Source organism: Castanea sativa, chromosome 8 (assembly GCF_040712315.1).
Source record: "Castanea sativa cultivar Marrone di Chiusa Pesio chromosome 8, ASM4071231v1".
Classification (NCBI taxonomy): domain Eukaryota; kingdom Viridiplantae; phylum Streptophyta; class Magnoliopsida; order Fagales; family Fagaceae; genus Castanea; species Castanea sativa.
Genome location: NC_134020.1, coordinates 12,171,774 through 12,243,862, shown reverse-complemented (window position 1 = coordinate 12,243,862; position 72,089 = coordinate 12,171,774). Strand labels below are relative to the sequence as shown.

At 38.1% G+C, this 72,089-nt stretch overlaps 1 protein-coding gene across 4 annotated transcripts; it reads right to left on the bottom strand.

Annotated features, from left to right (window-relative positions):
- Nucleotides 1-26,701: 26,701 nt before the first annotated feature.
- LOC142607875 (uncharacterized) lies at nucleotides 26,702-48,246 on the bottom strand. Of its 4 annotated transcripts, XM_075779533.1 has the most exons (9): nucleotides 48,008-48,246; nucleotides 45,075-45,415; nucleotides 44,510-44,602; nucleotides 40,172-40,654; nucleotides 39,913-40,062; nucleotides 38,749-38,805; nucleotides 28,021-28,242; nucleotides 27,812-27,891; nucleotides 26,702-27,388 (listed from the first exon to the last, which is right to left on the bottom strand). In XM_075779533.1, exons 2-9 carry the CDS (start codon nucleotides 45,406-45,408, stop codon nucleotides 26,789-26,791), a joined length of 2,019 nt encoding a protein of 672 aa, XP_075635648.1. In that variant the 5' UTR covers nucleotides 45,409-45,415; nucleotides 48,008-48,246; the 3' UTR covers nucleotides 26,702-26,788. The 4 variants fall into 4 exon arrangements, with proteins under 4 accessions (XP_075635648.1, XP_075635646.1, XP_075635647.1 ...); XM_075779531.1 differs by having other exon boundaries at nucleotides 27,812-28,242; XM_075779532.1 differs by lacking the exon at nucleotides 44,510-44,602 and having other exon boundaries at nucleotides 27,812-28,242; nucleotides 48,008-48,245.
- Nucleotides 48,247-72,089: the final 23,843 nt, after the last annotated feature.

Sequence of the window (72,089 nt, the reverse complement as noted above, 5' to 3'; positions counted from 1 at the left end):
AAAAAAGAATGGTAGATAAGTTTTTTTCCTCCCATTTTATATCTCTCTCCTCCCATAACAAGAAAAAAAAAAAAAAAAAAAAAAAAAAAAAAAAAAAACAAGATTAAAATATGGTATTAGTTTCTCACCATTCACAAACATAAAGAACATGTATCCAGAAAACTAATACAAATCAAATCAAGCAATACCATCAAACATAAATCTATCAAAATACAACCCCAAAATATAGAACAACATTTGTTCCTAGGCATATATACAATCCTAGGAACTTAAGAACAAATGAATTCAAACCTAGACTTATATTTGAAACCCCAATTTCAAATCCAGACATATATTTCAGGACTTCTCAAACCTAGAAAAATTAAACTCAAATCAACCACTCCACAGATCTCAATCCCAAGACCCACGACGAGCTGCTACCCACAGCTCCACGAACCCAGGTCCACCCACAGCACCACGACCCCACGCTGATGTCCACCGTGACAACCCAAAATCTCAGATCGACCACCACCAAAACCCAAATCGCAACCTACACGTCACGCTCCTCAAAACCCAAACCCAAATCAGTGATGCTCCTCCTCCTCCACAAATCAAAACCTAAACCCATAGATTGGCTTCGCCGGCAACGGATCAGAGATGTTGGAGGTGGGTATGGCTTCGCTAGCGTGAGGGAGATTTTTGCCTTGGTGGATTGGGTACATGCAGAGCTCGAAGTGGGCGGAGGTGAGAGAAGAGAAGAAAAGGGAGAAAACTCACCGAACTAGCGTCGGAGTGTGGGGTGGAGCTGCGTCGGAGTGTGGGTGGACATCGGACCTTCGACGGAAAGTGGGGTGGAGCTGCGTCTCTCTATCGTCGATGCGTGGGGGTGGAGCTGAGGTGAGCTTAAGGATGAGTTTCGGGGTGTGTGAGGAGTGTGTGAGAGAAGTGTGTGAGGAGTGACCAATTCGGAAATCTATTGAAGGTAAAATGGAAATGAAAATTCAAGTGGGTGTCATTGTAGCATCGAATTTCTTGTTTGATTCAAGTGAGAGTGCATGGAGAGGTGTGTTTGATCTAATTTCTTTTTGATTTTTTGACGAAACTTGTTAGAGTAACAGAAAAATTAGAGGTGGGTTACGAAGCATAAACAGAAGTAACCTCAGGTGGGTAAAGTGTCAAAAATGAAACCACAGGTAGACAAATCAAATTAGAGACAAACCACAGGTGGGTAAAGTGTAATATCCAAAAAAAACCCTCGAAAACTGTTAATATGTCCAATATGCTCCAAGAATACCCATTAAATTGCAAAATTTCTCCATAAAAACCATTAAAATTGCCAAAATTCCCCTAAAACCACTAAATCTAAAAAATAACCCCCTGAATATATTATAATTGTTGGAAAATTCTGGTTTTGTATCTCATACAAAACACACAGTGGAAGCAACAAACAAGGATCTATTTCATTCATGATTGATAACATGCACTATGTAAATTTCAGAATTTAAGAACAAGATAGCGTACATTGGTATGGTGAAATTCAAAACAAAAGATTAGAAGTACTTGGGAACACTTTTAATCTTTACTCCAATTTCACTTTACGCCCAAAAAGTGTGATCTCTCAATTAGTTTCCAAGAGAGAATTATCGAGTGCCTTCACTCACACATACACACCATTTGACAATTATGTCTCTTTTTTCTAATAAAAAATTATGTATGTTTCTCTCTTTATAACGAACTGATTATCTAATTGGGCTGACCCATTAGACCTTTCCAATTGGGCTTTAGTGTGTAGCTTGGAGTGGGACCAAAAGGGACCAATAAAACACTAGCTCCAATGGGCCTTGGGCTTTTCTATCAACTCTTGACAGGTCTAAAGTTACCACTAATTATATTTAATACCACTATATAAATATAATTGCACTCTAGGCTTTATTAATAAATTATATCCCAAGACTTTATTATACATACAACCCCTTCATAAAATATTCGTAGTAATACAAAGCCATGAATGTGGACTGCCACTTTGAAGATTACTACATCTTAATCCTTGAGTACCCGGTTTAATCCTTTAAGTTATTAATGAAATCCAATTTCATAAATATATACTTTAGTAACTCCTTACTAAAGTGATTAGGCCTAATACTCTGAATAACCAAACCCATTAAACTTATCTCAAGAGAATATTTTATATCTATGTTAAGAGATAATGAATTCCATCTTGAGAATATATGTTCCATCAATACTAAATGTGGCTACCCAACATACTGAGGTTTTGATCGTGACTTTAGATCTCACTCTTGATATATCAAAGCAACTTACACTCCATGATTAGGTCCATTAAGTTCATGCAAATACAAGTCGTGAAATTTAATATTCATTTGGCAGTCGTTAGGAGGATAATAAATCTCACAGCGGTCCAGTTCAATATATTTTAACTCTTAAAACATATCAACATACCAACTAGAAGTCTCCACATCCATGATCAAGACAAATCATCTTAGTTGATACATTATTGTCTTCGCAGATGAAATGCCCAATTTCATTACCGACTACGAACTATAATTCTGAGTTTACAAAGAACTTGTGATTTATATCTTCTATGACTTTTCACATAAATCACATACTATGCATCTCATGGACTATATGATAATGTCCAAATATTCATATTACCATTATTTTAGATAATGATAAAACAATGTTATTTATCATAACATTAAGTCATACATAATATCATACATAGCATCATACAATAGGATTTAAGGGCACACATCCTAACAATAATTTGCACAGTGCCATTGTCTCATAAAAAGCCCAAACAGCCTCTAAAACCATTAAATTCCAAATCACTCAACTCCAAATTCATTAATATGGAAAAAAAATGACCTAAAACCCATTAAATTATAAACATATCCACACCAAAACTGTTAAAATGGTCAACTAGCCTCCCCAAAACCATTTAAATATAAAAAACACCCCGTCCAAAAACCACTAAAAGGGCAAAAATGCCACCAGAAAACCCATTAACTTGCAAAAATACCCCTTCCAAAGTCATTAAAATGGGCAAACAACCCCTACAAACCAGCTTAATTGCAAAATTAGTACACCAAAACTGTTAAAATCACCAAAATGCCCCCAAAAAATCCCTTAAATTGTTAAAATACCCTATCCAAATTCATTAAAATTGCCCAAATCCAACCCAAAATTAACTAAATTGCAAAAAAAGGACAAAATGCCCCAGTAGAAACCCATTAAATTACTGGAATATTTACCCAAAACTAATAAATTACCCAATATAGCACCTTGAAACACATTAAATAGTAAAAGTACCCCCTGCCAAACCATTAAAATGGCGAAAATGTGATTAAAAATCAAGTCAATTGCCAAAATACCACTCCAAATTCTTTAGAATCCTTGAATCGCCACACAAAATTCCATTCAATTGCAAAAATAAAAATTCCAAATCACCAATAAAAACGCTTTAAATTGCTAAAAGAACCCCTCCAAAACCGTTAATATGTCCAATATGCTTTGAGAATACCCATTAAATTGCAAAATTTCTCTGCCAAAACCATTAAAATTGCCAAAATTCCCCCAAAACCATTAAATCTGAAAAATAGCCCCCTGAATTCATTATAATTTGCAGAGTGCCACTCTCTCAAAAACCAATTAAAAAGCAAAAATGCATGTAAAAAAAAATTAAATCTAAAAAATGCCCACCAAAAATCTATTAATTGCTAAAATATCCTCCAAAACCAATATAAAGCCCAAATGACCTTTAAAACCCATTAAATTCCAAATCACTCAACTCCAAATTCATTAATATGACCAAAACACGACCTAAACCTCATTAAATTGAAAAGATATCCACACCAAAACTAATAAATTGGCCAATGTGGCCCTTGAAACACACTAAATTGCAAAAATACCCCTCCCAAACTATTAAAATGGCAAAAATGCGATTTAAAAATCAAGTCAATTGCAAAAATACCACTCCAAATTCATTAGAATCCCCAAATCCCGACACATAAATACATTAAAAAACACATCCCCAAATCCCCAAACAATTCCAAAGCCCTGACGAAAACACTTTAAATTGCAAAAATACCCCACAAAAACCATCAATACGTCCAATATGCCCCTAGAATAATCATTGAATTGCAAGATATCCCCTCCAAAACCATTAAAATTGCAAAAATACCTCTAAAATCATTATATTTGAAAAATACCCCCTGAATATATTATAATTTGCAGAGTGCCACTCTTTCAAATACCAATTAAAAAGCTAAAATGCAAGTAAAAAAAATTAAAAAATTAAAACTCAAAAATGTCCACCAAAAATCTATTAAATTGCTAAAGTATCCCTCCAAAGCAAATATAAAGCCCAAATGGCCTCTAAAACCCATCATTAAATTCCAAATCACTTAACTTTAAATTCATTAATATGGCCAAAACACAACTAAAACCCATTAAATTGGAAAGATGTCCACACCAAAGCTGTTAAAATGGCCAACTAGTCTCCCCAAAACCAATTAAATATCAAAAACACCCCATCCAAAAACCACTAAAAGGGTGAAAGAGCCACCTAAAAACCCATTAATTTGCAAAAATATCAATTCCAATGTCAATAAAATGGACAAATTGCCCCCTAAAAACTCGCTTAATTGCAAAATTAGTACACCAAAACCATTTAAATAGCTAAAGTGCCCCCCGAAAAATCCCTTAAATTGATAAAATACCCTATTCAAATTCATTAAAATTTCCCAAATCCAACCCAAAATTAATTAAATTGCAAAAATGGACAAAATGCCCCAATAGAAACCCATTAAATTGCTAGAATATTTACCCAAAACTAATAAATTGGCCAATATGACCCCTTGAAACACATTAAATAGCAAAAATACCGCCTCCCAAACCATTAAAATTGTGAAATTGTGAGTTAAAAATCAAGTCAACTGCCAAAATACCACTCCAAATTCATTAAAATCCCTGAATCGCCACACAAAAATCCATTCAATTGCAAAAAAATATTCCGAATCCCCGATACAAATGCTTTCCATGTAAAAATACCCCACCAAAACCTTTAATATGTCTAATAGTTACCAGAATAACCATTAAATTACAAATATTCTAAGCCGAAACCATTAAAATTGCCAAAATACCCCTAAAACTGTTAAATTTGAAAAGTACCCTCTTTAATTCATTATAATTTCCAGAATTCCCCCTCTCAAAAGCCAACAAAAAAGCTAAATTGCAAGTAAAAAACAATTAAAACCCAAAAATGCCTACCAGAAACCTATTAAATTGTTAAAATACACCTCCAAAACCAATGTAAGGGCCAGACGCCCTCTAAAACCCATTAAATTCCAAAACACTCGCCACCAAACTCATTACTATTGCCAAAATACGACCAAAAACTCCATTCAATTGCAAAAAAATATTCCGAAGCCCCGATACAAATGCTTTCTGTAGGGACATTGGGCCCAGTAATTTATAAAGGATGGCCCAAAAAATCTCGATGGCCCAAAAAATCTCTTTGGCTAAAAACCCAATCCGAGGACATCAAATGAGCTAGGGATACATGAATGTACCTCGTAAAGAAAAGGCTAGGTGAAGATGTGATAACGTGTGGACAAATTATGTCCGAGGAAAGCTTTGTCCTCGGATAGTAAAGCCGAGGTCATAGGAAGAGAGGTTTAATATCCCCAGAGCATGTTATAGAAATTCCTATAGGTACGGGAAGACACGGTACACATGGAGGACAATAGGGAGGGCGGTGGGATATCTAAGGTAAAGCTGCTACCACCGCCCATACATTAAAGACTCTGCGATTGATATACTGACTACATTAATGGAGAAATGGGACCTGAATATGAGGTTTGGAACTTGGTCCCTGATCCTAGAGGACTTTAGGGAAATTTGATGGGACAAGTATCTAAAACCAGCATTATGACCATGAGGTGGAAGATGAGAATGGACGAGAGAGGAAGTATAAATAAGAGAAGAGACCTTTAGAAGAGGGGGGGCTTTTCTTTGAGAAGAGAAAGAATAGTATAAACCATTGTAATCAACTTTAAGAAGCAAGATTATAAACTATCCTCGGATTGTGTCCAAGGAGGAGCTTTCATTCATATTATTTCATATAACTCCTTATTTGTGTCATTGGGCCCAAGGCCTTTTCTTCCTTTGTTGTTTAAACCACCTTCGAAATCTAAATATCAAGCCCACTCTCTACAAATTTATTGTAAAAAGGCCTTTCAAGCCCTTTCGCTTTGGATTGTGGATTGGGAGTTCGAATTGTGTCCTTACAATTGGCGCCGTCTGTGGGAATTTAGTCTTTGAAGAAGTTTAAAACATCATGGTGGGATCAGGACCACAACACCGTTCAGAGTCTGTGGGTTCTCAGCACGAGGATCACTCCTTGCATCCTGATCATGAGGAGAATCGGGAAGGTAGTGTGCATACTACGCACACTACCAGAAGTAGGAGTCATTCACAAGGGGGAAGCAGAGTTCTTCATGAGGAAAATACCAAGGCCATGCAGAAAAAAATTGACAGCTTAAAAAGGAAATTACGTCACAAAAGGCGAAGGCGAAGGCGAACTCCTTCTGTCTCCGATCCCTCTTCGGAGGGTTCTGAGGATGACAATTATAGGCAGAGGTACACAACTCCCCCAGATGAATCTTTCTCTTGCGAGGAGGACAACCTGCATGGGCGGCAGGGTAGGAACTATTCTTCTAGGGGCTTGGGAAATGATGCAATGGGCAGGGTGTTGCACTAAATTTTCAGGTCACCCTTCACACGCAAGTTGGAGGAAGGGAGGCTACCTCGGCGCTTCACACAACCGGCCTTCACTATTTACAATGGCCAAACGGATCCTGTGGAGCATGTAAGCCATTTTAGTCAAAGGATGGCAGTACATTCCAAGAATGAGACTTTGATATGCAAGATTTTTCCCTCTAGCCTGGGGCCCGTGGCCATGAGATGGTTTGATGGCTCGAGGGCAGGCTCTATCAATTCTTTTAAGGAACTTACTAGGGCATTTGGCTCTCGTTTCATCACATGCAGTAGAGTTCCTCGGCCTTTGGATTCATTATTATCCATGGCCATGAGGGAAGGGGAAACCCTGAGAACGTATTCGGACAGGTATTAGGAGATGTTCAATGAAATTGATGGGGACTTCGATGATGTGGAGATAAGGACCTTCAAGGTCGGCCTACCTACGGAGCATGACTTGAGGAAATCTTTGACAAAAAAGCCTGTCAGAAGCGTGCGTCGGCTCATGGATCGCATTGATGAGTACAAAAGGGTTGAAGAAGATCAGCAGCAAGGAAAGGGTAAGGCGAAGGTTATCCCTCAAGAGAGGAGGGATTTCAGGTCGGACAGATACAACAACAATAGGCCTGCAAGGGATTTTTCCAGACAAGCCAGTCCTACGGCCCCGCAAGTGGTCAACACCGTTTTCAAGGAACCGGTGCAGCAGCTGTTGGAGAAAATCAGGCATAAGTCATACTTCAAGTGGTCCAATAAAATGGCAGGGGACCCTTTGAGGCGCAACCAAAATCTCCATTGCCATTATCACCAGGAGAGGGGTCATACCACCGAGGATTGTCGAACTCTGTGGAATCATTTGGAGCAATTGGTTAAGGAGGGAAAGTTGAAGCAATTCCTGTATCAGCCTAATGGGCAAGGAAACCACTCAAGGGCGGCAAACCATGGTGGTTCTTCGTCAAGGCCTCCTCTAGGTACAATCAATGTTATTTTCGCGGCACCTGGAAGGACTGGCTCAACTCCTTCTAAGGTGATGTCTGTGGCTCGGACCTTGGCCGAGGAATCAAGCGATCAGCCGAAGAGGATTAAGACAAATATCCTACCAGTTTTGGGTTTCTCGGAAGAGCACAAAATCGGGACTATCCAGCCACATGATGATGCCTTAGTTGTTACCCTAAGAATAGGGAATTATGATGTAAAGAGGGTGATGGTCGATCAAGGCAGTGGTGCGGATATCATGTACCCTAACCTGTTTAAAGGGCTAAATTTAAAACTTGAAGCTCTTATGGCTTATGACTCTCTCTTGATAAGCTTCGAGGGAAAAGCTGTCATACCAAAGGGACAAATTAGGCTGCCTGTACAATCAAGCCCAGAGGTGGTAGACGTAGATTTCATTGTAATGGACGCCTATTCTCCCTATACGGCTATTGTGGCGAGACCTTGGTTGCATGCTTTGGGTGCCGTTTCCTCAACCTTACATGTCAAAGTTAAGTTTCCTTCTGGAGATCAGGTGGTGGAACTGCTTAGGAGTCAGTATGTGGCCCGACAATGTGTCACGGCTGCAATTCTGCGTCAACCTGAACTGGAGTCCTCGGCCTCGGCTAGCGGAAAGTCGTAGCAATCAAAGCTTTTGGCCACTACCAAGGTAGATGAACTTGCATGTGAAGAATTGGAGAGGATTCTCATAGACGATGACCCTGAAAAGTTCTTTCAGGTGGGGGTTCAATTGCCACAAGAAGAGAAGACAGAGCTGATTTTGTTTTTGAAGAAAATATGGATGTATTTGCATGGAATGCTTACGAGGCCCCTAGGATCGATCCGAGTTTCATTTTTCATCATTTAAAAGTCAATCCAGCTATAGTACCAAGGAGGCAACCACCTCGGAGATCTTCCAAGGAGCATTCTGAAGCTGTAAAGGAAGAAGTGCTCAAACTCAAGAAGGCGGGTGCTATCAAAGAAGTTTTTTATCCTGAATGGTTAGCTCATACGGTAGTGGTGAAGAAGAAGAATGGGAAGTGGAGAGTTTGTGTGGATTTCACAGATTTAACAAAGCTTGTCCGAATGATTCTTTCCCAATGCCTCGGATTGATCAGTTGGTAGATGCTACTGTTGGGCATCCTCGGATGAGTTTTCTTGATGCTTTCCAAGGTTACCTCCAAATACCTTTAGCTGTAGAGGACCAAGAAAAGACTACATTTGTCACTCCTATAGGAAATTATCATTATAAGGTGATGCCCTTTGGTTTGAAGAACGCAGGGGCTACCTATCAAAGGATGATGACAAGGATGATTGAGCCACAGCTGGGAAAAACTATTGAGGTATATGTAGATGACATGGTAGTAAAGAGTAAAGCAGTCTCTACGCATTTGGAAGATCTGGACAACACGTTTCAAACGCTGAGAGAGTACAAATTGCGACTCAATGCCTCTAAATGTTCTTTTGGTGTAGGGTCGAGCAAGTTCCTAGGTTATATGGTAACTCACCGGGGAATTGAGGTGAATCCTGCTCAGGTCAAAGCCATTAGCAACTTACACCCACCTCGAAATCCTAAAGAGGTTCAAAGATTAACAGGAATGACAGCTGCCCTCAATCGATTTATTTCTCAGTCCGCGGACAGATGCAGGCCTTTCTTTCAATTGCTGAATAAATGGAAAGGTTTTGAATGGACCGAGGAGTGTGCAGTGGCTTTTCAACAGCTTAAAGAATATCTTTCGCAACCACCCGTTATGTCTCGACCAGAAATTGATGAAGTTCTGTTCACCTATATTGCAGTAGCTAATCATGCAGTAAGTTTGGTTCTTATATGGGATGATGATAACGTACAGAGGCCAGTTTATTACGTAAGCAAGTCTCTGCATGAGGCCAAGATAAATTGTTTACCGCTGGAGAAAGCAATCTTGGCAATGGTGCATGCTACGCGAAGGCTTCCCCATTACTTCCAATCTCATATAGTTGTTGTCGTAACAGAACTCCCTCTTAAGTCTATACTTCGAAGTGCGGATTGTACGGGGAGAATTGCCAAATGGAGAACTATCTTAGGGGCTTTCGATATCAAGTATAAGCCTCGCACCTCTATAAAGGGGCAAGTCATTGTGAATCTTGTGGCAGAGTTTGCTGAGCCCTCATTAGAAGTGTCTATTAAAGGATTAGGCATGGAAAAAAAATTAGTAGACATGATTTCGTGCAAAGAGCCACCGTTGTGGAAAGTGTATGTTGATGGAGCAGCAAACCAAAGTGGATCTGGGGTGGGATTAGTTTTGGTATCCCCTGAGGGAATTACTTTTGAGAAATCTTTGAGATTGAGGTTCTCAGCCACCAACAATGAAGAAGAATATGAAGCCGTCCTCGCTGGAATGAACATGGTTTATAAGATGGGAAGGAAGGTAGTACAAATGTCCTCGGACTCACTACTGGTAGTAGGCCAAGTGGAAGGGAAGCTAGAGGCAAGAGATTCAAGAATGCAAGGATACCTAACCCAGGTCAGGTATATGCAATCCAAATTTGAGTCCTTTTTCTTTATTGCATGTGTCCAGGTGTGGGAATGCTCATGCTGACTCCTTAGCCACACTCGTAACATCCTCGGCACAAGGCCTACCTCGGGTCATCCTTGTTGAAGATCTGTGGAAACCCAATGAGACGAATAATAATGCCACTCGAATTCTTCAAATTAGGGCAGGGCCTAGTTGGATGGATCCAATTGTGACATTTCTCAAAGATGATGTCTTGCCTAAAGAAAAGTCCGAAGCAGATAAAGTTCGCAGGAAAGCTCCTCGGTTCTAGCTGTCCGAGGATCAGAAATTATACAAATGCTCTTTTTCGGGACCATATCTGTTATGTATTCACCTAGAAGCAACGGATTTACTTTTGGAAGAATTACATGAAGGGATCTGCAGAAGCCACACTGGAGGAAGGTCTTTAGCTCATAGAGCCCTTACTTAGGGCTATTGGTGGCCCAATATGCAGAGAGAAGCACAGGATTATGCGAAGAAATGTGACCAATGTCAAAGATTCGCTCCTAACATACATCAACCAGGAGGTGTTCTTAATCCTCTGTCTAGCCCTTGGCCTTTTGCTTAATGGGGCTTAGACATTATTGGACCTTTCCCAAAAGCAGCACGAAATAGGCGGTGGCTCCTCGTCGGAACAGATTATTTCACCAAATGGGTTGAGGCTGAGCCATTGTCAAATATCAAGGACATGGAAGCAAAAAAGTTTGTATGGAAGAACATTGTCACCAGGTTTGGAATCCCCCATACTCTTATTTCAGATAATGGTCTACAATTTGATAGTAAAGCCTTTAGGAAATACTGTGGTGATTTAGGCATCACGAATAGATATTCCACTCCTGCTTACCCTCAGGGGAATGGGCAAGCCGAGGCCATCAATAAAGTGATAGTTAATGGGCTCAAGAAAAGGTTGGGAGATGCTAAGGGAAGATGGGTGGAAGAACTACCACATGTCTTGTGGACGTATCGAACTACACCACGAAGGTCCACAGGAGAAACACCCTTCTCCATGACTTATGGAGCCGAGGCAGTAATACCTCTAGAAACTAGGTTCCCAACACTAAGGAAGAACTCCTTCAGTCCAGACAGCAACGATAATCTATTGGAGAGAAATCTAGACTTAGTTGAAGAACGACGAGAGAATGCCATGGTTCAACTAGCTTACTATCAACATAAACTCAAGCAGGGGTATGATTCTCATATCAAACTACGGCCTCTTGCACTTGGGGACTTGGTACTGAGGAAAGTTTTGGGTACAACAAAGAACCCAGCATGGGGAAAATTGGGGCCCAACTGGGAAGGACCTTATCGTATTACCTCGGTCGCAGGCATAGGGGCTTATAATCTTGAAGATCTAAATGAATATGCTGTACAATGTCCTGGAATGTAAATAACCTACGAAGGTACTATTTTTAAATGTGAGGCACTTCGGCCTTTTTTATTGACACTATATTGCGTTCATTATATTCGTTTATCTAAATATCAAACTGAAGCTTGTTATGCCTGGATCCTCGAACCACATACCTCGTCTAAATTGATATTTTTTATCAAGTGTTAAACAAAACCTTAGTTATGTCGAGTCCTCGGATCATCTACTTTGGAAAAATCAACATTTCAATTCTTTCACTAAGTGTCAAACTGAAACTTGGTATGCCTGTGTCCTTAGACCACATACCTCGTCTAAATTGATATATTTTTCATCAAGTGTTAAACAGAACCTTAGTTATGTCTGGTCATCGGATCATCTACTTTGGAAAAATTAACATTTCAATTATTTTTCATCAAGTGTTAAACAGAACCTTAGTGATGTCTGGTCCTCGGATCATCTACTTTGGGAAAATTAACATTTCAATTATTTTTCATCAAGTGTTAAACAGAACCTTAGTTATGTCTGGTCCTCGGATCATCTACTTTGGGAAAATTAACATTTCAATTATTTTTCATTAAGTGTTAAACAGAACCTTAGTTATGTCTGGTCCTCGGATCACCTACTTTGGGAAAATTAACATTTCAATTATTTTTATCAAGTGTTAAACAGAACTTTAGTTATGTCTGGTCCTCGGATCATCTACTTTGGGAAAATTAACATTTCAATTATTTTTTACAAGTGTTAAACAGAACCTTAGTTATGTCTGGTCCTCGGATCATCTACTTTGGGAAATTTAACATTTCATTTCTTTTTACTAAGTGTTAAACAGATTCTTAGTTATGTTTGGTCCTCGGATCATCAACTTTGGAGAAATTAACATTCTTTTTCTTCTCATTAAGTTTCAAACCGAAGCCTGGTATGCTTAAATCATTGAACCATATGCCTTATTTAAGTATTTAACAAAACTTATATCTTAAAGTCTCCCCGAGATATTGATAAATGGATAAAAATCCATGAACATCACTTAATGCATCTACATATGTGTTGAACATGTCTATGGTATAAAATTCAATCCAAGTTGTTGCTTTGACTTTAGTAAGTTAACAAGGGTAAAAGGATTGCTGTTCTAAATATATCAAAACCAGTATGAAGTGGTATGATCAAGGCAAAAAAAAGGCAAAAAGCATCAAAACGAAGAAATAGAACTTGTGCTTTCATTAAAGTAAAAATTCTTTGGAATTACAAAAATACTTGCAAATTTATCAGAATTACACTAAGAAGAAATAAAGAAAATGATGAGGACAAGAGGAGAACAGTCACTGCTTCAACTTTATCTTCAAGGGGCCTTTAGGGTCTTAAGGAAGTTGAGGCTGCACTGAAGACTCATCGGCAATTCCTTTGCCTTTTGGATCATCCTTCAAAATTATCGGATTCGCTTTATCACCCAGCACGTCCTTGGAAGACTCATTAAGGTCACTTGAGGGCTGTGTGTCCTCTAGTGCCTTTCCTTCTATTGGATCAGCTTGCTTGGGGAGTTGATCTTCAGCAAGAGTAGAGTCTTTAGCCAACTCACCTTCTTTATCTTCAGATGGTAGTTGGGCAGCATCATCATCAGCTTGAGGAATATCAGAGGCTCGAATGGCTAGAGGATAGTAGACACTCTCTGCTTTCCAAAGAGTAGAAGAAGCATCAACCCCAACTTGGGAAAGTGCCTCGTTCCACACTTGGAGGCAGTAATGCCTACATATCTCAGGAACCTGAGCCTTGAAGGTTTCTGTGATCTCCTTCACACCGATCTCGTAACCTTCTTGTTCAGCTCAGTATTTTGCATTCTCGGCCTCTTCTCTTGCCTTTTCGGCCTCTTCTTTTTCTTGAAGGGCTTTCTCTTTGCTTTTGATGGCCTCCTCTTTGACCCTCTCAGATTCCTTCAAATCTTTTTTGAGGTCCTCAATGAGCTTTCGTGCTGCAGCAAGATTCTCATCAGTTTGCCTAAGCAGCAATCGTTGGTCTTCGGTCTGTTTGGCAGTTGTTTTGAGAGCAACCTCCAAACCAAACTTCTCACTCTCTGCCTTAATCAGTTTGGCCGAAACCTCCTGCAGCTTTTTCTTCTGCAGGTCCGAGATCCTTTGGGCAGTCTCGTGCCTTGACTCCTCGGCCTTTAAAGATTTGTAGGAATTGATGGCGATCTCCTCTGCCCTATGGGCCGATTGAACAACCTATGAAAGAGAAGACAACAAATGCAAAAAAGATAGCTATAAGTTTTATGAAATGACAGGAACCAAAAAATGGGCAAGGTTTAGAAAAGATACTTACCATGGCAAGTTCCTGCTTTAGAATCATAAAGACATTGTGGTCTCTTTTCTTTCTGAGCTCACCCATGTCCTCGGGGAGCAGCAAAGCTTACTCCAATGCATCTGCTACACATGCAGTAGTCCCCTCATCGGAATTTCTAATGGATGCGTCAACAGTAATGGCACAGTCATCCATAGTCATATCAGGGAGCCAAAGTGGAGCGTGTACGGCCACGTGAGATTCAGCCCGTTTATCTGACCTCGTCTGCACGATACGGGCCTGCTTTCCACCTTTTTCAACCTTGGGCTCTTTAGGAAGAGAGCCTTTTCCTACCTCCATCACCTCTTTTCCTTTTTGCTGATCCCGTTTTCTTTTGAGGTCAGCCGGATTAGTACGCTGAGGTTGGGAAGGAGGAGGAGGAGGAGGAGGGAGCCTAGATTCAGGGCCTTTTTCAGCACCTTTATCTTGGACCCTAGGGCGAAGTTCCTTAGGAGGGTCTTGAGACCCCGCTTAAGCCTCGTGTACATCTTTTAAACTCGGCTTGGCCTTACACTGGATACCCATATCATCGGATTGTTGAAAAAATTCTTGTGAGACTTGAGAGGATGTGCCGAGGGTAGAAATTTAATCTTCGGGAGAGTGGGGTTGATTAAAAACCTCGAACTCGTCCTCGAAATCAGGTACTTCGACAATCTCTTCTTCTTCCTTTATGTTATGCTGAGAAGAGGTTGCTTCACCAAGTATGTTTTGTGTTGAAATTTGGACTAAAAGGATCCCAACCGGAACGGGTTGTGGGGGTTGTACGGGTTGGGTAAACAGAGTACCTTGAGGAATTGGGGCCCCCTCGGGCAGCACAAAACCCTCAATGACAACGCTGATCCGAGGAAGACAGGGGTCCTTGGCTTTGATCACACACTTCGGACCTGGAAAGCTTTGGAAATGGGATCGTAGCTAAGGATGAGTTGAGCCGCTCGGAGTTGACCGTCTGAATGCACGAAAACTTCGGCTTGTAAAATTCTATCCAAACGCCCAAAATCGACAAGGAAAGGATGACAATCCGCTGCGTGTGGATCTGCAGAATTATCCGAAAGAAAACGAAGGTAAGAATAAATAGAAAGATAAAAGGGATGGTTTTAAGGGTTTTAAATAAAATCCAAAAACTTCACCTGGTGTCCCTCCCTTGTCGGACAAGGTAAGCCATCGTGCCAATCTCCTGATATGATCAGGAAGTCGTTTTTTAGACCCTTATTGGATTCGGGCAGACACTGAATTAACCTAACTGCTGGATGTCTAGATTTTAGGTAATATTCATCTTTTTTTGTTAGGTAATGGAGGTTATAAACCCAGTTCACATCGTGATGAGTGAGCCCTAGGTTCATCTTCTCATTTAAAGCATCTATAGAACCTAGGATCCTAAAGACATTTGGGGCGCACTGGGTAGGAGCTAATCTAAAGGCCCTAAGATAATCCCTAGTCACAGTTGCCATTGGGATTCTCATTCCTCCTTCGATGAATGCAATCATCGGGATTACTACCTCCCCCGTTTTTCTTTTTTCAAAATACTCCTCTTCGTTACAGTACCTAATTGATACGTTCGAGGGAATTCGGTATTTAGCCTCAGCCCAAGAAAAATTTCCAACCGTTGGATATATGTCACATCGCTGAACGTGGGAAACATAGAGACACCAGAATTTAATTCAGAGACACTTCGCATGCCGAAGCGTCGGGAACATGTGATGGGTAGTTCAAAGGTCATTGTCCCTGTCAGCAATATTGCTAGAAATCCGCAGGATAAAACCCATTAGTCCATTACAAACCCATTAGTAAACTTCTTGAGCAAACTTCACCAACTTAATACTAAACCCATTAGTCCATTACAAATAAATCTCACAAAATACAAGGAAATAAATTAATGAAATTACAATACTTTTTGTCATGGAATAAGCCAACATAAATGTTATGTGAAAAATCATAACTTAATAGGGGGTAAACGAAATTGTTCGCAAAAATTACTCATTTCATATTTAGTTTTTTTACCATTTTTTAATTGTTGTTTTAGCATTTTTTTTTTTTATCATGACACATGTTAATATCAAGTTTTTTAATAGTGCTAAAAATATCACCATAGGTTAAGTCATCATAATTAATTTTACCAATTTTATCAGTTAATTATTCCTTTACCTTATGAGCAAAAAAATGAGGCAAACCAGCAATAAACTTCTCTTTTCAATAGGGTTTCAAACAGTCTTCACAAAGCATTACCCTAGAAACAAAAATATCTTGATACCATCTATAAATAGACATAGTAGGGCATCGTAAGTTATTCAAATAGTCACTAATATGAGAAGTAATATTAGAAGTACCAATAAAATGAATAGTATAGATCAAAGTATTAACTCCATCAGGAATACCTCGACCAATTCTTTCATAAAAAATAGGTATGCCATCATTACCTTTTTAACAGAATTTTTGATAGATTCTCTAGAATCTTCAGTCAGGTATTTATCCCACCAATGATGAAGACTTCCAGAAAAACCAATAGTGAGAAGATTAACAACTTCACCATTGTAAAGTTGTGATTTCCAACTAGCCTTTGTTGGCTTTAATTCCGTACCAAATTTGGTTGTAATTCAGTCAATCATTTCCCTGTATTTATGTGGATTTAATTTTAAGGGATGAGTTTGAAAGATTGGTGAAGAATCAAGCTTGCAAAAGAAGATCAGTGCAATTTGCCACTAGCCCGCAAATAAAGCAACCCGCGAAAAGGCCACATGTGAAGCACATGACTAGAAGTTGAAAAGTCATACTAGCCTGTCATTTTGTGAGTACTTCGCGAGAAAGGACATCTCACGAGGTACCCGTGAAACTCTCTGCTAGGCAAAAAGAAAAGTGCTTTACCAAATTTGTTACACACACGCGCGCGCACACACACACACACACACTATATATATATATATACCCTCATTACCCATGAAATTGTAAGGAGTGCTTATCAGAGAGAAAACCCTAGTAAAACACTTAAGAGTTAGAGATTGTCTACCCATAATCATCTACACAATTTCTCTTGGTTTTCCTCTACACCTACCTCTCCATCTATACATCCTTGAGAGGTTCGTAGCCCAAATACTTACCTCACCCATTCTAACTGTTAAGCGAAGTTTTGGTACCTTTGGGAAGCATTGGAAGAAGCCATTGAGTGCCGGATGCAATCAGGCAAAATTGCATAAACCGAAAAGCTAGTAAAGACAAGACTCCGAGAAGTCCGTTGGTAGCAAGAGCTTAGAGGGCTCAAGTATATTGGGTAGACTAGGATTGGAGGGTCTTTTTGATATTCATGTACTCCAACTTATTCACTAGTGGATCGATTCCAACTTAGAGGGTCACAGAGAGGTTTTTCACCGAATTCTTTGGTTTCCTCTTCAACAACGCGTCTCGGTGTTATCTTGTGTTTGCATCTCTCTTTTCTACTCTTTAGGCTTTACTTTTATTGCTCATTGTGGTTGCTTATGGCGTAGAGTAGTGTTACCGATTTATTGTGCTTCATTTTTCTACACTTAGATAAGTTAGAGTAAAAGCAATTTAACCGTAATTTAAAATTGGGGATCTGAACAAGTTTTAGTATTCTCACACTAATTGAGCTTTCAATTGGTATCAGAGCGGGTACAATTTTTAGATTTCATTATCCTTGTGTGATCCTAGACCCCGTTTGAAATGGATAAATCTCAATCCCTCAACGCACCTCCTTACTTTGATGGGAGTAACTATGCATTTTGGAAGGTACGAATGCATGCTTTTCTATATGCTATTGATGAGACCGTTTGGGATTCAGTTAAGAATGGTTAGGCAAGACCAACAACACCCAAGGCCGAATAGGACAAGGCGGTATCAGAGCGGGTACAATTTTTAGATTTCATTATCCTTGTGTGATCCTAGACCCCGTTTGAAATGGATAAATCTCAATCCCTCAACGCACCTCCTTACTTTGATGGGAGTAACTATGCATTTTGGAAGGTACGAATGCATGCTTTTCTATATGCTATTGATGAGACCGTTTGGGATTCAGTTAAGAATGGTTGGGCAAGACCAACAACACCCAAGGCCGAATAGGACAAGGCTACACTTGCTTTGGGAATTTCCAATAGCAAAGCTATTAATGTTATATTTCGTGGTGTTTCTACTAATGAATTTCATAGGATCTATTATGTGAAGACTGCTAAAGAGGCGTGGACCATCCTCAAGACCACCTACGAGGTAACCAAAAAGGTCAAGGATACCAAACTACAAATGCTCACTACTCAATTTGAGGAAGTGAAGATGAGTGATTATGAGTCGTTTGACTCATTTTAAGGGAGACTCAATGAGATAGCTATTGCCAAGCTCAATCTTGGAAAGAAGATTGAAGATGACAAAGTTGAAAGGAAAGTCTTGAGATCCTTACCCAAAAGCTTCTGGGCTAAAGTCACCGCCATTGAGGAGAGCAAAGATTTGGATGAGCTTAAGATCCAAGAGCTTGTTCGATCTCTTCAAACTTATGAGCTCAGACTGCCCTCTCACAAGTCTAGAAAATTACTTGCTCTTAAAACCATAAATGAGAGAACCAGTGATTCCTCGGATGAGGATGATGTTGAAAAAAAGGTGGCGTATCTTGCAAAGAACTTCCAAAAGTTTCTAAAAAAGAACAATGGGAAGTCATTTGGCAAAGGAAAATTCTCATCCTCCAAGAATGACAAAAGAGACTTCAAGAAGAAGGATGCAAAAGACTCATCACCATCCAAAGGAATTGTGTGCTATGAATGCAATGGTCATGGGCATTTGAAGAAAGTGTGTCTGAACTATTTGAGAGGAAGGGTAAAGTGCTAACTACCCTTAGTGACTCGGAGAGCTCAAACTCCAATTCGGAAGGACAATGTGATAGTGATGGTAATAATTCAGCATTCATGGCAATTACCTCGGTTAATTCCAAAGATGAATTGAGTGATTTGGTTAAAGAACTTGGTGTTCACTTCGAAGGTGAAGAAGTTGAAGTTTCGGATGACGAGGATGTGTACCTCAATGAAGGTGATAAGAATCTTCAAGAAGTGTACGATGTGTTGCTTGAAGACTGTGGCAAATATGCTAGAGTTGCTAAGAGTGTAGTCAAGAGGATGAAGAAAATTGAAGAACACAAATTCACTCTTGTACAACCTAAAGATGCTAAGTGTGAAGTTGAAGAGTTGAAGGAAGAGTTGTCGAATGTCTACTCTAAGATCAAGTTTCTTGAACTTAAAGTGATTCAAGCTAATGTCAATAGTCTTTAGGGCAAGTGGGAGATTGTTAGGATTAGTGTCCTTAAATCCTATTGTATGATACTATGTATGATTTAATGTTGTGATTAATAAAGTTTTTTTATTATTATCTAAAATAATGGTAACATGAATATTTGGACATTATCATATAGTCCATGAGATGCATAGTATGTGATTTATGTGATTTAGTCACAGAAGATATAAATTACAAGTTCTTTGTAAACCCAGAATTATAGTTCGTAGTTGGTGATAAAATTGGGCATTTCATTTGCGAAGACTATAACATATCAACTAAGTTGATTTGTCTTGATCATGGAAGTGGAGACTTCTAGTTGATGTGTTGATATGTTTTAAGAGTTAAGACATATTGAACTAGACCGCTGTGAGATTTATTATTCTCCTAACGACTGTCAAATGAATAATAAATCTCACGATTTCTATTTACATGAACTCTTAATCCTGAGAGAATAATGGACCTGATCATGAGGTGTTGGTTACTTTGATATATCAGGAGTGAAATCTAAAGTCACGATCAAAACCTCAGTATGCTATGCAGCCACATTTAGTGTTGATGGAACATATATTCTCAAGATGGAATTCATAATCTCTTAACGGAGATATAAAATATTCCCTTGAGATAAGTTTAATGGTTTTGGTTATTCAGAGTGTTAGGCCTAACCACTTTAGTAAGGAGTTACTAAAGTATATAATTATAAAATTGGATTTCATAAATATATGATGAATAACTTAAAGGATTAAACCAGGTACTCAAGAATTAAGATGTAGCAATCTTCAAAGTGGTAATCTATATTCTTGACTTTGTATTACTACGAGTATTTTGTGAAGGGGTTGCATGTACAATAAAGTCTTAGGATATAATTTATTAATAAGGCCTAGAGTGCAATTATATTTATATAGTGGTATTAAATATAATTAATGGTAATTTTGGATTTTTCAAGAGTCGACAAAAAATCTCAAGGCCCATTGGAGCTAGAGTCTTATTTGTTCCTTTTTGGTCCTACTCCAAGCCACATACTAAAGTCTAATTGGAATGACCCACAAGGCTAGCCCAATTAGATAATTAGTTATATATAAGAGAAGAAACACACAGAATTTTAGTAAGAGAAACAATTGTGAAATGGTGTGTATGTAAGTGTAAGCCACTCTCTTATTCTCCCTTGAACTGATTGAGAGACCACACGTCTTGGGCATTAGTAAAATTGGAAAGAAGATTAAAAGTGTTATCAAGTACTTCTAATCATTGGTTTTGAATTTTACCACACCAAGGTACGCTCACTTGTTTTTAAATTTTGAAACTTACATAGTACATGTTATCGATTGCGAATAAAGTAAATTCGTTAATTTTCCGCCGCGTATATTTTTTTATGAGATACAAACCATGTTTTTCCAACATCTACTCCAACGCATGGTTCACTAGAGTTGAACTAAAATGTTGGGTTCGAGGAAAAGACTTTGTCATCACTCTAAACTATTTAGCAAATGTAGATACTTTGCATTAATCGTTCGGCAAATATAGATACTTCTCCATATGATGATAGATTGGCTCCCGTTGTCGTAATCCTTGAAACTTTAGGAGCACATCATGAAGTCTCCTCCATGGGCACTTCAAGTTTTGAGCTGGAGATGAAGACTCTCAACTTGATTATGCACTCTAACTTGTACCCTTTGATCAACATAGGTTTCATGAGCCTTGGAAGAGCCAAATTTCTATGTGATCTCATTAATAGAGCTACAATCAACATTTTTGCTCACATCTTTCAGATTTTGGAACAAACTGTGGGTCGATCAGTTGCAAGAACATGTCTACCTTTCTATAGCCTCATTATGAAGATCATGACTCTCAAGGGCACTCAACCTCCGAAAGATGGAACAGTCTTATCTCGTCAAGGATCGATTTCCTTGCATTCTCTCCAAAGTAGCAAAGTTCACTCATCTGCTGAAAAGGCAAAGAAGAGCCCTTCCAAGCCTCCAAAGAGTGGATGCTTCTCTCATGCCTCTCCCATTGGGAAAAGCTCAATTGCTTCTAGTTTCTCCAAACTTCCCGAGACATCTTCTCCTCACACTCTGGAGCCTTAACCTTCTAGCATTCACTCTCAGCCTGGATCATCTATCCCTCATACAAATAGGATGATGACTTTAATAGAGGGTTTACATGATCGCATCTTTGGACTTGAAAATGTCATGTATTCTCACAAAAATCATGTTCAGCTTTGCTTGACTACCATTGAGACACAATTAGATGAGATTCAATGCAAGCTCGAGGCAGACCTTTAGCTATTCGTTCCAAAAATGGGGAGAAAATGTATTGTGAATATAGCATAGAGCAAGGGGGAGTGCATATCGAAAGGGGGAGAACAGTGGGCTCAAAAGAAGCTAACCTCCAGTCACACATCTTAGATAATCCAACATATGTTTTGGTTTATGTTTTATTTACAGTGCTTTATTTTAAAGTTTTCAGTACTTTAGTTTAAAACTTAGTTTTTCTTTAGTACTTTGTGTGCCTTGTTTTTTATGGCCACTTCTTGATACTTTTAGTTATTTATTGCTTCTTGCTTTAGTTTCTTTGATGCATTATGTGCTTGTTGGACATGCAATTAACTTTTGCACTACACTTAATTGCTTCTGTGTCCAGACGATCATTTACTAGTTAAATGTCCATTGTGGTCATTTCTAAATGACTTTTCTGTTAGGATGTATGCCCTTAAATCCTATTGTATGGTGATGTGTATGATATTTTATATGACTTAATGTTGTGATTAATAAAGTTGTTTTATTATTATCTAAAATAATGGTAACATAAATATTGGGACATTATCATATAGTGCATGAGATGCATAATATGTGATTTATATGATTTAGTCACAGAATATATAAATCACAAGTTCTTTGTAAACTCAGAACTGTAGTTCATAGTCGGTGATGAAATTGGGCATTTCATCTGCGAAGACTATAACATATCAACTAAGATAATTTGTCTTGATCATGGAAATAGAGATTTCTAGTTAGTACGTTGATATGTTTTAAGAGTTAAAATATATTGAACTGGACCGTTGTGAGATTTATTATTCTCTTAACAACTGTCAAATGAATAATAAACTCACGACTTCTATTTACATGAACTATTAATCTTGAGAGGATAATGAACCTGATCATGAAATGTAGGTTACTTTGATATATCAGGAGTGAGGTCTAAAGTCACGATCAAAACCTCAGTATGTTGGGCAGCCACATTTAGTGTTGATGGAACATATGTTCTTAAGATGGAATTCATAGTCTCTTAATGGAGATATAAAATATTCCCTTGAGATAAGTTTAATGGGTTCAGTTATTCAAAGAGTTAGGCCTAACCACTTTGGTAAGAAGTTACTAAAGTATATATTTATGGAATTAGATTTCATAAATATATGATAAATAACTTAAAGGATTAAACCAAGTACTCAAGGAATTAAGATGTAGTAATTTTCAAAGTGGCAGTCTATATTCATAACTTTGTATTACTACGAATATTTTATGAAGGAGTTGCATGTACAATAAAGTCTTGGAATATAATTTATTAATAAGGCCTAGAATGTAATTATATTTATATAGTGGTATTAAATATAATTAATGATAACTTTGGACTTTTCAAGAGTTGACAAAAAAGCTCAAGGCCCATTGAAGCTAGTATCTTATTGGTCCCTTTTGGTCCTACTCCAAACCACACACTCAAACCTAATTGGAAAGGCCCAATAGGCCAGCCCAATTAGATAATCAATTAAATATAAAGGAAGAAACATACAAAAATTTTTATTAGAGAAACATCATTATGAAATGGTGTGTATGTGTGAGTGAAGCCACTCTTTTATTTTCTCTTGAAAACTGATTGAGAGGCCACACTTCTTAGGTGTAAAGTGGAATTGGAGTGAAGATTAAAAGTACTCCCAAGTACTTCTAATATTTTGTTTTGAATTTCACCACATCAAGGTACGCTATTTTGTTCTTAAATTCTGAATTTTACATAATGCATGTTATCAATCATAAATGAAATAGATCCATGTTTGTTGCTTCCGCTGTGTGTTTTGTATGAGATACAAAACCAAATTTTCCAACATGTTCCAGTATGATCAAGTTATGCTACATGTTCTCATATCTCTTATTTGCCTTGATTACACTTTACTTGTTTTTAATACATGCCTTGTATTCTACTTGTCTCGTGGTTAATGAAGTTATTTGTTATGTGCAAGTGTTTCAAGATACAGGTGTATATGCTTAACAGGTTTTAGATTTAGGTGTGAGTGAGTTTTGCCTTTATTCTCAAACTCACGTTTAAGTCTAAAGTCTGTTTAGGGGTTTTGTCACAGAATAGCCAAAGGGGTTTTGTAAAGTTGTGATTTCCAACTAGCCTTTGTTGGCTTTAATTCCGTGCCAAATTTAGTTGTAATTCAGTCAGTCATTTCCCTGTATTTATATAGGTTTAATTATAAGGGATGAGTGTGAGAAATTGGTGAAGAATCAAGCTTGCAAAAGAAAATTAGTGCGGTTCGTAACAAGTTCGCGAGAAGCTTGCGAGTAAAGCAACCTGCAAAAAGGCCAAGTGTGAAGCACATGACTAGAAGTTGAAGAGTCATGCCAACCTGTCATTTCGAGAGTACTTCACGGGAAAGGCCATCTCGCGAAATACCCACGAAACTCTCTATTTGGCAAAAATGAAAAGTGTTTTACCAAATTCTTTACATACTTTTTGGCAAAACATTTGAGAGTTAGAGATTGTCATACCCACAATCATCTACACAATTTTTCTTGGTTTTCCTCTACTCCTACATCTCCATCTATACATCCATGAGAGGTTTTTAGCCCAAACACTTATCACACCCATTCTGAGTGTTGAGAGAAGTTTTAGTGCCTTTGGGAAGCATTGAAAGAAGCTGTTGAGTGGCGGATGCAATCGGGCGGAATTGCGAGATCCAAAATGCTAATGAAGACAAGACTCTAAGAAGTCCGTTGGTAGCAAAAGCTTGAACGGCTCGAGTACATTAGGTAGATTAGGCTTAGTGGGTTTTTTTTTTATTTTTTTTATTTTTTTTTTATATTCGTGTACTCCAACTTATTCACTAATTGATCGATTTCAACTTGGAGGGTCGCGGAGAGGTTTTTTGCCAAGTTTTTCGGTTTCTTCTTCGATAACATGTCTTAGTGTTATCTTATATTTGCATCTCTCTTCCTTACTTTTTAAGCTTTACTTTTATTGCTCATTGTGGTTGCTTATGGTTTAGAGTAACGTTACCAGTTTATTGCGTTTCATTTACTCTTGTTCCATACTTTGATAAGTTAGAATAAAAACAATTTAGCCGTAATTTAAAATTGTAGGTCTAAACAAACTTTAGTGTTTTCACACTAATTGAGCTTTCAACCATGAACAAGATTATGATTGATAACATAAGCATTAGCAACCATATACATAAAAATTATTTTGTTAAGAACTTCTTGTTCAGGTAAACCATTAGGGTCCGTTTGGATAGAACTTATTGCTAAAAATTGAAAACTGAAAACTGAAAATACTGTAGCAAAATAATTTTTAAATGTGTAAATAGTACTGCGAGACCCATTTTTAATAAAAAATTTCTGAAAAAGTGCGTGAACAGTACGCACATAGTGCGTGCACTGCGCGTTTTGTCCCCCGCAGCAGAAACAAAAAAAAATAAAAATAAAAAGGAGAAAACTCAAAAAGCAAAACGCAGCTCTAATAATCCAGATCCAAACGGGCAATTACTATTCCATTCATAGAGTTCGTCAATAGAAACAGAAAATTGGGTTTGAAACAACCTTTCTTCTAATTGCATATCAGGAGGAGTAGCTTTTGAATACCAATTTTTTGTAAAAGTTGTGGGATTGAGTTTACCAACAAACCTTTTTATTTTAGGTATATCAAGAACAAGTTTATCAAAACTTTCAAGTTTCTCAAAATCAAAGGGGTGGGGGGGAGGGGGGGAGGTTTACACATTTGTCATTGAGATTTATGCATTTTCCAATCATTGAAAATTTGGAAGTGTCATGAGATTTATGCGTTTTTGGGTGTACTAAATTTTTTAGGTACATCTCATCACACATCTAGGTTTTTCAATGATTGGAAATGCATATACCTTGAATTTAGTGTATGTAAAGTAATATTTTTTTTTATAAAAAAAAGCCTCCAAGCATACATAATGCTCATTCGAAGAGAGAGAGAGAGAGAGAGAGAGAGAGAGAGAGAGAGAGAGAGAGAGAGAGAGAGGCAATATGTTTTGCAAATAGCCAAATACTAGCAAATTTTGAGTAAATTGATAATTGATTCCAATTATATAGAAAGTAGTGAAATCAATGATGTTTGGAATTTACTACAATATTAGAGGGGGGGGGGGGTAAAAAAAACAAACATTGTTTGAGACCGAAAACCCAATGAAACCAACATTCTTCAAAAGGCAAAAACTTAAAATCACATCAAAATACAAATTTTCACTCCCTAATATCCAAAGCACATAAAATGTATCTTTAACATTTACAAATCGAATAGAAAAAAGGATACAAAGTTTTTTAGCATCCAAGACCCTAGAAACCCACATTTCATAATGTTTAAAAACAAGAAGACAAAAAAACCAAATTCATGAATTTTATCTCTAGGAATTGTCAATTAAAGAAAAGGCAAATATGAGAATAAAAAACAAACAAAACACCACAATTTGAAAACAAAAATAAAACAAGAAGAATGAGAAAACTTATGAGAGATGGAATGTAATAGAAAAACATAGAAAAATAATAATCAAATAAATGAAAATATAAAACACAAATCTATTTTAAACCCAAACGTAAGAAAATTAGGATTAAAAAAAAAAAAAAAAAGAGTGAACAAATTTTTTGAACAGAATTCCTCCCCCCCTCCCCCCTCCCTAAAATGAAAAGATTCCTCTCCCTAATATTTAAAGCACATTATATGTATTTGAAATTGTAATTAAATTAATGAAAGGGATAAAATGAACAGAAACTTTTAGGACCCAAAACGTATGAAAAACATCTTCCAAAAGCATAAACGAAGAGATTTAAATTGTTACAAATTCTGCCTGCCAAAATACAAGCATGCAATGAAATGGAGATGGTCATTAAGATCATAAATGCCCTTGCCCTTGTGGAAATATGAAATTGCCTTTAACATGTGAAATGTGTTCAACTGACTTGGAGATATACAAATTAGTAAACCGACTATGGCAGAATTAAGCTTTCAGAAATGAAATAGAGCACTTCTCCAATAAATAAATTTTAAAAAGTGATGTTATGATAAATATGATTATGGAATTCCTTACTTTTGATTTAATTATTCCAAATTACAATAAATCACTTTTGTGAAACCAACCTAAAATTAAATATTCTTATAAACTAAACTAATATACCAGATGACATAATAATTATATATCATATTTAATGCGCAGTTCTATGACTAGTTTATACTAAAATTCTAAAAACACAAAATATGATTGAAATAATCTTTCATTAAACATTTAGCAACTGTAGCCAAAATATTTGCAGCTGAGTAAATGTTGCAAAGTGATTATGTGAAACTAGTTCATTTTCCTATTGAGAATTTCTGGCCTGAATGTGGAATTGAAAATTTCAGCAAAGAGTGGAAGGTGTAATGGTACAAATATAATGACCGGAATGCTAGCAAACACGATGGCCACAGTCACTATGTGCAACTCTACTTGTACCACAATAGAAAGGGCAGCACAAAAGGAAATCATCATCGTCACAACAGAGAAGAAAAGAGTGGAAAGACCTATAAGCAGCTTAGTGGGCAAGACATTGAGAAAATCTTCTTCAGCATAACGTGATGTGAGAATTCCTAGAAACATCAACACTGAAGTTGAGGAAGCACAAAGAGACATTGCATCAGATACTATGAAAACGGTAAATATCATGTGATTTAAGTAGAATGGGGTGCCCGTATTCTGATCACTACCACCAGGAACTGTGAAAGCTGCAGAGAACATAATGGTAATTATAAGAGTTCCCACAATTGTAAAAGAACTTGCTGTCTCCTTTGCCCATTTCTCCCCCTCCTTCCTTAAGTCCTCATGGTTTTGACTGAACAATTCACGAGGCTTTTTGCCATCTATGTTTAAAGCTTCCTTACACTTACGAGGCACAATGCTTTCCACTGCCTGCAATGGGTTTTTAAATAGCTAATAAGAATGCTATTAAAACTACATTGTGAAGACTAGGTCCAATCTACGTTCTTCTTCAAGAATAATTATTACAGGGAAACAATAAATCTATAGGCAAATTTTTTTTTTAAAATTGTGGGCAATGTTATCCAAAAAAATAAACAATGGCCAAATGTACACTTCCAATTTGGTTTATAATCTAGCCTTTCCCCTCATGTTAGTTTTGGTAATATGAATGTGGTATATATGCTGTGTACGAAAATAAAAATGAAAAATATAATATTTGGTACAAAACTACTTGGCATTAGGACAAATGGAAAACTGTATGCATTACATTCTCCATTTTGTAATTTCACGTTTGAGGGTTGTGTCAATTCATAGATTTTTGACAAGATTATTGATTTCCTTTTTTCTTTTTACCTTAAACCATTGAAGTTCCCTTTGCATCTGAAGAGCTGCACCAGGTCTGCGATCAAGCTCAGAGGAAGGCGCTAACATTCCTGCCAAATGCAACATGTTATTATCAAACGCATCTATGTGAGATGTAACTAACTGCCTGCTTCCTTTAAGTTGAAATATGTAGTTGAAAATTTTTTCTCGGCGACATAGAATTGCATGAGAAAATATGCCTCTTAAATCCTCATCAACAACCCATAGAAGATCAGGACTAACTCGAGTCATCTCAATTATAAACTCAACAATTCCATGCTTGGCAGCTTCCAACATAGCTTCATAAGCAGAAGCCTTCTGGAGTTGTGATTCATCAAAACCAGATATTTTTCTACAAAAGCAAAGAAGTATTTCAAGGGCCTGGGCATGGGTCTGCTTTTGACTATATATTTTCTTGATTCCTGGAACAAAATTAACACAAATAAGATAAGATGGTATCAGCAGAAGGAAAAGAACATTACCTGAAACATGACTGAAAAAATTAAAAAATATCGAGTAAACCACTTGGTGTGGGAGAGCAACGCGTATACACACACTAAGAGCATTCGCATAAACTCGTGCAAAAATTCATGTCTATTTTAGCATAAGAACCTACTTACAAAAAAAAAATTAAAAAAAACTTTTCCTAAACACCCACATTAGATTATTTAATTCTCTACATTTCATTTAAATATTATTTATTTATCAATTTTTATTGCTCTCCCAAATCACCTCTCTCTCTCTCTGAGTAAAGAGAATATTAAAAAACAAAATTTGCATATGAACAGTAACCATGTATTTGCACAATTACTGTAGCTAGAATCCTATTTTGCACAAATTTGCATGAGCTGATGTGAATGTTTTTTGGGGTTGGTTGGGAAAATTGTGGAGCTTATTCTATTTTAGATGGATTAATGTGAATTGGGGTTGGTTGGGAAAATTGTGGAGCTTATTCTATTTTAGATGGATTAATGTGAATGCTCTAATGGTTATAAGATATATCCACTGGAGAGTGGAGAAAGTTGAATTTATCAGTTCATTAAAAGGTTAGACAAACATTTTTCACAAAATTTTGGATACAGTCCGTGGCAAAATACAAAAAATTGATTCTTTATGGGATATGGCCAGGGGCAGAGTTAGGACTGTAGGATTGTTGGGGCCAAATGAGCGCTGGCAACGACAAGTTTATTAAGAGAAAGTGAAAATGTTTATTTTTATTTACTCTTTCGTGTTTTTCTAGATAATGTAAAAATTATATGTAACTTATTTTATTGATTTCAAGAAAATTCAACCTGAAGTCTCCAGACACTTGGTGTGCATCCAGACACTTGGTCTACCATGGGGTCTTTGTTTGCATCTTATCAATTGAAAATCCATTGAAGATACAAAAATGAGCAAACCTGACCACCACCCCCTCCCCATCCTGTCCTCTACCAGGAACTTTGCTGCACCACTCTTGCCCCTACAAACAGCATTGCCTCCACCGCAAACCATGTCCCCCCAAGCAACTGACCCATGCCTTGCCAAAAATGTTGCCTCCACAACCCAACACACAATTACATCCTCAGATAGTCTCTGGAGATGTTTGGTATCACCCAAAAAGGACCCCAACAATTTTACTTTGGAGGGCCCAGGCAAAACTATTGTATTAGCTTTTATTAGTTCTCTTTAAAGCCCATGCCCACTACTTAGATCAATTTTTTTTTTATGCCTAAAACTAACTATTAGTCAAATGCATTAGTACCCAAAATACTATATATCATGCATTAGTTTTGAAAAAAGAAAAAGAAAAGTGTTTCAATTAACTTGAAGTATGTATAATAGTGCAAAATTTTTGTTAGAAATTTTTAATCAATGTAATTCTTATTAGTACCCAAAATACTAATAAAACTAAACGGCGAATTGATCATTTTAAGGTAATTTTTTTCCCTTGAGTTTCTCCTATTATAGGTCCATAACATTCATAGAAATAAAATATAAGTGTATAATAAAGCTAGACTAAATGTCAATAGCAAACAATATTAATAGAAATTAAATATAAAAAAATAACGGTTAGCAAGCATAAAATAAATTGCATCTAAATTCAACCAAATTAGATATTATAGTGAAAACAATAAATTCAAGATCACTTTTGTACCTCTCAAATATATAGAACTTTAACTTAATTAGAACACCATAAACCATAATCATAAGATTATTAATTAAAGATTGAACTATAATAGAAATGAAAAGGCAAAACAAGAATTGTGTACCTCTCAAAATTCACATAGCTTGGTATTATTGTTAGAAGATATATTTTTTTCTTAGGATATGCTTGTTAAGGAAGAGTTTTAATGAAGTGAAATTGAAGAGAATGTGAGACTACTAAGTGATTAAAATTTTTTGGGTGATTGGAAGGTAAAATCTATAAAGTATTTTGGGAAAAGCTCAACTAAAGAAGTTAGTAAAAATATCGGTTGTTGACATGTTGAGAGGGAGATGAGGAAAAACTAACAGCAAAAGACGAAAACATGTAAAACAAACTAAGGGGCAAAGACAAGTTGGGGGGCCAAATCTTGTGCTGGGGTGGCTAGCTCATGAAAAGACTAAATTGGGGCATTAGTTTTACCTACTCTACAACAGTTTTTTTTTTTTTTTTTTTTAAATGGGGGGCCATGCCCCCCACAGATACATACAGCTCCACCCCTGCCTCCGCCACCAATCCACAAGAAAGATTTTCTCCTCTCAACCAACATAGCATACACGTATACAGCTCCAGGTTACCCATCCATGCCAAACACACCCATAGCCAATCCACAGCCTAGCCATCTTCCCCAACACCAAACAACCAATCATTGCCCAATTTCTGTGTCGACAGGCGAAAATTACTAATAACCAAAAACAATTTGAATGATATTTTGAAGGAAACCAGATCAATCAGCAAAATTTGCTGAATAGTACCCTTTAAAAAAAAAATTTGGTGAATAGCATGCGGCTTAACTTATTTAGTTAAGTGGACCATTTCTGGAACTTGAGTTTGTCAAACTCAAGTTCCAACCCAAAATCGAGTTTAGCAAACTCGAGTTCCAATTGGTTTAGACGTCTGACATGGATTAAAAAAAAAAACGTGGAACTCAAGTTTAGCAAACTCGAATTCCAGGCAGTTAAAAAACTTCCGTTTCAAACTCTCATGTTTTCTCCAATTTTAATATAGATGAAAGACACTTGGTAGACCAACAATCCAAAGGCTAAAAAAAACCCACATCATTCTCTCTCAATTTTGTCTCTCTTTCTCTCACTCTTTCTCAATAACTCAGAAGCTTCACCGCCCAAGCAAACCAATTTTTTTTTTCACATTTAACATTATTTTTAAAATATTTTAGTTAGTTGTAATGTTTGTAAAACTATGTAACAAACTAGCATCTCAAGACTCTAAAACTCGAGTTCAAAGGTGAAATTCGAGTTTCTAAAACTCAAGTTGTGTGTGATGGCAATTTGATGTGGAAAAAAATCCACGTGGAAATCGAGTATTTAAAACTCGATTTCCTGTGTTCACCTGGTCCTTTCTTCTTCCGTGGACTCCTTTCTTCTTTGTTCTTTGTTCTTCTTTGTTCACCTGGTCCTGTCTTCTTCCATGGAATCCTTAATCGTGTTCAGATCTTCATCGTGTTCTTTCTATTCCCGTGCGGACTATTCTTCTTCCTCTGGGTTCTTCTCTTCGTCTTCAATTTCTTCAAAATCTCAGATCTTCATCGTGTTCTTCAGATTCTTCTTCTTCTTTTATGGAAATCGAGTCTCTAAGACTAGATTTCCATGTCAGCAATCAGAACTCAAGGCTTTGAGTCTCGATTTCTTCATTGAACTCGAGCCTCAAAGGCTCGAGATGTTATTCTCCAAAATTCTTCCCACTTCCTGCTAACCAACGATATAGTGTGGCAAACTCATGCTACTCTACAAATTACCTCCAAGCAAACCTACTATCATACAGACACCCAAAACCATTGGCAAAGAACAGCAAGGAGTTGTTGAAAATAATGCCAAAGACGCCATCTGAGACGCATGGCCTGCACATCAAGATCACTGCCACAACTTAAAAGCTCAACAAATTTTTTTCTTTGATTTTATATTCCTAATTTCCAACATCTATGTCTCTCCTTCTTGCTACTGATTTCATCACTGCTGCATGGTTACTCTTCTCTCTTTTTGTTTCTAGCACTTCATTTTGTGAGATATTGATGGATGGCTGATTGATTATGGGTACTAGTATGTGGCTTAAATTTCTTTGATTTTACAGTTATGGGTTTTGCAAGGTTATTCTTGGGGTTTCTTTTTGAGGGAGACAAATTTCGAGAGTTCTTGCTTCACCTCTTTTGGGTTCTATGAATTTGTCCAAAATTTTTGTTTCAATTTGGGTGATGCTTTCTTCTCTAGTGAGATCTGGTCTTAGCTCTAAAAAACTTTACCCGATTGGAACTCAAGTTTACTAAACTTGAGTTCCACATTTTTTTTTTATCCCATGTTAGACGACTAAACCAATTGAAACTTGATTTTGGGTTGGAACTCGAGTTTGACAAGCTCGAGTTCCAGAAAGAGTCTACTTTACTAAATAAGTTCAGCTGCATCCTATTCACCAAAAAATTTTCTAAAAAGTTACTATTCAGCAAATTTTTCCCAGGGCAATCCCTATAATATACAAGAACAAAAAGGCCAAAGGAAAGCAGGAAAATCACCACTGGGACGCGAGGGGCTAAATTGGCTTCTCGGCCAATTTGAAGCTGAAAAAATATCCAACTCAAATGACTTCTTCCACAGCCATAGAGATGGGTACATGGATATATATATATATATCACTTGGTATGCAAAAAGTTACAGTTGTAAGTATGATGATGTAGTGAGAAGAACGAGGAAGAGAAGAATAAAGAGAGACAGAGAAAGAAAAGGTTTAGGCCATAATTAGTCAAACCCACACCTTAGCAAATATTTATATTTGGGTTTATAGCATGATTACAAATATACCCTTACTAACATGCTAATATAAATAAATAAAAACTAAATAGTACAAACTAACACAAACCTCCATGGCAGGTTACTATTTCACAGTGGAGGCAATCAAGGGGTGGTTCACGTACCAGAAAGGAAGAATGGAAGCGGGTGGGAGGTGTTTGCAGTGGGGATCTGGCAGATTTTGTTAGGGGAGGCACCGGTTGATAAAACAACAGAGTAACCACCAAGAAAGGAGAAAGCCACTGCACCAGGGCTAGGGGACAACCTGCTGCACTAAATCAGTGGTCTTAAATGCTGATCCCAATAAGGAACTAAGGAAGCTTCTAGGAAGAGAGAAGTTGACCCAAGAATGACAGAATCAAAAAAGCAGTTCTAGGATCACACCATTTGCGAGGACTTGCTGAAGTGGTTCTTCTAGGACCATGCCATTTGTGACAACTTGCTGGAGCGGTTGACGGTGAGTGGTGGACAATCATTCTCACATGAACTCATCTCTTTTTCTTCACCACTCATAGTCAACCATATCAAAGTTGTTGTAAAAGTTGTGCCTGTAGACTTTCTCATAAAAAATTCTTCTAGGACCACACCGTTTGACAACTTTTGTCACACCTTGCTGAAGTAGCTGAATATAAGTGTTGGACAATTACTTTCACTTTCACATGAACTCATCACTTTTTCTCCACCACTTATAGTTGACCATATGAAAATTATGGCAAAAGTTGTGGTGCACAAAAGTCCCCAATTCCCACATTTTGTGCCATATTTAAGGACTTCACAATATCCAGATGTCTAGATGTTTAAAATGTGACTGTTATGAATAGAGGCCAATTAGATGGGGTTGTGTCAGGCCTATTGGGCCAGCCCATTAGAGAAACAAAATGAAGTGGTAAAGGTAGGTGGGCAGAGCAACAAGGCCAAAATCTCCATCGACTGAAGCTCAAGGCCTCAAGTCTTTTAAAAGACGAAGCCCATCACTTTGGTTCAGTAGGCTTGTGTGGACTCAATGAGTTGGTGAATGGCCTACATCAGCCACAAAGGATAAGTCCACTTGGGACGAGCTTTAGGCATGCAACCTATCGAAAGAAAAGGGGCCAGAGCATAGTTTTGGTGACTTTTTCAAGAAGACAGGGGCTTTGAAGGGGAGGAGACAACTGTTGAAAAGGGGGCCACTGATGAGGAGATTGATGGCTTTCTGATATTGGTGTACCACAGGGACATAAGGGAGGACTAATTGAAGTACACTCCAACATCAGTTTCTGGGCTTGTGGTCGGACCATGAGCTCTCCCTGGTTATAGTGGGATCATGTGGGCTTCCTACAAACACAGCTATGGGGTAGGACAATGAAGAAGACAAGCCTGGCTTGGCAGATGGTGTCTCTAGGGCTAGGAAAGGGGTGGAGGAAACTTAGGGGCAGACTCTGCTAGGACAAAATGGCAACTAAGTGGAATGAAATGTTCTATGTAAAGTCTTATTACGGTCTATTGCATACCCATACAGTGAGTAATTTCCCTTGGAGGGGTATTTGGTGTGCTGCAGCATCGAGGAGGGCTGCTTTCTTTGTGTGGGACGGCCTGTTGGGGAAAGATCTTGACCAATAAAATCTGCAAAAAAGAGGTATCATATTGGTAGATTGGGGTTGTTTATGTAGAAAAGGGGCAAAAACAGTGGATCATTTGCTACTTCATCGTAGGTTTGCTTCTTAGATGGGGGAAGCTATATGAGCTTCAATGGATAATGCAAAAAACTTTGTGGGAACTCCTAGTTGGCTGGCAGATGCAGTGGAACTGGTTTGGTAAATGCTTATTGGTGGTGTAAAATTTAGCTCCCTTGTGTTTGATGCGGATAAATGGAAACAGAACAATCATACTTGTGAGAATGTGGAAGTTTCAAAATTCTAGCTGAAAACCTCCTTTCTTAGATCGCAGAGTGGTCAAATGTCTTGGGTTAAGTGATAGTAGTACTGTCCCAGAATTTAGTGCTTCATTTTTGTTTTCTTGTAATTCTTGACATTCTTCTAGATTACCTTGTCCTTTTTCACACATGAAGTAGCTTTTATGCAATAAAATACATTACTTATAAAAATGAGAGAGAGAGAGAGAGAGAAGGGTGGGGGGAGGGAATAGAAGTCCAATGGAGGAGGCCGATAACTATTTTTTTGAAAGATGTCCTTTAAACTTGATATAAAAATGCTTCCCCCAACCTCCTCACCTCCACAACCCCACCCTCCCCCCCCCCCCCCCCACCCCAAAAACAAAACACCAAAGAGAAAATTTTTGCTCCACACTTGGCCATGGCCCTGCCTTTCCTTTTTTATCTTCTTCTTGAGCCACAACCCCTTGGTCCCATTTAAATATATCACCCCCCCCCCCCCCAAAAAAAAAGTTTGAAGCTAAAATTCAAACAAAAAAACAGAAGTGCAAGAAAATCGTCAAGCTACAAAAGCAAAGGAAAAAAAAATTCATTTCAAAGTTTTCAAGCCATGGAAGAGAAATCAATCAACACCAAAGTAAGAAATAAGATGAATCATGGGATTAAATGTCCGAGGACAGTGTCATTTTATTTTATATTTATTGTTATTTTTCTTTTATTAATTATTTACTGAATGTTAAATTGTACCCTGAAATAAACATAAATATAAAGTATATAAAATAATTTAACATTGGCTAAATAATTTTATACACCTGAAATAAACATAAATTATACCCTAAAATATAAAAAATATACTTAAAATAAATATTTATTTATTTATTATCATATTCCTGCTGTGTCATGTCACCATGTCTCATGTCGCATTGTGTTCCATATTGTGTCCTTGTCTATGCTTCCTTGATGTAAGTGTTTATTTTTGGAACTATAAAAACTATAAAAAAAAAAAGTGTTTATTTTTGGGTTTATGGTGTTAATTGTATTAGTTGTTAATTCAGTGATGTTGGAGAAGAAAGAAAGAAAGGGAGATGAAGGACAGTGAAGAAGGAAAGAAAATTTTGAAATTTTAGGATGAAAATGAAAATTTGCTAAACTTAGAGGGTATAATTTGTAATAGAGATATTATTTTTTAATATATCCAGGTCAAGGTTGAGGCAACAGAGCCAATCTTGGCCTGACCCTGTTGCAAGTGGAGTAGAAAAGACCCAACCATACCCCCTGAAACCTATCCCATCCAAGAGCAAGTAGAAATGGGCCTATTAAATTACCAATTCTCCCAAAAACTTAAGCTATTAGGAAATGGTGAATTTAATCCCTTAATCATAATTCTAACACTCTCACTCACATGTGGACGGGTCTAAACTTACCCTTAATAAGTGGAGGTCCAACAAGTGAAAATTTAACATTTTAGAAAATTGTGAATTTAATCACTTAACTATAATCCTAACGGGCTAATGAAGGCCAGACCCATATTGCCATCCTTGACTACAAGGTATATATAGTATATTACATGGTTTTACATATTGGTGAAAATACCCACGTTAGTCTTTCTTTACATAGGAATTGATACATTGTGTATGTGTGTGTGTGTGTGTGTGTGTGTGTCTAAAACATAATGCACTAGCATTCCTATTTTTATGTGGATATGATTTGCAATGAAAGATGTTTCTCTACATAAGAGATTGTATCCACACACATTCCCATTTCTGTAAGGTTTGGGAGACAATGTTGGTAGGCAACTTTATACCCAATCTTGGAGCTGCTGATTGTCAAACTCAAACCCACGATACGTCTCTTGGGTGGATGATACTTGTCATTTCACCATGATCCGAACTCTTAACATATTCTACACATGGTATATAAAAGTCAACTTTTTTTTGCTCAAGTATAAGTTGACTTAAGAAATAAAGAAAGTCAATTGAGCAAGAGGATTTGATTGTATCCTTTAATGCTCAGCTTCATGTTGCTGAATAGACATCCACCCCCAACCTGCTAATATCGCAACCCAAGGGTTTATTAAAAACTGATGAGGTATTTTTATTAGGAAGAGGAAATTTTCACTGTTTGACTGATGGCTCCATTCCTTCTAAGAATCCTGAATATGCTGATTTGAGAACTGGGAATGCAGAGGTTAGGAGTTACTATTGAAACAGTATGGGTTCTAAGATAATTTGTAAATGTTTTATACGCCAACTACAAAACTTATGTGAGAGTAGCCCAAGAGTTGTATTTTAATTATATCTGCAGACTGCAGCTTTGGTCAATCTAGGTAAATCTTATTATCTTATGGATAGTAATTTATAACCATATCTGCATATGATGTGGCAAAAATTCTAAGGCACAACAAATATTACAACATTTTTAATAACTATTGAAGTGGCTGTTTGTGATTAATGTACAGTAAAACAAATGTCAATGGTGGTTCCTTGTGAAAAAGATGTTGTATTAATCACAATTTGCCAACTCAACAAGTTGTGAAATGTTTTGATTGTAGAAATGTTGATGATGCGGGGAAGGAAAATAAGGATGTATATGGTAAGGAGATACACTTTGATATTAAAGCAAGGAGGTAATATTTAGGTCAAGCCACCTAAAGATTTGGCCGAGGGGGAAACACGATGGAAAAATTGTTTAATTCCATATCTTCTTGTGTTAGAATCCAGGTCAAATTAATTGACCAATGACTTGCATGGCATCCATATGGGCCATTTAAAATAGAATGGAGCTTCAATTAACAGTTGATTAGGTGGTTAATTATAGAGATTCCTCAATCATGCAAAGATCTAGGATAGTTCCCTAATATATCTGAAAGTCTCCTCAATCAAAGAGTAAAGATATCAATTTTTTTTTTTTTTAGAAAAAAAAAAAAAGTACCTCATTATATTCTGTCACTATTGTATAACAAATAATATATGCTAAAAAGTAACATTAATTATTAGGTATTATGAGAAATAATCCAAAACATATAGGTATTCTAATTTGTAACTTTTGACTCAAATCCTGATAAAGATGTATTTGTTTTTTTAAGTTCTTTAAGGAAAAACCAAGTGATGCAAACATGTCTTATGTAGGGATTGCAATGGTGAAGTTTTGGGAAAGGAAGATTAAAGATTAAAAAAGAAAGATTAAATATATGGGCTAATTATGATCTGGGGCCTACTGAGCACTACCCATAGGTTACAGTAGCTACTTTTAGGTCTTACTTTTATGTTTATTTGCATTTGAAAGTTGCTGGTTCAGATTTCTTTTAGTTTTATTTGCTTTTAAGTGTCGGGATCTTTTGTAATCTTTAGATTCCTCTAATGGCCCGTCGTTTGGTCAAACCCTTCTTATTTTTGGTTTCATCATGTTGTGTTGTTATTACTAGGTATTTAATGGAAATTTTTAGGTTATAAGTAATCATTTAGTGTGGGCTTAGTTGTCAAAGCCCATTAAGTCCAAATCCTATCAAGATTAGGTTTAATCGGCTATTTATATGGATATAATTGTTTCCATTCAATGGACAACAAGTTTATTGAGGTCTGTGATATGCAACCCTACTCTTAAGGAGTGATGCTGAAAAAACCCAAGGTGCAATGCTTAGGAAATGCGTTGATCCATCTTCTGCCTCATCATTTTTAAACAATTCAAACCGGACTATAACTAAATACATACGATACCAATCAAATGCCAAAAAAAAAAAAATTTAAAAAAAAAAAAACAGGAAATGGAGCTAGAGGTCTAAGATCAATAGTGATCACATGGGGAAGAACTTTGAGCTTAGAGCTATGCTGATAAACATAAGAATTTTGGATGGAGAAAATATGATTACATGGTTGCACTTTTGATGCAACTGTCTGTCACACACAAACGAATAGGGGGCTTTGATGGCACTATATAACACTTTTTGGCTAGTATTTATATTAATATGAAGGACATATTGGTAATATTATGAAAATGATGACTTTGTAATAAATGACATCTATTCAGGCAAAAAAAAAAAAAAATTGAGATTGAAAAGATTTAAATTGCTTTATACCTGGTAATTTTTCATAATTGACACTAGTTGATGCATGAGCTGCTCGTATGTGTAGACCTATAATCAAAGAGAGCCTGAATTAGTATTTGGTGAAGAACTATATTAAGACACTCAAAATTTATCATTAATTCAAGATAAGCTGAGATAAGATCACAAGTTTGAATCATTTTCAATTGAACTTAAATTGTTTTGGTGGGTAGAAAATCATTTCTTTGAAAATAGGAGAACAGAGAACACTAGAAATACAACAAAATTAAAAGATAAATGAATTCTATAAAATACATGGAATGAGCACTACCTAAGGCATACATCCAATCATACGGGGTTCTCAAGACTAAGTATTTGATCAAAATAAATGAAAGCTTAACCAGGATATGATTGCAGATTGTATTACTCAATTTTTCATAGATTTATATTCTGAGCAGCAAGTTGAAAGACCTTTTCCAGTTGTGTTGGAATTCCCAACAATATCCAGAGATAAAGCAGGTTGGTTGGAGAGACCTTTTGAGGAGGCAGAGATATTTGAAGTCATTAAGGAATTCAATGGTGACAAATCGCCCAGGTCAGATGGTTTTCCCATAGCATTTTTCCAATCTTGCTAGGAGATTCTCAAACCAGATCTTATGGTTGTGTTTCACCATTTTTTTGTTAAAGGTTAGTTTGAAAAGAGCTTGAATGCAACCTTCATTATTCTCATTCCAAAAAAATATCTGCTGCAGTAGAATTCAAGGACTTTACCTCTATTAGTCTTGTTGGGGGTTTATAAAATTATTGCTAAAGCTTTAGCCACTTGACTACGCGCAGTCATAGGAGATATAATTTCAGCTTCACAAAATTGAATGTATTTGGGTGTGAACTATAATTTTAGATATAATTTTAGATTTCTAGCTTTCTTTGACAAAGTTGAATGTATTTGGGTGTGAACTGTGTTTCAATTCTTTGGTATGAGAGTTGGTGAATCATAGTTTGTTTAATATTGTTGATGCCTAGGACTTAGATCAGATTGTGTCTTGAAGTTTGCAAATCAAATGCCTCTCATGTTATGTATCTTTAAAATGTAAATTAAAATAATATATTACTATCACTCTTCAAACTAGTGGAAAAAAATCTACAAGAGACGCTTTCCATATATAAACAAGTGAAATGGAGAGAGAGAATTCTAACATGAGTAGATCCATTGCTGCCAAAACGCAAGCCAACTTCCACTTTGGAATGCAGAAGGTGTTTGCGCCAATGCACACAAAGGGCGAAGCCCATCAAAGTCTAAAGTAATTTGCAAGTCTTTGCAATCCTGGAGCAAATCCAAAGCAACATCTATCATATAAAAGAAACAAACAAAGAGAATAGGTTAAGGTACATACTTTAATATTTTGTTCAGCTATAAATAATTGTTAAACTACTTGTTTGGTTTAGATAATAATACCAAATATTTCATTGCTGATACATTGACTGAGAAGCAAAGCACCGTTGCGGCTATTGTCCTGATATAATATGGGTGATGGTGTGACAGTGTAAAGATAGCGAGTCATCTCTTTATAGCCATTCCCAGAAGCCAATACAATTGGAATTGAGCCATCCATGGCCTTGATACTAACCAAGGTGTCATTCAATCTTACCATGCACCTTGCCATCTTTGTGATTCCAGTTAAATTAGCAGCAAGAGCAAGAGCAGTGTAACCACCTACATCCCGCACTTCCAGTGCTTGTTTTGGCATCAACCGCACCAGCTCCTCCACAATAGCTTCATGTCTAGCAATGACTGCAATATGAAGAGCCGTCCTGCCTGAAGATGAGGTCAAACAAACTGCTTCGGGGTTCTTATAAATTATCTTTTTCGCTTCATACCAGTCACCACTTTCCACATATTTGTGTAAGTGCATATACTGAAGGCGGCTATCTGCCATCCCTGCAAAGTTTTAATTCTTTTAACTGTAAAGTGAATGAGATGAACTAAGTATCTAAAAGCACCTACTGGATTAAAACTGCCAATTTGTTTTCATTTACAGTATTAATATGGACCATCAGTCATCCAAAACGAATGCCTAGTCTTTTTTTTTATAAGTAATAAAGAAGTATATTAAAAAACACTACCTTATGCAGAAAAACATAAGGCAGAGAGAAAATTACAAAAAGATAAGAAACACAAGAGAGGAAAAGAGAAGGAAAAGAAACTAATTACAAAGAAGAGAGCTAAGGAACATGGGGAGAGAATCACTAGAAGCAAGTCCCCAAGCACTAGACCAATCAAACAAAGAGCCACTGAAAGAATCCAATAATTGGTCATCCGAACTTTCCATGTTCTCAAACGTCCTCCTATTTTGCTCCCTCCAAAGACACCACATTAAGCACAACGGAGCTAAATTTCAAATGCTAGACAAATGTTTTCCAAGCCAATTCCGCCAGCCAAAGAGCATATCTGCAACCGATCTTGGCAAGACCCAAGAAATCCCAAACAATCTAAATACCAAACTCCACAACCGATAAGCCTTACCACAATGAAGTAGCAAATGATCCACCGTCTCCCCATTACAATGGCACATAATGCACCAGTCAACAAAATCCATCCCTCTACCCCTCAAATTGTCACCTGTAAGGATCTTATCCCATACAGCAGTCCACACAAAGAAGGAGACACGCCGAGGAACCTTAACCTTCCAGACTCCTTTCCAAGGAAAAATTATGGGTAAGGGACTTCGTAACTTATTATAGAACGATCGGACATCAAAAACTCCATTCTTTGTCAACTTCCATCGCAAACGATCACCATTCTCATTGGGAGGTAAATTTGAAGCCAATGTACGGAGAAATTCCTCCACTCTACCCATTTCCCAATCACTTGGTCTCCAAATAAACCGCACACCCCAACTTCTCCGTTCCTCTATCCCCAACCGATCAAGAGAAGAGGCCACCGATGCCTCTTTATTTGAGGCAATCCCATACACACTCGGAAAAATCAGATGAAGTGGAGAATCCCCACACCATTGATCTGTCCAAAGCTTAACTCTATCTCCCGCCCCTACCTCAAACCGAATATTTTTGCTAATTCCTCCCAACCCATACGTATACTTCTCCACAAACCGCACCCATGAACCCCTCTATCAAGCTTGGAGGTCCATCCCCCCCCATTCTACCCCCAAACTTTAAAGCTATAACCCTTCTCCAAAGCCTTGTCTCCTCAATCCCAAACCGCCATAACCACTTCCCTAGTAGGGCTTTATTAAAAGTAGTTAATTTCCTTACTCTTAACCCACCATTTTCCAAAGGCACACACACCTTGTTCCATCCCACCAAATGTGTCTTGGAATGCCCCCACAAAAAATCCCTTTGCAACCTCTGAATTTTATGGGCCACATGCGTAAGGATGGTAAAAAGAGATGGAAAATAAGTAGGAAGACTTGCTAATGTACTTTTAAGCAACGTCAGTCTTCCACCTTTTGACAAATACATCTTCTTCCATCCGGCCAACTTACGCTCAATTTTCTCCAAAATAGGATTCCAAATAGTAGAAGACTTGTGGGACGCCCCCAATGGCATACCAAGATAGGTCATAGGCAAAGACCCAATCCGGCAGCCCAAGATTTCTGCCAAGAGATGGACATTAGGAACCTCCCCAATGGGAACCATTTCACTTTTCAACGCATTAACCTTCAAACCTGTCACTGCCTGGAAACAAAGAAGAAGCATCCGGACATGTAGAATCTATTCCTCATCTGCATCGCAGATCAGAATCGTGTCATCCGCAAACAAGAGATGCAAGACGCATACCCCTCCACCCCGTCTACCATTAGCCCTGAAACCTCGAATCAAACCAGCCCCTTTAACTCTTTTCATCATCCTATTAAAGACCTCCATCAGTACCAGAAACAGCAAGGAAGATAGTGGGTCCCTTGTCTCAATCCCCTCGAACTCCCAAAAAAATCATCTGGAGACCCATTAAACAAAACAGAAAATTGGACTATAGATGTGCAAGTGCGTATCCACCTACACCACCTCTCCCCGAATCCCATTCTCTTCAACAAATCTAGAAGAGCCTCCCAATTCACATGATCGTAGGCTTTCTCAATATCTCATTTACAAATAACCCCCGGAATCTTACTCTTTATCCTACTATCAACACACTCATTAGCAATAAGAATTGAATCAAGTATCTGTCTACCACCCACAAAGCTGTTCTGAGACTCGAATATCAGTTGATCCAAAACCTCTTTCAGGCGATTAGCCAACACCTTAGCCAAAATCTTTTAAACACTCCCCACCAAACTAATAGGTCTAAAGTCTCGAATATTGGAAGAATCATTCTTCTTCGGGATTAAGGCAATGAAAGTTGCATTAAGAGATTTTTCAAACTTATTGTGTTGATAAAACTCTTCAAACACAACTAAGACATCTCTTTCCACAACTCCCCAACAATGGTGGTAGAAGGCCATAGAGAAACCATTAGGGCCTGGAGCTTTATCTCCTTCCAACTCTTTGACAACTCTAAGAAGCTCCTCCTTTTCAAACCTCCGTTCAAGCCAGTCCCTCTCCAACCCCTCTATTTGATCAAATTCCAAGCCTTCCACAAAACAAATGCCTAGTCTGTAACTCAAATAACTGTTATTCCAATAGATGTTCTCAAAATGAAGGAAGGATGAGTCGCGGACCTTTCACAAATTGAAAATAATATAAGAGCACCATTGCTCCAAAGAATGCTTCTTTGAAATAGGAATGAGCAGTAAATTACTAAATTTACATTTCACAAATGCAACATTGCTGGCAGAGAGAAATGCTTCAGGCTTGGAATTTTTAAGACTTCAAGACCATGGAGATGTTTGACTCATTCATGAGGCCTGCTCTATGCAGGAATCTGTCTATGAAAGCCTCATATCATAGTTAAGAGCAACAAAACTTATCTTCTATTTAGAAAGTGCTTTTGCTTTCCTTATTTTACCACGGCTATCTATCAAATAACTTATCTATCTCCTCCAAGAATAAAGAAAAATATGTTTCAGGCCATGCTGTCACTAAATCAAATAACTGTCTTCCCTCCACTTTCCCATTACATACTCCCAAGTCCTTCTACAACACAAACTTTTTTTGCTCGTACTCCCAAGTCCTTCTACAACACAAACTTTTTTTTGCTTTTTTTATTTTACTACTTTTAGTGCTTCAACTATCCTACGACAAGAGCTTGCTCAATTTTCTATTTCTTCTGCTAAAAGTCCATCCAGTAAAGTTTGGAGATGCATAACTTGAAACTTCTCCATTTTTTTCCTTTAAAGAAAAATCCTCTAAACACACACAGAGCACTTTTAATAAGGTCAGTTGTATTAAGAATTAAAATTAAATAATACAAGCTATGGTACCACAACTCCAAATGTATGGTTTCTTATTATTAGAAGATTACTGCAGGCAGTCTATAGAGATTAGTACATTTCACCTAAGCAATGGTAATATCAACTGTAAAGTGGTGATGTCCACTACTTGCATTTTGTACATATTAGCTTCATAGAGGGTGGGGTTAGGTGATATGGCTGAGATGACAATTCAGCATGACAACGTTTTATAATAAAACATACTAAAACTTGTAGTATCTAATAATTTCCTTTTTATAACACATTTGAATCCTAGTCAATTGAAACTTTTCTATACTAAAGACCACAATACTAACTTTTATGAAGAAGCACAAAGTAGCTTTTGATATCTCATGCAAAGCATCAGACTGATCCATAGTACCCAGAAGTTATATATCACGAATTTGCCAAACATATGAAAAATTCACCTCCTATGGCAAGAAAAAGTGTCTTTAGTACATGTTGTGCATAACTTTCCATGCAAGTTACTTCAAGGCCACAAAACTGCACAATCACACACACTACCAGAGAGGGAGACAGCGAAACAGAGAGATAAAATGAGATGAGATGAGAGATCATTGATACCAATAACAAATCCATTTTTTTGATAGGTATATACCAATAACAAATCCATACACACACACACACACACACACACACACATATATATATAAAGAGGGAACAAGAGACAGAGAGATGAGATGATGGCTGATCGAGACCAATATCAAACTATTTAGGCTATTCAAATTGAGAAAGATTCAACCTAACAGTGTCTAGATTGGTTTTAAATGGTGTGTATCTATAACTTTGTTTATTATCAATTGATGTGAGAAGTGAAACTCTACTGTTCTTAGGTAGTTTCCCTATCAAATTTTCACTTACACAGACAAAATAGAGGCACACACATATGTGTGCATACAAACAAAAATATATAGCATTATAAATTTTGGACACTTTTTTTGAGAGTGGTGCATGGATTACTAGATTGGTTACCTTGTTCAGTGACTAGGTTGACTCTCAATTTTTCCCCATACATCATGGCCAAGGCATTCCAGGCACTTTTAGCTGTATCAAATTTCCTAACCTGAGAAAGTATTTCTGGCCCACAAGAAATTTGAATTGCATGTAAAGCTGTAGCATTGCTCTTTCTCCACCTCTTAAATCCGTCTTTGTCATCTTTCTCTTTCGGAGGTTCAGTGGTTTCTTCAACAATGTCCCAAAGATCTTGTGACAACAAATAGTTTTTTACACAGACGCTCCAATTCGCATAATTATCTTTTCTAAGAACTTCAAGAACAATTGCTCTAGAGGAAAAATTCCTTGCCATGCTCAATCTGTCATGATAACAATAGATGTTAAATCACAGTTTAAAATTCCTTTGGTCAACTAAAAACTTGCCTTCAATCATAATGAAGGATTAACATGTAAACTTATTTTAAATTCCAAGATGTGGCAAGTCACGCAATACATGTACTGACTAAAAGTTCACATTAAGTCAAAAGTCTAAGAATTTGTTTAAAGAAGAATTCTCTCTAAGCTTTTAAATAAAATTTATAAGGTCCCCTGCAGGATAATAGTGGCTAACATGGCTGCTGAGAAAAAGATTGTTACCCAAAATGCTTTTGGTAAAAGAACCATTACAAAGAAGTTTTTACATTTTAGCTACTAAATATTTGAGCTGTTCTTGCCAGAAGTTTGGTTTAGAAGTTTAAGTTCTTTTCATGCCAGCAAAGTGACCTTTTGGAGCTCTATTTAAGAACCCATGGGTTCAGTTTTGTAAGACAAGGTTTGACTGATTCTTCCTACAGCCAAGCTTGCATAACAATTGTTCTGTCAATAGGTCTACAGGCATTTGTCCATTTAAGGTCGTGCATGGCTATAAACCTAGAAAGTCTTTAGATCTTTTGACCATGTCCCCTCATGTTAGAATTCCTGACTCTACCAAGGTATTTGCACGACATATTTATGATTTGCATCATGAGATTCACAAGCATATTTAAGCAAGTAATCTTCAATATAAAGTTACTAACACCCATCAACATTATATTGAGTTTCAAGTAGGGGATTACGTCATAATTCGAATTAGGCTTAATGTTTTCCCTTTGGGACCATTAAGAAATTGCAAGCTTGTAGTGTTGGACAGTTCAAGATATTGAATGGGTTGGTTCAAATGCATATGTCACTGACCTCTCACCTAATTTTAATATAATGGATCCAGTTGCCAATAAAGGTTAAACAGTTATCTCTAACACCCCTTTTGATGACATGACCCTGTTGACATCCCTATCCCTAATCTGCACCCCTAAATATTGATGCAATATAGATGAGCATATTGTTTCTACCAAGGATGGATGAGTTCAATACTTTTTAGTTTGTTGGCAGGGACGACCATATCCTGATTGCACATGGAGTACTCGAGAAGAGCTACAACAGCCAGATCGAAACTTGCTTGAGTACAACCAGAGTTGCCAAAATTTACACTCAACAGGATCAAGTTCTTCCCACCCCTAGGGGAGTTTTTGGCAGACACAAGATATAGGCCTCCAATTACGCAGACCTATGGACATAGACACAATATGAAAACCCTTATAGATAGAGACTGCTAATAATTGGGCCTAAAGGCCTACCAAGCCTAATCATTTAAAAATAAGACTTTCTTTTACATAATTTGTTATATTCTTTTCCTATTTGGTTTAGGAGTTCTTTTCTTGCAAAGCAAAGTTAAGTTTTGGAACTCTATTTAAGAACACATAGGTTCATTTTTGTAAGACAAAGATTGATTGATAAATATGTCTCCAAGAATCTTTCCAATGGTTTGGTGCTGACTCCAATCAACCCTTGATACTGACTTCTAGAGGTTTCTTCCTGCTTGGTGCAAACTCCAAGTAAGCCTAGGTGCTGACTCCTAAGTTACTCATCCTTAATTTTTCCGTTCTTCAATTTATTATTGCACTATTTTAGTTTTGTCCTATGTCACATGGGCTTCATTTATTTACCATATCCACATCATACTTTGTGCTTACACTAATGCGGATTAGGCCGGAATCAAACATAGTCACTCCACTCCAGCTTTTGCTTCTTACTTGTCAACTCATGCATCTCATGGCATAGCAAAAAGCAAACTCTGGTTTTATCTTCCAGCACAGAAGTTAAATATACAGCACTGGTTGATATTTCCTGTGAGGTTCTGTGGCTAAGTAGACTTCTTCAAAAAATTGGGGGCTTCCTCATCTTCTACAACTCCAGTTTACTATGATAATTGGAGTGCGATGCAGATTTCTCACAATGATGTCTTCCATGTACAGACCAAACACATAAAAATAGATTGCCATTATTCGGAACCACCTCCTCCAGGGTACCTTACATTTGTGCCATATTTCCACCCATGATCAGCTGGTAGATATCTTCTCCAAATTCATCAAACAGGTGAATTTTGTGATTTTGTATCCAAAATCAAGAGGGCATCCTGTAATCCTTCTCGAGTTTGGGGGCTCTTACAACATACTTTATTAGATAATAGGACAGTATAGGTCCAGACCCATTGTACTTTATTTTGCCATTACTCACATCACTTGTATAACACTCATTTTAGTTGTACTACACTCATATCATCATGAGCCTACTCTTGTACAGTGTTACGTACCGCAAGATTTTCATAATAACAAAACTACTCCTAGCTATTAAAATCATTGATTCATTATTCGAGTGGCAAAAAAAAAATCATACAAAACAACCTCTAGATTTGATAGGAAGTGCTTGGCACCAAATAATAATAAGAATAAAAATACTTGACCAAAGTTCCAATTTCCAGAGACCATATATCATTTTTTTTTTAAAACCCGAATTGAACCTGGGGAAATATATATATATATATATATATATACACACACATTAAAAATAATAGGAAAGAAATTAAGCAAACGTACCTGAAATCTGGGAATCAAGCACTGATGGCATCCAATTTGTGGATATGCAAATATATATATATAAATATATATATATAAAGAGAGAGAGAGAGAGACGGGGTTGATGAAATGGAGTTTGTAAATCGAGTTTTGGAGCGAAGATGCTTGAAATTTGAATAATAAAAGACTAGATTGAGAGAGAGAGAGAGAAGATGCTTGGAATTCTCCAACAGCAAGAGGAACAATGGGTCGAAAAGCAATAGACCACGTTATCTTTGGAACCTCACTTTTGGGTATTTTTGGAAAAATAACAGTAAAACTCAACTACAAACTATTTTCTTAGTTAGCACACTTTTGGAACTATTTAGAAAACTAACATATCAATGGTAATAAACTCGATTTTGAAGTGCTAAAATCGAGTCCATTAAACTCGATTTCACAGTCTTGCCTTCTTCACTCTGTCTCTCCCTCACTCAACACACTCCGCCTCTCCCTCACTCAGATCACTCAACAAACTCAATGAAACATCAACAAACCCAATGAAATCCAAAGACCTAAAGAGAGAAACATCAAGAAATCCACCCCAAAGATCCAAAGAGAAACATCATACCCCGTCGCCACTGCCGTCTCCTGCCTTTGCCTCTTGGGTTCAATCGCCACTGCCTTCGCTATCGCCGCCTCTGGTTTTTTTTTTTTTTTTTTTTTTTTTTTTTTTTTTTTTTTGGTTTGGGTTTTCTGTTCTTCATGGGTGTCTTCATTGGTTTGGGTTTTCCTTATAAGTTTTGGCTTTCTTCATGCATTGAGTTTCTGGGTGTGAGTTACTGTTGTTCATGGATGAGAAATCGAGCTTTATAGACTCGATTTCAATTTAAATGAAGTCAAGTTCTGCAAACTCAATTTATGCCACGATCCACAAATCGAGTTCAGTGAACTTGATTTAGCACTCCCAAAATTAAGTTTGTTACACTCGAGATGTTAGTTTTCTAAATTGTTTGAAAACGTGCTAATTAACAAAATTGTTTGAAGATTAATGTTATTTTGGGAAAAAAATTGCCCTTACTTTTTGTCATGTTTTTGTCTTTTCTGTAAAGCGTTTTTAATTTTTTTTTTAAATCACTTTCACCCACTTTTTAAATACTATACTCTCGACCAATGGCCAAATACCACTATTTAACAAAATATGTATGAATCTATCCCTGTTTGCAAAATAATTGGAAATCTACTACTTTTCTAAATCTCGAGTTCGTGAAACTCGAGTTTGCTGTATAAGTTGAGTTTCACAAACTCGAGTTCCATGGAATATAACCACCATTTTTTATGGAACTCGAGTTACACAACAAACTTGAACTTTTAGAATTCGAGTTACAAAACAAACTTGAGTTTCAAAAAGGTGATAAATTGCTAAATATTTCACAAACAGTGATATATTGCTAAATATTTTGCTAAATAGTGGTATATGGCCATTTTGGCCATATATGCATACTTCAAAAATAAAATAAAATAAAATAAAAAACTAATGCTAAACTGCAAACGAACACTGAATTGCATGCCAACAGATAATGAGGAGCGAGGACTGAGAATAAGGATTTGGGGCTCTGTTGGAACAAGATTACTAGACCCATTAGGCATTTGATTTGTGGGCTGTGTGCCTGTGTTGGGAAAAAAGCTAGCATTGCTAGAAACTTACCCAAATTTTCATACTTTAGACTAGGAGTCTATTTTTTCTACTTTTAACCAGGGTTGTTTTATTGAGGGGTCCTCAATAAAAGTTATTGTCCTCAATAACTAAAATACGAGTCTATTTGGATACCGCTTATTTTGCTAAAAACTGAAAATAGATAACTGAAAACAATGTAGCAAATAATTTTAACTACTGTAGCATGTTTTTGGGGCTGAAACTACTGTAGCGTGTTTTTGCTTTTGTTTTTTTTTCTTATTTTTCTTAAATTTTTATTTCAGTCCTTCCCCAATAGCGTTTTTTTTTAATTTTTTTATTTCACTCCTTTCCCAATAGACATTGATTTCTCTCTCTCTTCGATATGCATGAGGTGGAGCGTCCTCTCTCTTTCTCCCATGGAGTTTGGTCTTATGAAAAACTAATGTTTTAGTTTCTTGATTTGGGAACTCGGTGGTGGTGGATGGGTTGATCGGAACTCGGTGGGTTTGATGGGTAGATCCGTTTCATAGGTTTGATTTGGTTTTGGTTTCATAGGGCTTTGATGGGTTTGATTTGGTTTTGGTTTCATATGGGTTTGATGGGTTTATCGGTTTTGATTTTTTTCATATGGGTTTGATCGGTTTAATCTCAGATTGGTGGCTTCTGTCTTGGTCTTGGTTTTGATCTTCTATTTTGATGGGTTTGCTGGGTTTCAAGCATGAATTGTATGTTTTAGGAAGAACATGAAGAACACGAAGAACAGTGCGTTGAAGGAAAAAAAACGTTACGTGTTTCAGTTCAGTCTTTGCGCTTAATTGGAAGTTACTGTAGCAGTAGGTTCCATGTATATACAAACACCAGACACAAAATGTTCTCTATAAACGCTATCCAAACATATTATATGGTGGCTTGAAAGACACCTTTTACACCAGACAATCCTAAAACACCATATCAGCCATTAAATTTAAATTTAATATACCTTATTATACACAATTAAAACCCGCATAAAATCCCAAATATTTCCTCAAACATGTTGAGCTTCTCCTCCTCCTCCTTCTCACACCAAGCTCCAATCCGCCACAGTTATCACTAGAGTTGTTTTTGAAGCTTGAAAAAGATGTCGAATCCGCTATGAGTCTAGTGTCACAATTTCAAGGTTTGTTTTCTCATGATTTGGTAGTTTTCCTCTATTTTAATTTCGAAATATTAATGGGTTTATGGCCTGTTTGGATGGAGGGGGGAAGGAGGGGAAGTGGAGGAGAGTAGAGTAGAGTTGGCTAAAAATAAGTTAATTTTGTGCTAAATCTACTCTACTCTCCCTCCCTCTCCCTCAATCCAAATGGACCATTAGGTTTTTTTGGACATCAGTTACTTGATTTAGTATAGGTTTTGTTGTATTTTGGTATATTGATGGTTTTTTATTAAATTCTCAATTGCTAAGGTTCAACACCTAAACCGAATCTAGATTTTGATTTGAACTTGGACCAAATTTTAGGAATAAAAATTGTATTTCACCTCTCCTTTGATCTTTCAATGCATTTGTTACTGAGTATTTATTGGAATTCAGAACTAATTGTAAATTACAGAGCTAAATAGTTTTTTTTTTTCCCTACTTTTCCTAAAAAAAGCAAAATTAATGTACATATTCTTGTGATGAATTAAATCGCAGAGATAGAGATTGTGAGTCCTAGTTGCCAATATTCATTCATTTTCTTTGATGTTGTTGTTTATGTTTGCCAGTGAGTTTCTTTGTTCAAATCGATAGGCTTTGTCCATAAGATTAACATCTTCAAAGATTTTCCTTTAAGTTGTTGACGAGAATAGATTTTGTTTTCTTTGATAAGTCTATATAGTCTATAGATTACTACTAAAATTTTAAAATCTTGGATTTTGACTATAACATTTATGATTAATAAAACAAACTTGAATACATGGGATTTGTGTAAATTATCAACATACTAAAAAAATGTATAAAAATTGTGTAATTTTGTTTGAGGTTAAAGATGAAGAAGTTGACCTAGAGGTCCTGCACTATCATATGTGCTATATCTATACTACTATTTAAGGGGCTTCCCCTGTTTGGATTCCACATTTTGGTTGCCTAAAGTATTCTCATCATATCCACTTACAAGTTTTCAACTAACGAGGATAAATATGTAAATTAAAACTCCTACACTTTAAAACCCACAAACTCACGTACACTTTGCAGTTTCTATCTCTCATTCTTCTTCAGATTGAAGATATTTAGTTTAGTTCTACATCCTCCTTTCTTTTTATTCAAATTAAAGACATTTATTGTTAGAGGCTCCAACAAATTTTCAGGTTCTATCTTTTGCAAGTTTCTCTTTGTTTTCTTTTCTTTGTCTATACTACTATTTAAGGGGCTTCCCCTTTTTGGATTCCACATTTTGGATGCCTAAAGTACCCTCATCATATCCACTTACAAGTTTTCAACTAACGAGGATAAATATGTAAATTAAAACTTCTACACTTTAAAACCCACAAACTCCCGTACGCTTTGCAGTTTCTATCTCTCATTCTTCTTCAGATTGAAGATATTTAGTTTAGTTCTACACCCTCCTTTCTTTTTATTCAGATTAAAGACATTTATTGTCAGAGGCTCCAACAAATTTTCAGGTTCTATCTTTTACAAGTTCCACTTTGTTTTCTTTTCTTTGGTTTATGATTGACTTTCTTTGAGCTCTACTTTTTTTTTTTTAATGTATCACGTTAACTCTCTTTTTTTCTATTTTTTTTTAAATTTAATTTTCTATATTTTTTATATTTTGATCATTAACTCTCTTTTTCTTTTTTTCTATATTTTTCACGTTAACTATTTTTTTTTAAATGAACAAGGCCCGAAAGAAGCATTCAACCAACAAATTTTCAGGTTCTATCTTTTGCAAGTTCCTCTTTGTTTTCTTTTCTTTGGTTTATGAATGACTTTCTTTGTGTTCTTGTAAGCGCACAGTTGCACCTGGACCCAAAGATAGACGTGGGTTCAGGCCCAATGAGCCTTAAACAATAAGATTTGTAGAGTGTGGATTTGAAATCTAGTTTAGGGGTGTTGGAAACTTAACAAACAGGCTAGAAAGCCACAATCTTTGCAAATAATAAACAAATATGACAAGGGAACCTCCTCGAACGTAAGCCGAGGACAATTTATGTATTGTTTCTCTTTTATGCCAGAATTACAGTTCTTAGTTCTTTTTCTGCTAACTCCTCGATCCCCCCTTCACCACCTTCTTCCAATCCTTATATAATAGCTAGAAAGTTTTTATTCTACTATCCAGGGGTCATTTCCCCATTAATGCGGCCAGGAAGGTAGGTGTAGGGTCTTTAATGTGGAGGTAGCAGCCTTTTCATAAGATATTTCCCTCACATCGTTGCGTCTGGAAGGCGCTTAAGTCTCCCTTTTAACCAACGGTTTTTACGTAACCCTGCCTTGATCTTTTTGGCGAATCCTAGGGTCATCGTGGGTCTGTCCGAGGAGATATTCGTCCTCGGACAAATCCTCGGGCTCTCATCTCGTGGGCCGAGCTACAGTTCTAAGAGGCTTTTAGTCTAAAACAAACTAGAGCCCATCAACTAAGCCCGAGGCCCAAATACTTGCTTAGGTCCTTTTAGTCCCCACAATAGCCCCTCAAAACTTTATTTTTTGTCATCCGAGGAGAAAAATAGGGTTTTGATCCGACCAGAGCTCCCTCCACACGTTTCGTACATCACCACGCGTGTGGGGGTCGTTTCATTCCTAAAAAATGCCGTTTTACGCTTCGACTTCCAGAACACGCGCATTTATGACTGCAAGTTACACCCTGTTCCCCACGTTCAACGGTGAGATGAGCATCCAACGGTCCTCATCACCCCCTAGAAATTTGGGCGGGAAAAATCCAACTTCGAGGCCGCCTCCCACACGTCATGACGTTTGGAAATCTGCGCCCTCATTCATTTCTTCAGAATTCAATCACATCAAAGCATCAATCATCATCTTTTCTCTTCAAAAACCCATGGAAACTCGCATAACTGCAAACTCGTAAGTCCTTGCTTCCTCTACCTTTTTCTTCTCGGATTCTGTCCTCGGCTTCCTTCTTAACCCTATTCTTTCTTGAAGCCTGCCTTTTACTTTATTTTAGATGGGTAGATTTAAGTGTTTGGTTGATACTGCCGCTGGGATGGAAGGCTTTAGGGCCAAATACCACATTCCCAGCGACGTAGGTTTGAAATATTGTCCGACAGAAGTCGTAGGTGATTCTAGGAAAACGGGAGAGGTCATTATCCCCATGATTGCCTTCATAGAAGATGGGATGACCCTCCCCATGAGAAGCGTAACTAGGGAATACCTTCGCAACCAGAGGTTGTGCCCAGACCAGTGCGCACCCAATCTATTTAGGGTCTTAGGAAGTGTCGACGCTCTAAATGAGCAGATGGGCTTAAACCTCACTTGGCACGACGTCGTGTTCATGTATGAGTGCCACAAACTTACAAAAGTAGGTTACTACATCAAATCATGGTCCAGTGTAGTTAAGCTGATTTCATGTCTGCCCAAGTCCAATAAAGGCATGAAGGACGACTACCTCATCGCCTCAGGCAACTGGCATGATGGCCCTCACTGCCCGGTCGTATGGGGAGACCCAGGTGTGACTCTTTAGGAGTTCATTTCTCTACCCCGTACTTCAATCTCAAAAATTTCTATTTGTTCATTTCCTTTTACACATCATCCAATTCGATTTCTCATATGCATTGCAAATCTAACCGTGCTTGGCTTTGTTGGTATTCTTTCATACAGATAAACAACTCGTGTGCCCTCGTTTGAGCCACTGCAACGTTGCTGATCTGAATCGCGTCCTGCGCTCAGAAGTATTTGTGAGTGAAGACTTGCAACTTAGAGTGGCCCATCTGATACTAGGCTACGACCCAATATCCTCGGACTTCCAGGAGATAGAGAACGCCATTATCGCGGGGGATAGAAGGCGTAAGAGGATTCACGTAGCAAGACCGCACTTTCTTGCCGACCACGACATTCCCGACGACCCCAACACCATCCTCTACACGCAACCTATCGCGGCGATCCCTCTCTCGACGCACTCTCAAGCAACTGCTGTTCCGGAGGAGCAAGTATCCTCTTCGCACACGTTGGACGACGAGATAGACCGGTTTCAACCCGAGGACGTCGAAAGACCCCGAGGGAACCAGTTTGTCGTGCTATCTGACGAAGAAGAAGAGCCTGCCGAGGCCTCCGGAATTGCAGGCTTAATAGTTGCCTGTCCCGAAGACGATTCTGAAGAGGAAGAGATGGATGTACTCAGCAGCCTTCTAAACAAAAGGGGCGAGAGAGTCGCCCAAAAGAGAGCGGGAAGGTCCCAAGTTCCCCCGGCTTTGCCACCTCCCCCTCCTCCAACTGATCCTAAGCCTCCAGTTGAGGAGCCAAAGAAGAAAAGGAAGGGGGAGGCCGAGGAGGCTGGTGGCGAAAAACCAAAGAAGCCCAGACAGCAGCCACAACAAGCCCCGCAGCAGAAACTAGACAAGGGCAAAGGACGTGCCCGTTCAGTTAAGAGTGGGGAGATTAGGGATATGGCCGAGGTGCACCGGGCACCGGCTACCTGGTCTCCTGACTTGAGATTGGACGGAGCACCAATCTCTTGCTAGTCCAGCATCAGGGCACTCCAGCAAGGCCACACCCACCATTTGGCCGAGGCGTTGGAGCGCTCTCTTTTGTTGCCCAAGGATATGGATGCCTTGGAGAAGATGAGCCAGCTTCAGCTGTTCCTTTCTCTGAAAAGGAACTTAGCCCTGGTATGTTCCTCTCCATGCGCATACTTCATTATTTATAATATCTGGCTATTTGTAAATATTTTGCTACTCCTAACCCTCTGATACTTTGTCATAGGCCGTTCAAGAGGTCTTTGCTGCTGAGAAATTCATGGAGGATTCTCAGAAGAGGGCCAGAATGGAGCAGGAAATTCGTCTAGAGACTGAGAAGTCTTTAGGCCAGGCCCTAGCTGAAAACGAGAGACTCTCCTCTCAGTTGGCCAACTTAAAAAGAGAAAGAGACGGCGCCGAGGCCAATCTGAGAACGATGAGGACTCAAGTAGAAGGGCAGTGCAAGCTTCTTCATCAAAAGAATGATGAGCTCTCCCAAGCCCAGAAGGAACGCTCGGACTTGGAGAAGGAGCTTGCGCGATTAAAGGAGGAAGCTAGAACCTTCAAGCATTCTCTGGAGGCTGCAAAGCAGGCTAGTTACAAGGAAGGGGTAGCTACAACGGAGGAACAGTTGACAGAGGCTTTCGCGGCCGTGTGCCGAGAATACTGTCAGCAAGTCTGGGGGGAAGCCCTAAACGTAGCAGGAGTTCCTTCAGCCTCCAAGCTGAGGAAGTCCGAAAACATTTGGCTTCCCCTAGACATACAGGAGATAGAAGAGACTCCTGCTGCTACTCCTGCCCCTGAGACAATTCCTCCTGCTCTTCCTCCTATGATTCCAGAGCTCATTCCGGATCCTACAGAACCTTCAGGTTCCAACAAAGAGAAGGAAGGGAGTGGCGGTGCCGAGAATGGCTTGAGCCAGAGTGTAGAACCTGTGATCCCTCCAACCACTACAACAGACAAAGGAAAGCAAGTTCTGTCTTCCTTTGAGCTGGAATTAAAAGACACTGAGGCTACCAGCACTTCTCAGCAAAACCCTTCTCCGAAAGCTTAGGGTCATACATAGGTTTAGCTTTTTTGCTTAGAACTTTCAATGTAGTGAGACATGTATCAACACAATTAATAAAAGACAGTTGTATTTGATTTTGATCTGTATTGTGTTTATTTCATCTTTTGCTTTTTATGCTTACCCCAAAAGTTCTCATTAGCACACAGCAAAAGAAAGAATGAGATAAACAACTCCACTTTCAGCAATTGACCAATTAAAACTTTAAACAGCAATAAACATATTTGCCTTAAGAGGTAAAGCATGAAAGAACCTAACAAAGACTGACCTGGTTTGGCTAGTAAGTAGTACCTTCTTTTGCAAACCCATGTAATATTTAAGACTTATAATCTGAAATGCTAAGTCTAGTAAAGTGTGGGGTCCGAGGATCCTTCCTTACCAAATTTCTGCCTGACACTTAAAGATATATAACATAAGACCCAATTCTAACTGCGATTTTATTCAACAAACAATCAGATATAAATTTCCATTAGGTATGTAGTCCGAGGACCATACATGAGCAAGTTTCTGTTTGATATTTAATAACAGTAACTTAAGATGTTAATTTCCCCAAAGTAGAAGGTCCGAGGACCCGGCATAACTAAGGTTCTGTTTAACAAATAATTAGATATCAATTTCCACTGGGTATGTAGTCCGAGGACCATACATAACCAAGTTTATGTTTGATACTTAGTAAAAGTAATTTAAGATGTTAAATTCCCCAAAGTAGAAGGCCCGAGGACCCGGCATAACTAAGGTTCTGTTTAACAAATAATAAGACATCAATTTCCATAAGGCATGTAGTCCGAGGACTATACATAACCAAGTTTCTGTTTGATACTTAGTAAAAATAACTTAAGATGTTAATTTTTCCAAAGTAGAAGGCCCGAGGACCCGGCATAACTAAGGTTCTGTTTAACAAATAATAAGACATCAATTTCCACAAGGCATGTAGTCCGAGGACTATACATAACCAAGTTTCTGTTTGATACTTAGTAAAAGTAACTTAAGATGTTAATTTCCCCAAAGTAGAAGGCCCGAGGACCCGGCATAACTAAGGTTCTGTTTAACAAATAATAAGACATCAATTTCCACAAGGCATGTAGTTCGAGGACTATACATAACCAAGTTTTTGTTTGATACTTAGTAAAAGTAACTTAAGATGTTAATTTCTCCAAAGTAGAAGGCCCGAGGACCCGGCATAACTAAGGTTCTGTTTAACAAATAATAAGACATCAATTTCCACAAGGCATGTAATCCGAGGACTATACATAACCAAGTTTCTGTTTGATACTTCAAGAGTTGTAATTGATAGGTCCATATACATTTATAACTTAAATCACAAACGACAAAAGCGCCATTTATTAATAATAATACCTTCGAAGGTTGTTTACATTCCACGGACGTTGTACAACTCTTTCATCTAAATCAGCTAGTTGATATGAACCTATACCTGCTACAGATATAATCCGATATGGTCCTTCCCAGTTCGGTCCTAATTTACCCCAAGCTGGGTTTCTAGCAGTACCTACAACCTTTCTCAGAACCAGATCCCCCGGCGCGAGTGGTCTGAGCTTCACATGGGCATCATACCTTCATTTAAGCTGTTGCTGATAATAAGCCATTTTGACCATAGCTGTATCTCGCCGTTCCTCAACTAAATCTAGGCTCTTTTCCAGGAGGCCGTTGTTATTTTCTAGGCTAAAAGTACTCGTCCTCAACGTGGGAAAACCAAATTCTAAAGGTATCACTACCTCGGCCCCATAAGTCATAGAAAATGGCGTTTCTCCTGTGGATCTGCGCGGCATAGTTCGATACATCCATAGAACGTGTGGTAGTTCCTCTACCCATTTGCCCTTCGCATCGTCCAGCCTTTTCTTGAGTCCACTAACTATCACTTTGTTAACGGCCTCGGCCTGCCCGTTTCCCTGAGGATAAGCTGGAGTAGAATACCTATTTATGATGCCCATATCACCACAGTATTTCCTAAAAGCTCTATTATCAAATTGGACGCCATTGTCCGAAATGAGTGTATGTGGCACTCCAAATCTGGTGATGATGTTCTTCCAGATGAACTTCTTAGAATCAGCATCCCTAATATTTGCCAAGGGCTCAGCCTCTACCCATTTGGTGAAGTAGTCGGTCCCCACAAGCAACCACCTTTTGTTTCCCACAGCCCTCGAAAATGGTCCTACTATGTCTAATCCCCATTGAGCGAAGGGCCAAGGACTGGATAGAGGGTTAAGTATTCCTCCAGGTTGATGGATGTTAGGAGCGAACCTCTGGCATTGGTCACACTTTCTGGCATAGTCCTGAGCTTCCCTCTGCATATTGGGCCACCAATACCCTTGTGTTAGTGCCCTATGAGCTAGGGACCTTCCCCCAGTATGGCTTCCACAAATTCCCTCATGCAGTTCTTCCAAAAGCACCTCCGTTGCTTCAGGGTCGACGCATAACAGATATGGTCCGGAGAAGGACCGTTTATACAATTTCTGATCCTCGGACAACCAAAAACGCGGTGCCTTTCGACGGATCTTGTCTGCTTCAGACTTGTCATCGGGGAGAATGTCGTTTTTCAGAAAAGATATCATAGAATCGATCCAATTAAGTCCAGGCCTTATCAAATGGATCTGGGCTGCCCCCACGGTGGTAAGAGCTGGCGTTAGCAAATCTTCGACAAGGATAATCCTAGGCAAACCCTGAGCCGAGGATGTCACTAAGGTAGCCAAAGAGTCTGCATGTGTATTCCCACTTCTAGAAACGTGAGCCAAAATAAAGGAATTAAATTTAGATTGTAAACGTTTAACCTCGGTCAAGTATTCTTTCATCCTGGGGTCCCTAGCCTTCATGGTCCCCGTCACCTGACCGACCACTAATTGAGAATCCGAGAGCATGTGGACTTCCTTTTCGCCCATCTTATGTACCATGTTCATGCCGATCAAGACTGCTTCGTACTCGGCCTCATTATTAGTAGCCAAGAACGCCAACTTAAGGATTTTTCAAAGACAATCCCTTCGGGGGATACCAGGACGAGTCCGATGCCAGACCCTCTCTGGTTAGCCGCCCCATCAATGGATACGTTCCAAGTCAAAGGTCTTTCGCTCGTAATCATGCCAACTGATTTCTCATCCACGTGTGATTCCTTCAAAGTTTCTTCCAACATTGGTTCAGCAAACTCTGCCACCAAATCTGCAAGAACCTGGCCCTTCATCGAGGTACGTGGCCTGTATTTGATGTCAAAGGCTCCCAAAATAGATCCCCATTTAGCCACCCTTCCAGAATAGTCGGCACTGTGCAGCACTGACTTGAGAGACAGTTGGGTTAAAACTACAACGGTGTGGGACTGGAAATAATGAGGAAGCCTCCGCGTGGCATGAACTACGGCTAGAAGTGCTTTCTCCAAAAGCAGATAACGCACCTCGGCATCATTCAGCGTCTTGCTGATGTAATAGACCGGCCTTTGCACCCCACCGTCGTTCCTTATGAGGACCAAGCTGACCGCATGGACGGCCACTACCAGATACGCAAATAGGACCTCATCTACCTCAGGCCGAGACATAATGGGTGGCCGGGAAAGATATTCCTTAAGTTGTTGGAAGGCTACAATGCACTCATCGGACCATTGGAACCCTTTCCACTTATTCAATAGTTGGAAGAAAGGCCTGCATCGATCAGCTGACCGGGAGATGAACCGGCTAAGAGCGGCAATCATTCCGATTAACTTCTAAACTTCCTTTGGATTCTGAGGTGGCTGCAAGGTTTGAATAGCTCTGACCTGTGCAGGATTCACCTCTATTCCCCTATGAGTGACCATATAACCTAAGAACTTCCCAGAACTCACACCAAAAGAACACTTCGAGGCATTAAGACGCAACCTGTACTTTCTAAGTACTTGGAAAGTGTCGTCCAAATCTTTCAGGTGCGCAGATATCACCTTGCTCTTCACTACCATGTCATCCACATATATTTCAATGGTCTTTCTAAGCTGGAATTCAAACATCCTGGTCATCATCCTTTGGTAAGTAGCCCCAGCGTTCTTCAACCCGAACGGCATCACCTTATAATGATAATTGCCTGTTGGAGTAATAAAGGCAGTTTTCTCTTGATCCTTTGCCGCTAGCGGGATTTGGTGGTACCCCTAGAAGGCGTCCAAAAAACTCATCCGAGGATGGCCGACCGTGGCGTCCACTAGTTGGTCGATGCGGGGCATCGGGAAAGAGTCCTTTGGGTAGGCCTTATTTAAGTCTGTAAAGTCTACACACACTCTCCATTTTCCACTATTCTTTTTAACCATGACCGTATGTGCCAACCACTTTGGATAAAAGACCTCTTTGATAGCCCTAACCTTCTTGAGCTTGAGCACCTCCTCTCTAACGGCTTCAGAATGCTCCTTCGAGGAACGCCGAGGGGGCTGCCTTCTAGGAGGAATAGCAAGATTGACGTTCAAATGATGACAAATGAAGCTTGGGTCAACACCCGGGGCCTCATAGGGGTCCCAGGCAAAAACATCAATGTTGTTCTTTAGAAACTCCACTAATTCCATCTTCTCCTGGTGAGGTAAACATATCCCAACCTGGAAGAATCTTTGGGGATCATCCGATATCAAGAACTTCTCAAGGTCTTCGCACATGGCCTCCTCTGCTGTCACCGCGTCGGGCGCATCCAGAGTCGTTAATTGCTACAAGTCTTTCACAGCCGAGGTCGAGGATTGCGGTTTGGTCTGATGCAGTATTGCGGCCGATATGCATTGCCTAGCCATCAACTGGCTGCCGAGAATCTCTTCAATGCATTCTCTCGAGGGGAACTTCACCTTAACATGCAAGGTGGAGGAAACTGCTCCCAGGGCGTGCAGCCAGGGCCGAGCAAGGATGGCTGTGTATGGGGAATATGAATCGACCACGATAAAATCCACCTCGACCGTCTCGGAGCCAGACTGCACGGGTAGGCGAATTTGTCCCTTAGGTATAACGGCCTTCCCTTCAAAACTTATCAACGGCGAGTCGTAAGGTGTGAGGTCCTCTAATTTCAACTTTAGCCCCTTAAATAAATTAGGGTACATGATATCTGCGCCACTGCCTTGATCAATCATTACTCTTCTCACATCGTAATTCCCTATCCTCAGCGTAACCACCAGGGCGTCGTCATGGGGTTGGATGGTCCCAATCTTATCTTCCTCTGAGAATCCCAAGACGGGCACATTTAGCTTCAATCTCTTTGGCCTGGAGCCCCCGTCCTCGGCTTGGGAGTTCGAGATGGCCAGCACCCTAGTAGGACATGAGCCAGTCCTGCCCAGCTTCGCAAAGATGACGTTGATCGTTCCCAAAGGAGGCTGAGATGAGTTATTCCTCTGATTATTCAAGCCGAACTGACTTCCCTGTCTGCTAGGTTGGTACAGGTGCTGCTTTAACTTCCCTTCGCTGACAAGCTGCTCCAAGTGATTCTAGAGGGTCCGGCAGTTCTCGGTAGTATGACCCACGTCTTGATGGTACTGATAAAAGAGATTCTGATTCCTCTTGGCAGGATCTCCTGCCATCTTACCGGGCCATTTGAAGTAGGGTTCCTTACGGACCTTCTCTAGTAGCTGGTGTACCGGCTCTTGGAACACAGTATTAACTGTCTGAGGTGCCGCCGAGCCAGACTGCTCGGAGTAATCTCTTCTCGGCTTGCTGTTGTGATACCTGTCCGACATGAAATCCCTTCTCTCTTGCGGGATAACCTTTGCCTTACCCTTCCCCTGCTGTTGGTCTTCCTCAACCCTTTTATATTCATCAATACGGTCCATGAGGCGACGTACGCTCCGTACGGGTTTTTTAGTCAAGGACTTTCTCAAGTCATGATCAGTTGGAAGGTCCACCTTGAAAGTATTGATTGTCACCTCATCAAAATCACCATCTATCTCATTAAACATCTCCCAATACCTGTCGGAGTATGCTTTCAACGTCTCGCCCTCCTTCATAGCCATAGACAACAATGAGTCCAACGGTCGAGGAACTCTACTGCATGTAATAAATCGTGATGCAAATGCTCTAGTCAGCTCCCCGAACGAACTTATAGACCCTGATTTAAGACCGTTGAACCACCTCATAGCAACAGGTCCCAGGCTAGAAGGGAAGACTTTTTACATCAAAGTCTCACTGTGAGAATGCACAACCATTCTCTGGTTAAAGTGGCTCACGTGTTCCACCAGGTCAGTCCGGCCGTTATAAATGGTGAAGGTGGGTTGGGTGAACCTCTTGGGGAGCCTCCCATTCTCAATCCTGCGCGAGAATGGCGATTTGGAGAGCTAGTGCAACGCCCGGCTCATGGTATCGTTCCCTAAGCCCCTGGAGGGGAGCTTCCTGCTCCTACGACCCGATAGGCCATCCTCTTCACCAGAGGACGCTCTGCTGGGGGGTGACCATGACCTAGAGCTGTAACTACTTCCTCGGGATCTCCCGGAAGAGATACTGGATGAGGGTGAAGCATGCCTGCGCCTGACGTGGTGCAACTTCTTCTTAAGGTGATCAATCTCCTTCTGCATGGCTTTAGCACCATCTTCATGGCTTTAGCACCATCTTCATGGGCGGTACTGGCACCTCCAGTGTGAGTACGACTCGTCCTAGGATACTCAGTGTGAACGCTACCCTCTCGATCCCTCCGGCGTTCAAGGCGTTCGAACAGATCCTCCGGCTGCGATCCCTGAGATTCTGCATGGTGTGAGCCTAAGCCTGCCATAGTGTTCAAGTTCCTTTTCAGCACTAGATTCCCACAGACGGCGCCAATTGTAAGCGCACAGTTGCACCTGGACCTAAAGATAGACGTGGGCTCAGGCCCAATGAGCCTTAAACAATAAGATTTGTAGAGTGTGGATTTGAAATCTAGTTTAGGGGTGTTGGAAACTTGACAAACAGGCTAGAAAGCCATAATCTTTGCAAATAATAAACAAATATGACAAGGGAACCTCCTCGGACATAAGCCGAGGACGATTTATGTATTGTTTCTCTTTTATGCCAGAATTACAGTTCTTAGTTCTTTTTCTGCTAACTCCTCGATCCCCCCTTCACCACCTTCTTCCAGTCCTTATATAATAGCTAGAAAGTTTTTATTCTACTGCCCAGGGGTCATTTCCCCATTAATGTGGCTAGGAAGGTAGGTGTAGGATCTTTAATGTGGAGGTAGCAGCCTTTTCATAAGATATTTCCCTCACACCGTTGCGTCTGGAGGGCGCTTAAGTCTCCCTTTTAACCAACGGTTTTTACGTAACCCTGCCTTGATCTTTTTGGCGAATCCCAGGGTCATCGTGGGTCTGTCCGAGGAGATATTCGTCCTCGGAGGAATCCTCGGGCTCTCATCTCGTGGGCCGAGCTACAGTTCTAAGAGGCTTTTAGTCTAAAACAAACTAGAGCCCATCAACTAAGCCCGAGGCCCAAATACTTGCTTAGGTCCTTTTAGTCCCCACAATTCTACTTTTTTTTTTTATTTTTTTTTTATATATATGTATCACGTTAACTCTTTTTTTTTCTTTTTAAGAATTTTTTTTTACCATCATTGTATATGTTTTTGGCGTTAATTTTTTTTTTAGTTATTTATTTAAATAGTTGATGATGTGGTGATTAGATTAACTCTCTTTTTTTTTCTCTTTTTTTTTAAATGTAATTTTGAAATTTGATTAATGATCAAAATATAAATGATCAATTACTATTTCCTCACTTTTTTTTCCTTCTTCGTATTTTTTTTTCCTTTTTAAGAATTTATTTTTTACCATCATTGTATATGTTTTTGGCGTTAATTTTTTTTTATTTAGTTATTTATTTAAATAGTTGATGATGTGGTGATGAGATTTTAAAGAGTCCATGATAGAGTTAAATTCTAAAAAATATTTATCCTCTATTTCCTCACTTTTTTTTTCCTTCTTCGTATTTTTTTTTAAGAAATTTTTTTTTTCACCATCATTGTATATGTTTTTGGCATTAAAGTTATTTATTTATTTATTTATTTTTTACCATCATTGTATATGTTTTCGGCGTTAAAGTGGCTAAGTATTATCGATCCTTTTACCATTAAATAAATATATTTGAAATTTAAACTCTTTTTCACTTTTATTATGGATGTGTAGTAAGTGGCTAACTTTTAGGATTAAAATAGTACATGTAGTTTTTAAACTTTGAATTTGAAAAAAAAAAGGGGTAGTCGAGTAGTTTTTAAATGTGGAATAGAAAGTGGGATTTTTTTTAATTGTACATGGATAGAACATGGGATTTTTTTAAATGTGTAGTTTTTCTTTTTTTGATAAACTTTTAAATAAGGATAGGGTCACACCAATTTTCCACTTTAATCTTTTAAATTTCCCTAAAATTTAGCCTTTTATTTCCTTTCAAAATTAGATATGTTAGAGCATCCACAGCAGTGGAGCTAAAAATTTAGCTTTTTAGCTCCACAAAAAGTTACTTTATCTATTTTACCTACACACTTTACAAAACATCCTGCAGCAGTGAATCTATTTTAGCTTTCAACACAATAAAATAATATAAACCTCACAAAAAAATAATATATCTACTACAATAAAATAATATATCCACTATAATAAAATAATATATTCATTACAATAAACAACAATCACAACCAACCGCAAATGCTATCACTGTCACTACCGCCGCCACCACTGACTCTTCCACCGCCACCGCAATCGCTACCGCCGCCCACCGTCACCGCCACCACCGATTCTTCCACCACTGCCGCCGCCACCTCTTCCACCGCACAACAAATTCCTGCAAATAGAAAAATCCCAATACATTCCAATTACATTATGTTCATTGATGGATGGACTGAATCAAAAGCCAAAAAAAAAAAAATGTAAAGTTCCCTCTGCACACAGAAAATTCCCAAATTCCTGCAAACAGAAAAATCCCAATACATTCCAATACAAATACATTCTATCCATTCATGGATGGACTGAATCAAAAGCCACAAAAAAATACAAAGTTCCATGTACACAGAAAAGTTCTAAACTGCCAATAACAACAATTGTACTTCCAAATCTCCAATTATACTTCTATCTCTAGTCTCTACAACAAACTAAACCAAGGTTCTACCTTGTATTAACCATAATCTTCGCCTCATTCTCCATCACCACTATCACCATCTAAACTAAACTCATAACACACTCATCTTTACTGTATTTGTCAAAACCCTGTTCATAAGCTCACAATTAAAACCATATCACCATTAAAAACTAGAAAATCAGAAATGGGATTAACCACCATCAATCTCAACCCATCATGCACCACCTCACAACACAAACAAGATGAACAGAAAAAAAATTATTGCATCTAAAATAATAAACTGAAAGAACAACTGACCTGAAGTGAAAGGGTTGAGCTGATCGGCGGTGGATCTGAGCTGACCGGCGGTGAAAGGGTTGATCGGCGATGGGTCTCAGCTGAGAGGTTCGGTGACGGCGTGGGTTTGAGAGCTTGAGACGGAGTGGGTCTGAGGCTGAGAGCGTTGATCGGCGGTGGGTCTCAGCTGGTGGGTCAGGGACAGTGGGTCTCAGCTGGTGGGTCGGGGACAGTGGGTCTTAGCTGGTGGGTCTCGGCGGCGGTGAGCTTGAGAGAGTTGAGAGCTTCGGATGGCGTGGGTCTCAGCTGGTGGGTCGGTGACGGGCCGGCGGCGGTGAGCTTGAGAGAGTGAGCTTGAGTGAGTTGAGAGAGTTGAAAGAGAAGAGATGAGAGTTGAGAGAGTTGAGAGCTTCGGTGGTGAAGAGATGAGAGTGACTGAGAGAGAGAGAGGCGTTTTGTTTAAATTATTTTAATCGGGAGCTGAATAAAAAAACTATTTTTTTTTATAGCTTTGAGCTACAGTGCTCATGTATTGATACATGAGCACTGTAGCAGTTAAGCAAAAAAAATTACCTATAGCTCCACTGCTGCAAGGGTATTTTTTGTGTTTTGGTAGAGCTAAAATAGCTATTTAGCTCCACTGCTGCAAGTGCTCTTAGTGCCTAAATATAAGGATATGGATGGAGAAGTTATAGTAGTGGTTTTATAGTAGGAGTCCTTTTTTTTTTCGAAAATATGGAAGAGATTTAAAAGAAAAAAAGAAGAGGAAAACGTGAATTTGAAAAAAAAAAAAAAAAAAGGTGGTCGGGTAGTTCTTAAACGTGGATAGAAAGTTGGATTTTTTTAAATAGTACATGGATAGATTATGAGATTTTTTAAAACATGTAGTTTTTCATTTTTTGATAAACTTTTAAATAAGGATAGGGTCACACCAATTCTCCACCTTAATCTTTTAAATTTTCCTAAAATTTAGCCTTTTATTTTCTTTCGAAATCAGATATGTTAGTGCCTAAATATAAGGATATGGATGGAGAAGTTATAGTAGGAGTTTTTTTCTTCCCCCCAAAATATGGAAGAGACTTAAAAGAAAAAGAAAAAGAAAAAATGAGGAAAACGTGTATTTGAAAAAAAAAAGAAAAAAAAAGAAACTGTATAGATGAATGAAAACTACCCGACCACCTTTATCCTTTTGTGACTTAAAAAAAAGATTTATCCTTTTTTCTTTTATTTTCTATTATATTTCCTTTTCAGGTTTTTTATTTTTTATTTTTTATTTTTTTAAATTTATGTACAGATGAAGGTGTTTACATATTATGGGGATTGCATTTTTCACGTCGTAGTGGTTATGAAAAAATGGGAAATTATTTTGTGAGAATTAAATAATAATAAAAAAGCAATCGGCAATTTTTTCTAAATCAGGAATATTTTTTTGGATAATATAATATGTTGGCAAGCGGAATTTGAATTTGAATTATTATTTTTTAACGATAATTTGATAATTGGAAAGATTGATTTGAACATTGAACATCTCCATTAAAATAGAATTATTGATGTACGTTACCATGGGATAAATATAAGGTATTTTTAAACATTGAATTTGAAAAAAAAAAAAAAAGGTGGCTGGGTTGGGTTTTTTTTTGATCAAACGTGGGATAATTTTATGTTTTTTTTTTCCTCAAAATAGGGGTACTTTTTTTTTGGATAAAATGTACGACTTAAAAAAATATTAAGTACATTTTTTTCAGTTTTAAAGGTTGTTGATATATTTGAAATTTAAACTCTTTTAATTTGAAATTTAAACTCTTTTTAACTTTTGCTATGGATGTGTAGTAAATGGCTAACTTTTAGGACTAAAAAACTAAAATTTTGGATTAAACAAAAATTGATAAATGCTATTATTATTTTTTAAAGAACAACAACACCAAAAATAACATGTATCTCTTGCCATAAAATTATAAATTTCAGCTTTTATTTACTTATGTTATGGATGTGTAGTAAATGGCTAAATCTTAGGATTAAAAAATTACATTTTAGGATTAGACAAAAAATGATAACTGCCATACATAAAATTTGAAAAAAAGAGGATGTTTTCATTATGCATTTTCAATATATATATATATATATATATATATACAAGCGCGTGCGCAGAGGCTCTTATATTTTTTGGGTAAGGGTTAATTTAGAATATTTATTATAATTTAGGATTACTACATTTTTCAATCACAAAAAAAAAAACCTAGGAGTGTGATGAAAAATAATTTTACCACACATAATACTCATCACACCCCTAGATTTTTTTTTTTTTTTTTTTTTTTGTGGTTGAAAAATGTAGTAATCTCAAATTATAATAAATACTCTAAATTAACCTTTACCCAAAAAATAGAAGAGCCTCACGCGCGTGCTCAGAGGCTAGTTTCAAGTAAATATGCATAAGAACCTGTGTATGATTTGTGTCTATAAGACAATTACAAAGTTTGTGGGTGTGTGTGTGTTTGGGGCTTAGATACATGACCATCCTTTATAGTTCCTTGTCTTTAGTGTCTTGTTGGGAGCCTAACTTGTTTTTTTGCCCCTGCTTTTGTCTTTTATAGCCAAATATTACACTCGGTGTGTTATAACTGTTGAGAATGGATCTAGGTCAGAATCTATGAAAAAGCCAGTGTTGAGGCATGTTTTTTTAAACTTATTTTTTTATGCAATTCATTATATATTGTCATATTTGTTGTGTATGGCTCTTCTATGGCAGGTTAATGCTTAAGTCCATGGCATAAGATATTGAAGATGATTGTCATTTAACATAGATTATGCACCATTTTCTGGTTGTATAAATTGAATCTGAATTTGTTTTTCTGCAAAAATTATGCACAATTTAGAAGCAACTAGATTTGGAACCTTTCCTCACCTACCATTGTCAGTTTCTAGTCCTTTTCTCCCTAGAAAAATAGTTGATGGTAATGCTAGTTCACCTAGTTATCCTTTCATTTTTAAGATATTTACTTCTTTAATTAAAGTAAATTTGTGTTTAAAATTTGCAGATGGAAGCAGGGAATCTCACAAATGGACCATCATTTTATAGCAGCTCTATTGGCGTAGCTAAAAGATTGGAGCATCTCCATACAGTATTTCAAAAGCTCGTAATCCATGTAAATTTGAAGTAAAAAAATGTACTTTTGGGTAGTAATTACCAACCATGTCTTAGATTTCGGCCCATGTCTTTTGTTGAATGCCACTGCTGGCCATATTTATATGTTTGAAGGTGGGAATTACTTGTCTGAAGATGGGAGTGGATCAGCCAAGGAGACTGCATGAGATGCTTGGCCTATGAGGATAGTTGTTGCATTCGAATATCCATATTTGAATTGTTAAAGATTAGATATAGTTTTATTTGAATTTGTCTTTGAATTTCCTTTGTATTTGAATTTCTTTAAGATTATTTTTATTTAAACATTAGAGGATTAATAAGTAGCAAAAAAATTGTCCTAAACTCTCTTCTATCTTTCCCATTATTGATTATCAAATATCATCTTTATCTTTAGGAAAATCCCAGCCATATCATATTTTGATTTGAGTTTATATTACTTGAACAGTGTACGGACCAGCCAAAATAAAATGATGTTATTACATGAACTTTGGGATTTTGTAGAAAATCAAACTTGATTTTGCTAGTAGGTCAACGTGACAATTGATTTTTGGATACTTATTCATATATCAGTTCTCCAAAATCAACATGGTTAATGTCAATTGTAGACACAATATTTTATCCGCCCTCGATTTGCATGCCGGACCCCGAAAATTTCAAAAATACTATCTTTTTTCCAGGGGGCTACAGAAATATCTAGATTGACGTGGCACAATCCGTTCAGGTATCGGAGCACTCAAAGTGCCGTTTCAGGTTAAATTGACCAAATTACTCCTAGTCAACCATGGGTTAACCAAGAGTCAAAGTTGATCAAAATCATCTCAAAATGAAATTTTTCATGTTTCTACATCAAACTTGAGCTACTTAGTGATTTTCGTCAAGTTTGACTAAGTTTGACTCGAGGTTGACTTTCGAGAGCACTAGAAACCCTAATTTTGATTTGACTATTTAAAAAGGTTAGGACTAGTGCCATTGTGAAGGTTATCAAATTCCCTTTCTAACGACTATTCATGGGTCAAAATCAGAGTTAAAATGATTGAGATATCCAGAAAACCATAAAAAGAGCGTCAACACGCTTCCCAATGTCATATGTTTGATTCGACCGTTGGAATTTCAATATCTTTAGTGTTCGGGAAACTAGACATCTAGAGCTTTCAATAATTACTAAGATCATCTCAATCCAAGTCCAAGAAAGCCTTTAAATACGCGTTCGAAGTTGAACCGGGAAAAGGCCAAAACTGCTGACGTCAGTAGGGTGGCCGACAGCCCTTTAAGATGCGTCAGAAGCTGAAGGGGCATTTTTCCAATATATATGCCCCCAAACCCTTCATTTTGCCAAAAAAGAAGAAGAAGAACTTCTTGGCAATTTTAGGCAAATTCTCTCTCTCTCCTCTCTCTAATTTCTCTCCCAAACACCCTTAAACACCGTAGATTCTCATCTTTTTTCTTCAATCTTCAAGGTAGTGTTCTTGCACCCAATCTTTCTCTCCTCGTTCCATACCTTGGATTTGAGGTTTAGGGGTGTGGATTTAGCATTTTAGCTACAATCCATACCCCTTTCTTTTTATAGCTTTTCCTAGCTTCTTTTTGCTTAATAAAATGCTTTTATTGCTTTCCCTAGCACGCTCTTGCTCCCTAGCATGCTTTTATAGTTGTTCTAGCATGATTCCTAGCTTATGCTATGATTTATCGCTTTGATGTTGTTGGCCTAGCCTTCTTGGGCTAGGATATGTCTAAATTTAATGTTCGTGCTTAAATTCACATGCTTTAAAGCTCCTTGCCATGTTTATGCTTAGATTTACATGCTTTTGTGTTCTTTGCCATGTTTTTGCTTAGATCTACATGTTAGTGCTTAGATCTATGTCCCTATGCTTAGATCCATGTGTTTATGTGCTCCATGCCATGCTTGTGTGCTTAGATCTATGTTCGTGCCATGTGCTCCATGCCATGCTTGTTGCTATGCCATTTGCTACTTTAACCCTTTTTGTCCCTTGATACTTCTCTTTCTTGTGTTTTGGCCCTTCTTGGTTGGGTGTGGATCTAGATCCTGTGGTCTAGGCCTACATCCACACGCTTAGGCCTATATTAAAGGGTTTGGATCATTTCCTTTGCATGTCTATGTTTGCTTGCTTGCTTCTATGCTTCATCTCCATGTTAGCCTCTCTAGATCTAGGCTTTTCCATGCTTTGTGCCCTTTATGGGCTTGTGCTTGTGTGGTTACATTCATCTCTCCTAGAGTTTGTTTGGATGTAACCACCTGTGAGATACACCTTCGTGGTGTCGGTGTGCTTGATTCACACTTTCTCCGCTTTGTGCGATGTTGATATGCTTGCCTTGCTTGCTTTATGCCACCCATTTGACTTTCATTGCTTTTTTGCATCTTTGCACACTTGCCTACATGTTCATGCATGAGTCTGTGTGTCATCCATAATCCAATCCAATGGAACTATGGACTTTTGATCCAAACCTACATTTGTCCTCTTAGAACACCCTCTTTTGTTAGATAACTCGTCTTTAGCATGCTTTTTCCTTCCTTTTGTTTCTTTGCTTATTTGCTGGATTGTTTCTTTTGTCTTTGTATGTACACGTATGAAGCGACGACACTTAGAGCAAGGGTGCAACCTCCAAGACGCAAGCAAAAAGGGCAAGGATGCAAGCCCACAAAGGGCAATGTTTAGTAGATTAGAGGGCCTAGCCCCTCCAAAGGGCTACTCTTTCTCTCTTTCTCTCTCTCTCTCTAAGCCTCTTCTCTAGAGCATGTATTAGGGTCCCTCTCCATGTACCCCCTTTTATTTTTCTACTCCTTGCTTAGGCCACATTCCCTGGTATGGCAATGTCTGTTTTACTTTTCCGCTTTATGTGATAGCATTGTGCATGATGTATGTATGTATGTCTGTGTGTGTGTGTGTGTGTGTGTGTGTGTGTGTGTGTGTGTGTGGGTGATTGTGCACTTTGTATGATGGACTCTCGTGGCTACGTGAGCGACTCTCTCTAGTCGTGAGAGTTTTTGACCTTGTAGTATGGGTATGCGCTCAAGGCGATTGCTATAGGTGCATATTCATGCTATATTGTGTGCACGATCATCGCGGTGTGATTGTCTTGATCCATGTCACTGTAGACACCACATTTTGTACCCCTTATGACTCAGGCCCCCGTTCCCCAATGATGCCCAAACTCTGCCCAAGCCCAATTTAGAGCCTAATCAAATATCAAATTGACTTGAGGAGTGTTAAAATGAAAAATATGGCCTTTTAAATGAGCAAAAATCTATTTTGGAAATAAAATGACCAAAGTGGCCCTTGGCC

Excerpts from the sequence above, each read along its gene's own strand:
- LOC142607875 (XM_075779531.1), bottom strand. The coding sequence starts at position 45,408 with ATGGCAAGGAATTTTTCCTCTAGAGCAATTGTTCTTGAAGTTCTTAGA. Across the intron at positions 44,603-45,074 it reads CAACCTAGTCACTGAACAAG|TGTGTGTGATTGTGCAGTTT; the intron begins GTAACCAATCTA and ends CCTCTCTGGTAG. Across the intron at positions 28,243-38,748 it reads CAATTATGAAAAATTACCAG|GAATCAAGAAAATATATAGT; the intron begins GTATAAAGCAAT and ends ATTTTGTTCCAG.